The 71,839-nt window shown below is 44.9% G+C and overlaps 1 protein-coding gene and 1 long non-coding RNA gene across 2 annotated transcripts; one reads left to right on the top strand and one right to left on the bottom strand.

Annotated features, from left to right (window-relative positions):
* Positions 1-28,510: 28,510 nt before the first annotated feature.
* LOC106980387 (60S ribosomal protein L21-like) lies at positions 28,511-32,612 on the bottom strand. The gene is made up of 2 exons (XM_053201346.1): positions 32,592-32,612; positions 28,511-32,107 (listed from the first exon to the last, which is right to left on the bottom strand). The coding sequence occupies exons 1-2, from the start codon at positions 32,610-32,612 to the stop codon at positions 31,586-31,588; spliced, it is 543 nt and encodes a 180-aa protein (XP_053057321.1). The 3' UTR covers positions 28,511-31,585.
* An 11,689-nt stretch (positions 32,613-44,301) lies between these two features.
* LOC128311091 (uncharacterized) lies at positions 44,302-65,224 on the top strand. Its single transcript, XR_008289044.1, has 3 exons — positions 44,302-44,423; positions 59,987-60,100; positions 61,443-65,224. It is a non-coding gene; the product is annotated as an uncharacterized LOC128311091 (long non-coding RNA).
* The last annotated feature ends 6,615 nt before the right edge of the window (positions 65,225-71,839 follow it).

Genomic DNA, 71,839 nt, shown 5'->3' with positions numbered 1-71,839 from the left:
ACACCCAAACAGGAAGCTGATAACCCATGGAAACCGCAAGGCCCCCGCCACCCCCCACCCCTTACTGAAAAGCACAGGAGCGGCTGAGCGGAGGCCGAGGCACTTAGAATTGTAAACAGGTATGCCAGCACTCATGCGTTTTCCCATACAGGCCCTGCCTGCTTTGGGTTTTCCTTAGAAGATATTGCTTTCCAAGAATAACACAGCCTGTTTGCCCCAGCGTTAATTCTCACAAAGTTTTCATATTTGGGTCATAAACATCTTTCACGACGCTGGTAAAATGGCCAAGGTGTTTATGAGCTGCAAGAAATATTTACACCAAATGCATAAAAACAGAAATGGAACCGGTGCACCTCAAACTGGGATAAACTGCACTGGCCTGGGGGAAGGGGGGGGGGGGAGGAGGGAAGGGATCGGGGGCGGGGCCAGAATGATTTCCCTGCAGGTTGTGAAGGCGGACGGCTCATAAAAACGTTTAGTAAATGTTAACAGTAATTCAGGCCTGAGCAGGTGTGAGAGCCGCACACACGGCCAGGGCGACGGGAACATGCACGGGGGGCCCAGCCGGCTCCAGAGAAAGCCATTCCTCTCCTTCGTGCCAGGGAGGGGCACGGACCCAGCAGCTCGGGTTCTGACATTCTGACCGTGCCGGCACATCAAGTTTTCCAGACATTTAGAGCCTGGGCTGACACTGGGTTGCTATTTCCCCGGCAAGTCAACAGCTACGGTGTAGCTGTTTTACCGGAAACATTTTCACACTGCAGCAGGCCTAAATCTGTTCTAATGTGGCAAGATGCCCACGGTTGTCTTTTTTTTTTTTTTTTAAAGTTTATTTATTTAGAGAGAGAGAGAGACCATGCACACTCACGAGTGGGGCAGGGGCAGAGAGAGAGGGAGACACAGAATCTGAAGCAGCCTCCAGGCTCTAAGCTGTCAGCCCAAGAGTCCTATGCGGGGCTCGAACTCACCAACCGGGAGATCATGACATGGGCCACAGTCGGACTTAACCGACTGGGCCGCCCAGGCGCCCCGAAAGGTAATCTTAAATATAATATACAGTTCAGAGGATCCTTTCTGTTGTTACTGTTTTCAAAATCCTCAGATAAACGCAGAGAAAATAACCCCAAACATCACACTGGGTTTGACTATTTTGCCCTTTATATTTCTGTATTGATTGCATTTTTTAAATAGGCCATAAAGAGATAAAAATGTCATAGATCTAGGGCACCTGGGTGGCTCAGTTGGTTGAGAGTCTGACTCTTGATTTCTGGCTCAGGTCATGAATTCACGATTCATGGGTTCAAGCCCTGTATCAGGGTCAACGCTGGCAGTGCTGAGCCTGCTTGGGATTTACTCTCTCTCTCTCTCTCTCTCTCTCTGTTCCTCCCTCCCACTTACACACTCTCTCTCTCAAAATAAATAAATAAACTTAAATAAATGCCACAGATCTGGGGATACCTGGCTGGCTCAGTCGAAGGAGCAAGTGACTCTTGATCTTGGGGTCATGAGTTCGAGTCCCACACTGGGTGTGGAGATTACTTTTTTTTGTTTTAATTTTATTTCATTATTTATTTATTTTTTTGGAGATTACTCAAATAAATGCTTAAAAATGTAATAGATCTACACATAAAGACATATTAAAAAATTAAAATGAGTGCATGTCAAAACTAGTGAAAACTGAGTAAGGCCTGTAGTCTCCTTAAGTATATTACGCCAATGTCAGTTCCCTGGATTTGATAAACGTTCTGTAGTTACAGGGGGATGCCACCATTGGGGGAAGTGAGGGGATGGGACCTTTTTGCGCCATTTTTATGCTTCTGGTGGCCTGTAATTATTTAAAAATAAAAAAATTTAAGAGGGCATCTCTTAGTTTGTAAAGGAGAGAATAAATACAGTGATTCGTAAAAAGATGCCATGGCATCCTGTTGAAATTGGAAGATACAGACGGCAGGGTGGTGGGTACACAGGATGCACCCAGCAAGATGAAACACACGCTCAGCACAATGCGTGACGAAAGGCTGCTAGGGTGCTAATAGTGATTCCGTTTAGATGGAAGCTTTTCATTTCGGGTGGGTACTTCTTGGTACTTATTATTATTTTTTAAATTATTTTTGAGAGAGAGAGAGAGAGAGAGACAGCGCGTGAGTGGGTTAGGGGCAGAGAGAGAGGGAGACACAGAATACGAAGCGGGCTCCAGGCTCCGAGCTGTCAGCACAGAGCCCGATGCGGGGCTTGAACTCACGAACCGCGAGATCACGACCTGAGCCGAAATCAGCCGCTTAACCGACTGAGCCACCCAGGTGCTCCTTGGTACTTAATTTTTTTTTTTTTAATTTTTTTAATGTTTATTTTTGAGACAGAGAGAGACAGAGAATGAACGGGGGAGGGTCAGAGAGAGAGGGAGACACAGAATCCGAAGCAGGCTCCAGGCTCTGAGCTGTCAGCACAGAGCCCGACGCGGGGCTTGAACTCAGGGACCGCGAGATCGTGACCTGAGCTGAAGTCGGACACTCAACCGACTGAGCCACCCAGGCGCCCCAAGTACTTAATTTTTTAAAAATGTGGCTATACATTACTTCTAACAGAACTTGTCATTTCATTCATTCTACTCTCCTAAGGTTTATTTTTTCCCCCCAAACTTATACAAACACATACATGTACACACATATATGTGTGTGTTTCTGTACTGAATTTTTGCCCTAAGCAAGTTCTCCACTCACTGCTTACTCTTTCAAGTAAATCATCACTAAGTCCTTTTATCTATAAAAATGGAAATAAAGACTATTATCTCATAGATTGGAACTGGCTACAAGCACTCTCAGAGAAATCCTGGCCTGTTATATACCATGTCTGATCTCTAAGGAGAACGGTATTAAAATATGCTTTGAAAACCTACTGTGTGCGAGGCACACTACATCCTTTATCTTATTTGTTCCTCAAAACAACCTGATCGTGTAGATATTTTCCATCACCTTTCAGCAGGCGGGGAAACTGAGAGCTTAACAGAGGTCACACTGCTAATGATCTGTGGAGCTAGGATTTGAACTCAGAGAGCGTAGCTTGGGTATCTGTGCTCTCAAGCATTCCTTTACACTGCCTCAGGATGGAAACTTGAGACCTCGACATCATCATCATCACTGAAATGACTTATAAATAATGGATACACTACTGCTTTTGGATCGATAACCAGTAACATAACCGATAAATGAGAGAGGACCCAGCATTGCACACGGAGAATGCAGTGAGTAACTTAGCACTTTCTATTATTAGGCTATTCTATAGGAAAAGCACCAGATCAAGAGAATAACTGTGCCCTGCGTGGGCTGTGCACACGAGAAACAGGGTCAGGGTGGAAACACCCACCTGAAGCTGCCGGGTCCCCTGCTGGAAACAGAACTCTGGCAAGACAGGTGGGCAAGGGCAGAAGTCTCAGTGGATCATTCGGGGGGAAACAGGGGCAGAGTGTGGGGAAGAAGTTTGCAGGGCTTGGTAGAGCAGAAGGCCAAAGAATAGGGACTGTGGTAGGCTCAGTAATATCCACTCCTATGATGCCCACATCCTAGGGGCGCCTGGGTGGCTCAGTTGGTTAAGCATCCGACTGCGGTTCAGGTCGTGATCTCGAGTTCGTGAGTTCGAGCCCCGCGTCAGGCTCTGTGCTGACCGCTTGGAGCCTGGAGCCTGCATTGTATTCTGTGTCTCCCTCTCTCTCTGTCCCTCCCCCACTCCCGCGCTCTCTTGGTCTCAAAAAAAAAAAAAAAGTCCACATCCTAATTCCTGAAACCTGTGAGGATGTCAAAAGTGGCTTTGCAGATGTGCTTAAATTAAGGACCCTGAGATTCAAAAGGTATCCTGGATTAGTCGGGCGGGTCCAAGGTTATCACGAGGGTCTTTGTAAGAGGGAGGCAGCAGGTCAAAGAAGGAAATAGGAGATGTAACGACAGAAGCCAGAAGTTGGGTGATGGAAGGAAGGTTCCAGTAGCCAAGGGGTGCTGGTGCCCTCCGGAAGCTAGAGTAAGACAAAGGAAAAGGATTTTCTATTAGACACCCCGAAGGGAACCAAACCTGTGGGCGCCTTGCCTTTAGTCCAAAGAGATTCTTTCTGGACTTCTGGTATCCAGACCTGTAAGAAGGTAAACTCGTGTTGTTTCAAACCACTGAGCTTGTGCTGAGGTGTTAAAGCAGCAACAGGAAACTGATACAGGGACTGTGCATGGACTGGGGAGAAGAGAGAAAGTCGTGTTAGTCCTTTTAAAGTCCCTTCTTTAAGTGTTGGTAGATAGGGGGGAAAAGGTAAGCCTTCTTTGTAAATTACCTTTCTGTTGCCTTTTGTGCTTCTTTAAATGTGTCTCCTTGCATTGGCGAGACTAGGAAGAGCCTTGGATTTTATTTGGGTTATGCAGTTGTTAATGAATCGTGGGCCATAATAACCGAGGAGGTGAATCTACTTCACAGAGTAGAAAACCATGGACTACGCAAATCCACGCTTCTCTAAAGAACCAGATCTGAAGCTGTGTTCATATTGTGAAGTTTTGCCTTCCCTGTTATTTTATTTTATTAAAAAAAATTTTTTTTTAATGTTTTTATTCACTTTTGAGACAGAGAGAGACAGAGCATGAGCAGGGGAGGGGCAAAGAGAGAGACAGAGAGACACAGAATCTGAAGCAGGCTCCAGGCTCTGAGCTGTCAGCACAGAGCCCGACGTGGGGCTCAAACTCAGACTGCGAGATCATGACCTGAGCTGAAGTCTGACACTTAACCGACTGAGCCACCCAGGCGCCCCCTTCCCTGTTATTTTAATGACACAATCCAATTTATAAAGTCTAAAACAATGTAAAGACAAAAATCAGGATTTTTTTTTTTTTTTGAGTTAGGACAGGGCAAAAATAAATATAAATGGAGAGTCCTTTTCTTTTTTAAAAAAAAAGTATCGACACAAATAATACCTACTCTTGTAGACAAAATTTAAAATACAGATAAAAAGGGGGGGGGAAAGCCCTAATTGTTAGAATATGAAACAGATACTTACTGTTGTTATAAATTCTCAGTATGTTTTCTATGCCTGAGTATCCTTACCTATTTAAAAAAAAATTTTTTTTAACCTTTATTTATTCTTGAGAGAGAAAGAGACAGAGCACGAGCAGGGGAGAAACAGAGAGAGGGAGACACAGAATCCGAAGCAGGCTCCAGGCTCTGAGCCATCAGCACAGAGCCCAATGCGGGACTCGAACTCACAAACTCGAGATCATGACCTGAGCTGAAGTCGGACGCTTAACTGACTGAGCCACCCAGGCGCCCCTGTACTTGCCTATTTTTGCAAAAAGGTGATCATACTGCACAAACTTTGTTGCCGCCGCTTTGTGCATTAAACTATCATAAACATCTTTCCGTGTCAATCAATAAACTTCCCTAAAAGCATCTCCCAAAGTGGTTTCCAAAGAATGTTAACAGGCGTTGAAAGAAACTCTGGGGTGGGATTATGCTGCAACCCTGGGTTAGAGGAAGCTAGAGAATTTGCTCTAAGACTTCTCAGATGCTGTGGTGTAAGAGACGCGGCACACAGATCTGACATGCTACACGATGGAATGTTTCTCCAAGCTCTCTCACCACAGAAGCCTCCCCCCACTTTTTTTGTTATTGAAAATAAGTATACATAAAATTAACCATTTTAAAGTGAATAATTCAGTGGTATCTACCACATTCACAATGTGGTACAAACCCCATCTCTATGTCGTTCCGGAACATTTTCATCAGTCCAAAATAAAACCCTGTACTCATTAAACAGCTGAGTCGTCCTTGTCCTGGGATCATGAGCTCCTGGCTCTTCCTGGTGTTTGTTGAGTGAATAAATAAAGATATGGTTTAAGACTATAATAACAGCTCTTTCGACTTTGATCTGTTGGGCTACCTATTTACAAGGGTACAAAAGCCTACAGACATAGATCCACACTCAGTGGTAATCCAAGAGTGTCATCTCTCAAACCCTAGAGCAAAAAAGAGCCTGCTAAGATTTGGTCTGTTACTACACAGCTCAACCAAACAGTATATTTACCCACATTATTGAAGCCTAAGTAGAGACTATTTTTTCCAGAAGCATTTGGCAGATTATAAACACTCGAAAGGGCTACTTTTCACTCAGCATACAAATCATCCTCAGCATCTACGTCGCTAGAAAACAGTTATCTTGTATCAAAATACCTCTGTCCATACAGGGGAGAGGAAAAGGAGGTGAGGCTTCATCGTCTCCATCAGGAAATCGAGAGATTACATTCTTCAGTTGATACTCCACAAGCGGAGATGTAACCCTAACACTCAGATTTCAGAGGTAGGAATTAGAACAACTGCGCTCAGGAAGAATTCAAGTGCTTTTCTCAGAAGCCTGAACCTGGGGGCGGGGCAGCCTTGCTTTTCATCATTAACCTTTCGCAGTTGATCGCGTTTTAATCACCAGAGGGGAATTCTTTCCCTTCAAATTGTTTTTTAGGTGAAGGGGGTTGAGACGTACAGACTCCCAGTTATAAAATAAATAAGTCACGGGGATGTGAAGCACCAGCGTAAGGAATTTAAGTCAATAATATTCTAATAACTTTGTATGGTGACACGTGGTAATGAGACATATCCTGGTGAGCGTTTGGTACTGGGTATAAATGTGGAATCACTATGTTGTACACTTGGAACCAATATAATATTGTATATCAACTACTATTATTATGATTTTTTTGGTCCGTGTTAAGCTCTGTGTTTTTATTTTTTTCAACTATTATTTAAAAAATAAAAAGGTTTTTTTTTGTGTTTTTGTTTAAAGAAATAGGTGCTTTGGGACGATAACAGTGGTACCTGATAATTTTGCTTTAGGAGAGTGCATGAGGGGCACCTGGCTGGCTCAGTCAGTGGAGTGGGACACTCTTGGCCTCGGGGTTGTGGGTTCGATACCTGTGTTGGATGTAGAAATTACTTGAAAATAAAATCTTTTAAAAGGGGGGGAGGGGAGAAAAGTACATGAGATCTAGCCACATTGAGTTCAGACTGAAGACAAGATAGCATAAAATATCTCCACAATGACACACAAGAAACGATGAGGCTGGTTCCTTCCAGGGCAGGGAACAGTATGGCCAGAGCAGAAAAGCAAGAAGGGCCTTCACTGCACACCCTCTCATAGTTTTTACATTTTAGAAGATGCAGATATATTACTTTTTACAAAATGACCATTTTGGGGAGGAAAAAAACGACCCAAGGGGCCAGCATTTACATTTATTTGCAGTCCTTCATTTCTATTGTTATAAATGTATTAACACGGATAAAAGTTACTACACAGAATCATAAAGTGAATTATTCAAAGCAAACGTGGCTAAATGTCAACCATCAAGGTGAAGGGAATGAACTTCATTTCACTATCCCACAACTTAAAGTTTTCCAATATAAAGGCTCGAGGGAAAATATTATACAATTGAAACAATATGATAAACACCCAAGAAGCTTAAAAAAATCCTGGTGCTCAGGCCATATCCTGGAATAATAAAATCAGAAAAATCTAGGAGTGGGATTCAGCCATTGGTATTTAAAAACAATTTTTGGAGGGGGGAGGCTGGCTGGCTTAGAAGAGCATGTAACTCTTGATCTCAAGGTTGTGATTTCAAGCCCCACATTGCGTGTGGAGACTACTTAACAAATAAAATAAATAAATACATATTCTTTCCTTCTTAGATGATTTCAGCGTACAGCGAGGTAGAAACCAGTGCTCTAGGGAATTTCAAAAGGTTCGTTTGCTTTGACTTTTTATAATCTTTAGAGTGATTTCCTGTCTCAGCAAAGTAAGCTCTAAGACACTCGGAGCGACTCCTAACCTATTTTCTGTTACTTTAAAGTAACAAGAGCAAATAATACAATGGTAGTGTTAGAAGCAGGTAAGTATCGTTATAAGGAAACAAATAGTAGCCTGCTCTCTGAGATGCCACTTGAAACCGACAGGTTTGGGTTGGATACCCAGTGATACCCTATATTTTTATATTTTTATTTGACCTATTGATTTTAACAAAGTTCCCTTCTTACTCTGCTCCATACTCAGAGCCTAGAGAAAGTTCTAGATGTTTCAGTATTTTGGAGAAGCTGGAATGTGAGGAGGGCTGCAAATAATGGAAAACACAACTCAGCAGGGCCTGAACAATCAGGTCATTGATTAACCGTCTATCAAGGATTTTCACAGGGTAGCCTCCCTCAGGGCTGGTGATCTGGTTAGTTAATTTGGGAGCCTGGGTTTTTCTCTTCTTCCCACTCTCCCATCTCTAGCTTGTTTTCCGTCTGCCTCCCATCCAGGCCCCCAGGCTGCAGGGATCTGGGAGTCACAGGGGGATGGTGATGTCGAGGGGCGACAAAAAAAGTCCCCACGTTTTATCCCCCTTCGAGGGCGAGGAGCAAAGCCTCGTAGCAGGCTCCCCTTCATACCTGTTGGTCGAAGTTGTCTCATGTACCTTTTCCTAAGACAATGACTTGGCAAGGGGAACAAGGCCACCATGGTGGGGCTCACATCACGGGAGCGTTGTATACACACACACACACACCCAAAATGATATAAATGACTTTATGTTCCAGGGTCTTCTCTTTATTTTTTGATTTTAAGTAATCTGTATGCCTAACGTGGGGCTTAAACTCATGACTTCAAGATCAAGAGTCACATGCCTTATTATTACTGGTTTTTTATTATTTATTTATTTATTTATTTTAAATGTTTTTTTATTTATTTTTGAGAAAGAGAGAGACAGAGTATGAGCAGGGGAGGTGCAGAGAGAGAGGGAGACACACAGAATCCGAAGCAGGCTCCAGGCTCCGAGCTGTCGGCACAGAGCCCGACAAGGGGCTTGAACTCTCGAACCGCAAGATCATGACCGGGGCTGAAGTCAGACAGTCAACCGACTGAGCCACCCAGGTGGCCCCGTGATCTCACAGTTTGTGAGCCTAGGCCCCGCATCAGGCTCCGCAATGACAGTCTGGAGCCTGTTTGGGATTCCGTCTCTGACCCTCCCCTACTCACACACAAGTGCTCTCCCTCTCCTTTTTCTCAAAATAAATACAAAATATTTTTAAAAATCTTAAAAACATAGGGGACCAGCGAAACAAATTATGGTCCTCTGCACAAGAGGAGGGGGACTCTATGTGCTGATATGAAATGAGTTTCAAGGTCTATTGTTTATATATACAGAACTAGCATAAGCTACCATTTGTATATTAGAGAGAAAAAAATATGTACATCTGTTAGATTATGTACGCATAAAACATCTCTGAGAGCACAGGTGAGCTTCGTTCCGGGGCCGATGGTCAGTGGGTAGACTTCATACCCTCCTGTACCTTTCGTACCTTTTGATCACGAACCCTGTGAATTTTTAACGTATTCAAAACAATTAAGTTTATTTACACCCCAGCGCGCCCGGCTGGCTCAGTCGGTTGGACATTTGACTCTTGATTTCGGCTCGGGTCATGATCTCATGGTTTGTGGGGTTGACCTGTGCATCGGGCTCTGCACTGATAGCGTGGAGCCTGCTGGTGATTCTCTCTCCCTCCTTCTCTCTGCCCCTCCCCTGCTCGCTCGCTCTCTCAAAATAAATAAATATTTAAAAAAAGAAAAAAGTTTAGAGGCGCCTGGGTGGCTCAGTCGGTTGAGCGTCTGAGTTCAGCTCAGGTCATGATCTCGCAGTTGGTGAGTTCCAGCCCCGCGTCGGGCTCTGTGCTGACAGCTCGGAGCCTGGAGCCTGCTTCGGATTCTGTGTCTCCCTCTCTCTCTGACCCTCCCTCGCTCACGCTCTCTCTCTCTCTCTCAAGAATAAATAAAACATTAAAAAAAAATTTTTTTTAAGTATATGCACCCCCACACACACACATCATAATTGGCGGTCTGAATTTGTATATGAGTAAAATGTAATGTACCATAAAATAACAAACTGTCACAGCTACCCATGCCATCATCCCATGCCGGTTGGTTTGCACGTGGCATCTCACTTAAGTGTCACCAAGTCAGTAATGGGATCCCAGGAACTCACAACATGCTTCTCTGTTTCTTTTGGCCTTTCCCACTCGACTCTCCCACAAAGGCACTCCAAAGACACTTATCATTTAAGTATAAAGAGAAAGCTCATCACGGAAACACAGTTTCAAAACAAGCCCCTTGGGGCGCCTGGGTGGCTCAGTCAGTTAAACATCTGACTTTGGCTCAGGTCATGATCCCACGCGTTCGTGAGTTCGAGCCCTGCATCGGGCTCTCTGCACAGAACTCACTTCGGATCCTCTGTTCCCCTCTCTCTCTGCACCTCCCTTGCTCCTGCGTGCCCCCCCCCCTCAAAAATAAACATTTAAAACAAAAACAAAATAAGCCTCTTAATATCTGCACTCCCACCCCCCACCCCCACGACAAGACTGCAGCCCTGAGCCCCTTGCACACAAAACTCAGGCATGGCTGCGGGCTCCTTGATCATGATCCCTTTTTGCACAGGGATCATGATCCCTTTTTGGGGGCTCTGATCAGTTGCATGGTGTGGCCAACATCATATAAATCATGGCAGTAGGGGTCTAAACGTGGTATGTGTGACCTCAAAGGCCAGGATTTCTCAGCTCAGGTCATGATCTCGCAGTTGGTGAGTTCCAGCCCCGCGTCGGGCTCTGTGCTGACAGCTCGGAGCCTGGAGCCTGCTTCGGATTCTGTGTCTCCCTCTCTCTCTGGAGATTTCTCTAAGGCCAGGATTTCTCTAAGATTCCCTTGAAATCTGTTATTGAAAGTCATCTGAGTTTCTTTAACAAAACATAACTGATCTCACAAAGAAAGCTGGGGGAAAGCTGGAGTCGATATACTGAAAACCCTGCTTGTCTTGTTTCTTGGGAACTCGGTCATTCCCCCTGTATGAGACACGCCTTGAGGATAGGAGCGGCCACAAAACACGATGAAAAGAAGGCGTTGTGGAGGAAAGCGATCATTCTAAGGTTCACTCTCCTGTTCCAGCATTTGGGAAATTGATATGTATGTGTGCACACACGTACACATACACGTACACAGACTGATGAACTTTCCCCCTTGTGTTTGGACTTAAATGGAAATTAAAATGAGAATGACTGGGGAAATTAGTGGCATTTGATGAGAGTATTAAGGAAACTTCCCGCTTAGAAAATCACGCTGTGGGGGCGCCCGGCTTGTTCAGTAGGTAGAGCGTGTGACTCTTGATCTCGGGGTCATAGGTTTGAGCCCCACGTTGGGTGTAGAGATTACTTGAATATAAAATCTTTTCAATAAAAAAATCATGCTGTGACGCGGCCATACGCTCGGTCTCTGAAACTGGTGGGGAGAGAGCCCTGGGCACTCAAAAATTTCCAGGTCTCTGCCGTAACAGGGAACTATTCCTTGTACTTACAGTTCACGGCTAAAAGCAATTAAAACGCTTCATTCTTAAGCATAAATGCATTATTTCTTCTTAGTATTTAAATCTCTCAAAAAGCATATAGGTCAGGGGCACCTGGGTGGCTCAGTCGGTTAAGCATCCGACTTTGGCTCAGGTCGTGGTTAAGTGCCTGACTTCGGCTCAGGTCACGATCTCGAAGTTCGTGAGTTCGAGCCCCGCGTCGGGCTCTGTGCTGACAGCTCAGAGCCCGGATCCTGCTTCGGATTCTGTGCCTCCCTCTCTCTCTGCCCCTCCCCCCTCTCAAAAATAAACAAATATTTAAAAAAAAGTAGAGGTCAAACTCCCTGTCATCGTGTATTTCTTTTGGGGCAAAGAATTGAAGCCCGGGGCGCCTGGGTGGCTCGGTCGGTTGAGCGTCCGACTTCGGCTCAGGTCATGATCTCACGGTCTGTGGGTTCGAGCCCCGCGTCAGGCTCTGTGCTGACCGCTCAGAGCCTGGAGCCTGTTTCAGATTCTGTGTCTCCCTCTCTCTGTGACCCTCCCCCGTTCATGCTCTGTCTCTCTCTGTCTCAAAAATAAAAATAAATAAACGTTAAAAAAAAAAAAAAGAATTGAAGCCCACTCTTCCTTTCTATTTAGATTTTTAATTTTTGTCAAGAGAAAAAGTTAAACAAGGTGAGGAAAGCCAAGATTTGTGATGCAATGTATCTTTTCCCTGTTCCGCAGAGATTTATCCCTGAGCACACAAAGTGTAGAAGAAATGAGCAAAAGATTGGAGCTGAAAACCTGAAGGGCTTGCTTTCTGCCCATTGAGCAGATAACTAGAACTATCTGCATTATCTATGCATATGGGGTTTTTATTATTTTTACCTAAAGGTGGCTCTTTCTGGTAATGACAAACGTGTTTAAAAAAAAAAGAAGAAGAAGAAAAAGCCTGGTTTTTCTCAATACACCTTTAAAGGTTTTTAAATCATTTCATATCTGGTCAAGTTGAGATTTTTAAGAACCTCATTTTTAATTTGTAATAAAAGTTTACAACTTGTGATGTGTTCAAAAAAGTCAACAAACAGCAAGCACCTGTTTAATAAATGTGTTAAATTAAAAAAAAAGAATAAATTCTCTTGGGGGATGCTCTCCCATCGCTGTAAGCAAAAAAAAAAAAAAAAAAAAAAAAAAAAAAAAAAAATCATCATAAAATATCAATAATAAAGTTAATGCAGGCTCATTGAAGAAAATCTGAAAAATGAAACCTACCCAGAATCCCACTTCCAGAGATAATTATAGCAAATGTTTTGGTTCATTTTCTTCCAGTGCTTTTTCAAGGTGGGGAGGGAATGAGGGGGGATTTACAAGAATTTATTAATCAAGTCTCCACAGTTGGGAGTGTATTTGGATTGAGAAGCAAAATATATTATAAAATGAAAATACTCATTCAGTCCCTGTCTTTAAAAACATTTTTTTTAGTGTTCATTTATTTGGGAGGGGGGAGGGGGCACAGAGAGAGGGAGAGAGAATTCCAGGCAGGCTCTGTGCTGTAAGCAGCAAGCCTGACGTGGGGCTTGAACTCACAAACCGTGAGATCACAACCTGAACCGAAATCAAGTCAGATGCTTAACCAACTGAGCTACCCGGGCGCCCCCATTCAGTCCCTGTCTTAGGTCACGTTTTCTAGAAGCAGACTCTCGGAGACTTGCCCATGGAGTTTATTAGGGAGTGACTTTGGGCACAACACCTGCCAAGAGTGGAGGGAGAGGCTGACTGGCAGTGTGTTTGCAGAAGAAGCCTCAGCGGATCCTGTTTGGGGTCTGGAACGGGGACGCCCTTCACAGCTGTCCCAGAGGCTGCGTGTTTGTATCCAGTTTTTGGACGTAGGCTGACCCTGGGGACTGGGGTCGAAGGTCAGGAGAATCATCCGAATCCAGCCAAGAGCAATTCTGAGCACCGATCGCCGGGAATGAGGGTGTCGGTCCTTCCCCGGTGCACAACATCCATCCTTCCCTGGGTAGTAACAGCCTCTCCTTAACCTCCATCGATCCAACATTCTCTCCCCACACGGCTAACAAAACAGTACAAGCACAAGGTTTGGTCACTAGCAGAGTGAAAATGTAGATCTTAAGAAGAATGCAAGATTTCATGAAGTCAGTGAGAGTGAGGTTGGGAGCCATTCCCATTGTAGGCAAAGCCATTTCAGGGCTCCTGGGTGGCTCAGTTGGTTAAGCATCTGACTCTTGATCTCGGCCACGGTTTACGGGTTCAAGCCCCACCCTGGGCTCCGCACTGACAGCTCGGAGCCTGCTTGGGACTCTCTCTTCCCCCTCTCTCTACCCCTCTCCCGCTTGTGCTCTTTCTCTCTCTCTGAAAAATAAATAAATAAAACATTTTTAAAAAATAAAGAAATGCATTCCTTGAAAAAAAAAAAAAAACAAACGAACAAGCCAAGGGATGATCTAGCCTCGTGGGACACAGAAGAGAAAAGTCAACAAGGAAAATGAAGACAAGCGTTTTCTTCAATAAATATATTGCAAGAGTTCAAAAAGAGAGGGAGAGCCAATTTCTTGGACTTTATTTGGATCCCATTTCAAATAAGCAAACTGTAAAAAATAATGACATCGAGGAGACAGAAATTTGGATATCGATTGGATATCTGATGACATTGAGGAAGTGTTGGGTAATGACGCGTGGTGGTTCTAGCAGGAAGTAGTCCTTCTCTTTGCGAGATATATACTAACACGTGTGCAGATAAAGCAATATGGCGTCTGGAGGTCTGTTGGTGATGGGGGGCTGGGGTGCCTAAGAGTGACATGGGCTGGTAGTGTTGAAGCTGGGTACATGTGGGTTCATATACTTGTCTGTCTACTGTTGCATGTGTTTGAAACATTTTCCATAATAATTTTATGAAATATTTTCCTTTTTTTTTTTAAAAAGAGAAAGAGTACAGTTTCAACCTGAAAAGATCACCAGCGTCCCTTGGGAAAACCAGTTATGCCTCTGAGTATTATTTTTTCAATGTTTTTTCCAAAACCGACCTTCTTTATGACCCAGCGCAAAATTGAATGTCAAGAGAGTAAGATCCTGCGATAGTAACTTCCAATTCTGTCCGGAAAAGTAGCTAACCCCCCAAACAAAAGAACAAACACCTTATTCATGCTCAAGGACGTCCTCAGAATTAATGTAGAGCTGTCATTACGAGCTGCATGCGGTTAAAAATAACATTAAATCGCTTATTTTTGTAGCCTTGATGTTCGTTTTTGGTTTTGGTTTTGTTTTTTTTTTTTTGATGTTCGTTTTTAAGATAAAGCCCCAATCAATTCCCCCCTTTATATATTAGAGAATTTCCGTCACCAAAGTGGATTCATTTGAACAATTATTCTCCAGAACAGACAAGGCATTTTGTCCCCCTGCTTTTTGAAACAGAAATATACAATCCAAGTATAAAACCACAACTTTGGATGCCTATTTCTTTTTGACAGAAAAGTACATACAACCAGAAACTATCTTCTTGAGTTTACCAGAAAATGCTGCTTTCCCAGATGCTCGCTCTGCTTTGCAGCTTTAACCCACGTGGGCTTTCGTTTTGTTTGTTGTGTGTGTTTTATTGCGAAGGGACAAGAGTCACAGCTAGCATTTCAAGGAAGTCAATGCCTTGTAACTTCTGTCTTCCTGTGACCTAATAACATAACCGAACACAGCACGGTGAACGGTTAAAAGTCAGCGCACAGGGAGATTGGGTGACTTCGCAGGATTTCTTCCTTGCACAGACTGTATCTTTGCCAAGAGGTGATATTACATTCCATTTATTCCTGCCGAATATTGACATCCAGCCATGGAGACAAAATAATCTCTTTGCCTCCCCCACCTTCAGCACTCCTCCATCAGGAAGGCGATTGACAAACTAATGTATGGAAAGTGAATCTTTTGTACTCCTTATAATGACCAATTTTTCCTTGGGGCTCACCAAAGCTGTGCAAACAAGAGCCCCATTGTCCCTTTCAGCGGAGAATAATAGAAAACTTAAATGAAATCTGGAGGCCATTTGACCTCCTAGGAAACACGGAGGTAGACGTGCTGCTTGAAAACCGGAGCCTGTTAACACGTGACATGTTATACACCCTCTTATTTCCAGAGGACTTTCGATGTCCACGGAAGTTGTGGGATAGCCATTTCCTCATTTCAGGATTCTGACTCTGAGCCACAGCAGAGAACTCACCAGACAGACTTGGTCGAAAACAAAAATTAAAGGAATTGAACAGTGATCATCGTAATAGTGAGTGTAATGACAGCTACCGTTTACTGAATGCTTAATATCTAACCCCCCCTAGGACCCTGTGAGGTGGGCATGACTATCGAGCCCATTCTACAGACGAACAAACTAAGGCTCCGAGAAAGTAGCTCATCTAGGAAGTCTTAAAGATGGTTGTTAAAATCTAGATGATTTTGGAAGTTTCTTTCTTAAATTGTGCTGTTATCTCTCGTAGACTTTTTTTTTTTTTGAAATGTTAAAAGATTTCCCATGTATTTAATTACATAATAAACATTACTGCAAATTATAAGCTGGGCGAAGCTAAGCAGAAGAGGGAGCCACACCCTATGCAGAGGCACTGGGTGTGGATGACTGTCCCCAGGGCAAGCCTGAGGGCCATGAGCTGAGGATGGCAGGGCCACATCTGGGGAGGAGTCTGGGTCCCTGAGTCAACCCATCTAGGAACCCTTGGATTGAATGCTGGCAAAGTACACAGAAAATCCATGAACTTGTAAGACCTTGCCCGTTGTGACTGGTTTCTCCTGAGTTCTCGTGATTGTAATTCGGGTCTCTTAGTCCGTTCCGGGAGACCCTTCGGTCCAGTGCCCTCGTCCAGACGTCGACCAAACTCAAGAGAGACAGGGAGTCTTAGGGGAAAGAGGTCTATGGGACCTTTACAGGCAGGACCAGCCTTCCCTGTGGCAGAAGGAAATTTGAAATCGGGAGGATGAGCCTCACCACTCTGCTCTGACACGCTGGTGAGCAGAGAGGGGGGTATGGCATGGCACTGCTTGGACCCTCCAGGCTGGTGGCATGGCCGAGCACAGCTCCCGGCTGCAGTCAGGCCCTCCCACTTACCCAATGTACCGAACACGTAATATCACTTGCTATCTGTGCAGCGAGGAAGCAATTAGAAAGCACTGTTTTCTAGAACCTGGCTGGCTTCCCTCTCCCCCGGTGCTAATCATGGTCTCTCCTGGTTGCCGGACACTTGTTTGTGTTACAGACAGGGCACCCCTCAGGGTTCCGTGTGATCAGGTGTGGCCCACAGGACACTGGCCATCAGAGGAAGAGCTTCGGTGCCTATGGGACTGGGGAGGGCCTGATGCCCGCCACCGAAATGTCTTCCCCGTTGGTCCTGGAACAGCTGTGAGGTGTGCTGCTGGTGACATCTGTAGACTTGAGGTCTCTCGGGGTTTCCCTGGGAGCCCCTGCTCTGTGCTGCTATGAGGTTTTATAGTAAAGAGCTGACATATACGAAGAAGAGGGAAAGGGCTGGCTGAAAGGTGTTCTGCCTTGGCCGAAGTCTGGGCACAGGTCAAGAAGAAGACGGCACAGCCTACGGAGCCTCCACCACTAGGAACCCTGTGCTTGGTGGCACTAAACACAAATCGGAACAAATCCAACAGGCGGAGAACACGGAAGGCTTTCCTGGAGAAGTACAGAGAAATGAGACTCCTCGGCTTTTTTTCTTTTCCTCTTTCTTTTTTTTTTTTTTTATTAAAAAAAATTTTTTTTTAACGTTTATTTATTTTTGAGACAGAGAGAGACAGAGCATGAATGGGCAAGGGTCAGAGAGAGGGAGACACAGAATCTGAAACAGGCTCCAGGCTCTGAGCTGTCAGCACAGAGCCCGACGCGGGGCTTGAACCCACGGACCGTGAGATCATGACCTGAGCCGAAGTCATGACCTTAACCGACTGAGCCACGCAGGTGCCCCTCTTTTCCTCTTTCTTAAGTTTATTTATTTATTTCGAGAGAGACAGAGACAGCATGAGCAGGGGAGGGGCAGAGAGAGAGAGGGAGGGGGAGAGAGAATCCCAAGCGGGCTCCGCACTGTGGGCACGGAACCCGATGCGGGGCTCGAACTCACCAGACCTGAGCCGACACCAAGAGCCGACACTTCACCGACTGAGCCACCCAGGTGCCCCCCTCTCAGCCTTCATTTCACAGCTGCTGAGGACTTGTCCCCAAGGACAGATAGGGTCACCTGGACGCACGTGAGAACGCCACCGATCCCAAGGGACCGATGCAGAAAGCATCTGGAAAACATCTCAGAACAACGAGCGAGGAGAAAACAATGGATGGCTGGAACCAACACACTCCTCTTCAGCAAAGTCTAGAACTCGTCTCCCAAGAAACAGAGGGATGGAAGTCCAGGGGGACAGAAACTGAAAGTCGCAGGAGGAGGGCTGGACCACTCAACCACACAGATGCGGCAGATCCCAAACCAGAAAGGGAGCCGGTTGAATCCTTGAGTCGAGACCCTACTGGAGACCGCGCACGGGCCCCATCTCCTTAAAGAAGGCCACGTGGAGGCTGGGAACTTGGAGGGAGAGGAAAAGAGAGAAGCAGGAACCCAGACTGTCTGTCGGCAGCTGAAGAGGCTCCCTTTCTGCTGCTAAGTTAAAAGCGTCCGTTAACAGGCGCGGAGAAGATAAGTCTCCAAACTGAGCGAGCGTCTTCGCGGTCTGAGAATTCACAGCCGAAAGTGACACGCCGACGCCTGAAACTTCACACGGTGCCCGGGTGACCTCAAGGGCAGGGAAAGCGGCTTCTGAGAAAACCACCCCGGGGAGGAAACCCGCTGCCTGGAAGCCGAGAAGAAACGGCTCCAAGTGCACAGACACGTGGGCTCCCCGCGTCAGATGCGCCACGTCTGGAAGGAGGGGGCCCGGGCCGTCGACGAGGAGTCGCAGAGAACCGCCTTCTCCTGTCCAAACAAGACGCTGTCCTCTGAGATCTGCTTCTCTGCATGCCCAAGCACGCGGGACACAGGGAAGGGGATAAATAGGCAGGGGCCGGACAGTGCGTGAATGCATCTTGGAAAGACCCTTGCCGTCACGTCCGCTTCTGGGAAAGGTGGTTGGCAGCTTTGCCCACGGAGAGGAAGCTCCAGTGAACTAAGACGGGACAATGACCATATCAGACAATGACCGGCCAACGTCCAGGTCAGGTTCCAGCACTTCCCACGTGCAATTTGGCTGCTGCTGTTCCACCTGAAGCCCGGAGAGGCCCAGAGAGGCCCAGAGTACCAGGGAATCGCCGGGAAGGAGGAGGGTGATGCGGGAGGGCTCAGAGATCGAGGGTCACATCCCGGTTTGCTTCCAGCAGCCGGGCCTGGACACCCACAGCCGTGACAAGACGCCTGCCCCGGTCTTCTCTAGAAAAGGGATTTTGATGGATCTCTTCTTTCCAGTCTCACGGCTGGTACGTAATTCAGGCTATACTTGCTCATGATCTCGTTTTATAGCATGATAATGCCTGGGTGGTGATTTTCAAATAAAGATTCACTTAATATACTTACTTAAAATTTTTTTAAGTTTATTTCGAGAGAGAGAGAGAGCGAGCGAGCTCGTGAGTGGGGTGGGGCAGAGAGAGAGAGGGACAGAGTCCCAAGGAGGCTTTGCACTGTCGGCACAGAGCCTGCCGTGGGGCTTGAACCCACAAACCGTGAGATCATGACCTGAGCTGAAATCAAGACTCAGATGCTAAACCGACTGAGCCACCCAGGTGCCCCATTTAACAGAATTCTTGTGCACACATTATTTTCACATCATTGGCTCCTCTAAAGTTAAATAGCACAAGTATTGCATTTTGATTTCAGTAAAAGGTCCACTTTGACTTAAAGCATCATTGAAGTTTGTCGTGGACAGAGACTTTAAAACAATAAAGGTTACCTCTGTAGGCTACGAGATGTTAGGAACTGGTAAAAATAACTTCATAAGTTTTAATTGTTTTATTAAGAAATGCACAGAATGGGGGGGGCGCCTGGGACGCTCTGTCGGTTAAGCGTCCGACTTCAGCTCGGGTCATGATCTCATGGTTCGTGGGTTCGAGCCCCGCGTCGGGCTCTGTGCTGACGGCTCAGAGCCTGGAGCCTGCTTCGGATTCCTTGTCTGCCTCTCTCTCTCTGCTCCTCCCCTGCTCATGCTCTGTCTCTCTCTCTGTCAAAAATAAAAAATATACACATAAAAAAAAAAAATGCACAGAAGGGAGCCTAGGTGGCTCAGTCAGAAGAGTGTGAAACTCTTGATCCCGGGATTGTGAGTATGAGCCCCAGGCTGGGTATAGGGATTACTTAAAAAAAAAAAACAAAAAAAAAAAAACCCCGCAAAAACATCTAAATAACAACGCAAGCCCCCCCCAATGGCTTCCCTCCACATGCAATCTGGCTCTGACCGCCCTGGGCTTCCTTGAGGAGCTCCAACTCTAGCGTGTTTCCTCCTCAGGGCATCCGTCCTTGCTGCTTGTCTTCCTCAAGATGTTCGCATGGCCTTCATTATTCAGTTTCAGTTCAAATGACACCTCCTCCAGGAAGCCCTCCCTGACCACCTTGCTGAAAATGGTCCCCTTCCCCTGAGTCATTCTCTATCACTGTTTCTTCAATGCACTTTTGCTGGCCAACATCATCTCCTTCACCCTTTGCATTTTGGGAAAATCCTTGCCATTAGGCACTTCTAGCTTTGCTCCAGTTTTTGGATGAGGAGACCGGGCATGCTTTGCCCAAGACGAGACGGTTCTGGGTGGAGTCAAATATAAGGGGTCCAACTCCAGACGCCCCACTTGACCATCTCAACTTCAAGGTGAGATCAGAAAGGAAAGGGGGGCCTTCCCAGTTTGTGGGCCCCCACTTTTATCTGGCTTTCCCATTCTTTGCCCTTACCTCCATCTACCTAGAATTAGCCTTTCGCTCATAGCTCTGTCCTCTGAGAATTAAGCTATTAGCTTAATTAAATATTAGCTTAGGTGGCATCAATTAGAGTAAAACCTAGAAGGCTCAAGATGTCACCCATCAGAGATAAGATGTGCCTCTACCATTGAGACAATATTGGGCTGTGTCAGATCAGTGATAGGATGTGTGCGTGTTACATTATTACATTATTATATATATTATATTATACTCATATTACAATATAATCTATTAATATACATTAATATATATTATATCATACACACATTATATATTATATATAATATATAGTGTGTATATATAGTGTATAATATACATTATATTTGTGTGTTTATATACACACACATATACACACATACAATGTAATATATATAATATATTACATGGAATATATATATTCCTCTTCCCCAGGAGAGTTGTAGTGCCCTTTCAAAGCAAATGATTCTGCTGTATAAGACAGGAATCTAATTTGCCTGCTTTGAGAGGAAGCATTCAGTGAAATGCTGGCTGTTATTATTATTCCTAGAAGAATAGAAGAGAAGGGCATTTGATTAAACACCTGTCAGAGGCAGTGCCAGATACAAACAAGAGGCTCCAATGACTCTGCTGGGACACTTCCGTGCATATGAACCCACCAACCCTCACACCAGCCTCTGTGTATTCCTATTGTTCCCGTTGCACAGATGGGAACACGGAGGCTGGGGAGAGGTTCGACAACTTGGCGAGGACCACATAACCAGTGAGTGGCGAAGGTAGAATAAGATGCCAGGTAGCCCGTCTCTGGAGCACACACTCCAAACCAAGATCATCAAAGCGGGTCCTCTGCTAAGTAGGGTCAGCACTCCCTTGGAGCTTTAGAAATGCAATTCCTCGGTTCACATCCCAGATTTACAAAATCTGAAGCTATGGAGGTGGGTTTCAGCAATCTGGGGTTTAAAAGACCCTCTGCATGATTCTGACGCTCAAGTTAGAGAATCACGGCTGTAGTCCTCCCCAAGGGCTTCGATTTGGAATTTAACATGTCTTACAGCCTAAGAGCCGACTACTATGCACCAAACATTTCCTTGAATATGTTTGAAATATATCTAGGAAAATGCATGTAAAAATAGGAACAGCGATTGCCCCTGGAGAGGAAAACTCAGTTCTGCAAGACAGGCTTTAGACGGGAATTATTTCTTTTTAACCATTCTCTAGTTTTGGGATTTTGAGGTATATGGATATATGCCCATGAAAAGTTAAATGACAAGAACATGAAATAATTTTATACTCTTTCATGAATATTCTTTTAAAAAATCAACAAGTGAAATGTTATCACCGGCCTATCCCCCAGTCTTTGGGGCAACTTGATTTTTCTTAATGGGAAAATATTTACTTGCCTCCCGTAGAGAGTTTAACTGATGTGAAAAAATGCAAGCACCTAACCTCTCCCCTCTTTTTCCTCACAACTTCCATACCCTGGAGATAACTTTTACTAACGACCCATCCGTCTGTCTGCCCACCTGCTAAGCATCCATGAGTAGGTTACGCAGCTCACACAGATTCACAATTTGCCTTTTAATTAGCAAGACAATGGATGCTTCTCCTGTTGCAATATCTTCTCATTCATTTTAGTGGCATTTTGTTGTTTGCACGGACCATGACTTTTAAAGACAACTCGAATGGATATTTGGAACTTCTAGTCGGTCCCATTACAAATAATGCCTCAGTGTCAATCCCTGTGTACCTGTGGGTGGAATTTAGACCACCCTCATTTTTATGATGACATTAATTTAGTGGACTTGGGCAGAGTTTCTTTACCTCACTGTTTGTTTCTTTACTAAACAGAAGGACTAGTCAGACCTTTTTAAAACTAATGATAACCTCACAGAGAGATGGAGGACCCAGCTAACTTGTACCAGGATCCGCGTACAAAAATGACTTTAGTCAAGGTCACGTTTGAGTCAACTACAGAACGCAGTTTAGGAACGAAGCACAAAAGTGCTCATTGACTTTTCATTGATTTTAGACTTAAGCATACAGATGCGTCACTTCCAGGTACTAAAAGAGTTTTTTGACAACAGAGAAAATGAAACGGAAGTAAAAGGAGCTCGCAACGGGCACACAAATTTAGACGTGAGAGGGTATTTATTGCATCATCGTTGGCCGTAGGGAAAAACTGGAAGAAACTTGAAAAGACACCAACAGGGAAGGGCTTTTGATGTACTATGTACATCACTGTGCATCGAATCCGCGGACTACTACATATAAGTGAAAAAGAACGAGGCTGACTTACGGATGCCAAGTTGGAAAGATGGGCAAATCCAACTGTTACGCAAAATGAAAGAGGCACCTGTGTGGCATGGCAGCATTAATTTTAAAAACAACCACACTAGGGGACCCTGGCTGGCTCAGTCGGTGGAGCACGTGACTCTTGATCTCGGGGTTCTGAGTTGAGCCTCACACTGGGCGTAGAGATTACTTAAAATAAAATAAAATAAAATAAAATAAAACAAAATAGAAAATAAAATAAATAAAATAATAAAATAAATGAAATGAAATAAAATAAAAAATGAAATAAAATGAAATAAAATAAAATAATAAAATAAAAAATGAAATAAAATGAAATAAAATAAAATAATAAAATAAAATAATAAATGAAATAAAATGAAATAAAATAATAAAATAAAAAATGAAATGAAACAAAATAAAGTAATAAAATAAAAATTAAATTAAATTAATAAAATTTTTAAAAATGAAAGGAAATGAAATAAAATAAAAAATGAAATCAAATGAAATAAAATAATAAAATAAAAAATGAAATGAAACAAAATAAAATAAAATAAAATAAAATAAAAAAAAATGAAATGAAATGAAATAAAATGAAGTAATGAAATAAAATAAAAAATGAAATAAAATAAAAAATGAAATCAAATGAAATAATAAAATAAAAAATGAAATGAAACAAAATAAAATAATAAAATAAAATGAAAAATGAAATGAAATGAAATAAAATGAAATAATAAAATAAAATAAAAAATGAAATGAAATAAAAATGAAATAAAATAAAATAAAAAATGAAATAAGATAATAAAATAAAAATTAAATGAAACAAAATAAAATAATAAAATAAAAAATGAAATGAAATGAAATAAAATAAAAAATGAAATGAAATGAAGTAAAATACAATAACATAAAAACTACACTAAATATACGTATGAAAATGTGTGTAGATGTACGCACTCATGTGGGGAGCTATGTGCCTCCACGCATGTAAGTTCCTGTCAGAGATACAGAGAGGCACACACACTGGGGGGATAGAGAAGCCACTTAACATGAGGAGCAGAGGGGCGAGAAAGGGGCTTTTAGATTTACTTTGCAAAGGATTACAGCACTGGTCTCTTTTGCCTCTCACGTCTCACGTGTTATTAAGCATATTTTCACGTGCAGAGGAAGCACAGGTCGACAGCACTGAAATCAGACGCTTTCAATGCAAATACATTTCACTCTTCTAAAATTCATCCTTAATCATACCAGCCAGCCAGCCCATTCGCGGCTCGTTCATTTCTCCCAGAAAACCGTGAATGGACACAGCAGGATGTAAATGCATACGTCCGGAGAAGATGAACTTTTACACCAGTTCTGCCTTTTTTTTTTCAGCTTTCTCCAGTGTGGACCTTACCAATTTCTTTGACCTGCCTTTTTTTTTTTTTTTTTACCCTCCATTCCAATGCACGGTGGTGACAAGGCATTGAATTACCAGTTTGTCACTAACGCCATAGGCTTTATTATTCCTTTGAACAGAAGCTGGGCTTAAAAAGAAAAGTTTTTCTTAATAAGTAGCTGTTCATCCTTTGATATGCACATCTGGATCTGTGGTCTTATCTGCGGCATGCTAATGCTGCTTCCTGGAGATAATGATAAAAGAACAACTCAAAATAACAAAAAAGGAATAAAATGTGCCAGATGCCTAAAAAATAAGGAGGACAATGCATATAAAAGCAACTGGTTTTCAATCCTGGAGAAGAAACTCTATCAACAATTGAAGTCATCATTTTAGTGGTCACTGATGCAAGAATTTTTTTTTTTTAAGGGATTAGGAAGGAAAAAAAAAAGGCAAACATCAGCTGACCAACCACCACCACATTCTGTTAGAAATTAAGAGGGAAATAAACCTACGTCTGCTATAAATCACTTTGGGGTTTAATTTTGTTTCTGCCCTGCTACGTTGTTTTTCCTTTCTTTCCCTTTTTCCTCATTTGGCTATATTAATTAAAGGCCAAGCAGAAAGGCTTTGACTCACAATTTTTTTTTAAGGAATTATAAAATATTTCAAACCTACAGAAAAGCACCAAGAAATACATAAGGAACATTCGTGTACCCCCCATCCGGGTTTAACTACTTTTCCACTTTTCCTTCTTGTCAATTTTTTTAGAATACACTTCCCTCATGTTGAGAAGAAGCCCTTGCAAATGGGATTTTGCTTAATTTCGACGCCGTCTTTGTTCATCGCAAGAAGGCGTTTTTCTTATAAATATATGATTTTCTCAGTTTTGGTGATTCTCCAAGGAGCTGCCTTCCTCTCCTCGGTGTGTAAATGGGCCTGATGTTTTGAGAGACAGAGCAGAATTGTTCTGTATTCAATACGCACATATGATTGATAGATATTATACACAGTTACAATCGAGACGATATTCATTGGACTTCTTTTCAAAAGAATGGCCAACTTGCTTTGTCAATCCACACATCCGGCATCGGTGGCCCTGTGGCTGATTGTAACTGATACGTTGGTAGACGGACAAATAAAAACTTCTGCTTTACATAACTTGTTCCATACACTGGAAGCTGGGGATTGTGGGGAGAGGATCAAGGCAAAGGTAGACTCTGCATCCCCAGCACAGTCGCGGCCTGTGGTTGGGATCCTTTCTTCGCCTAACCGGAGAACGTTCCTGAATTGTCTCCGCATTAGCATGCGGCAAGCATGGGAAAATGATGAACTCCTATTACCACTGTCATGGCAACTGAAAAAATGGCTGCTTTGGGGGAGCAAGGTCCACAGGAGAAGAAAAGCAAAGACCCCATCTCTTTCTTCTGTTTGACATCCGTTGTTTAACATACAAAATTGTATTATCATGACGCAAGCTCGTCGGCCAGGACTAAAGCCTGCCTCGGAATTGTTAAGACCACACTCCCCCACTCCCACTGGCTGCTCTTTACCAGAAGAGTATATAATTTGACCCTGAACATTTTCACTGAGGGCTGTAAGTTCCCCTCCCCGCTTCATCCCAGGTACAAAGTGTGAAGGGCCTTGGGAAGGTGGATGGTGGGGGGTGGGGGATGGGGGGTAGGGGGGGAAGGGTCCTATGGAGAGGTGGGGGTGGGAGGGGGGGCGCGGGCAGATTATAAATGATAGGATAAAAATACTGCATTTACTTTTGTGGTTGCTTTTTCAATGAGTCATGCCTCTTTCCTCCCCCCCCCCCCCCCCCCCCGCTCTTCCCCCCCCACCCCCCAAAAAACCATTTTGAAATTTTCTACCAGAGCCATTTAAGCACAGCTTGTGGACATGGGGAGACAGGATACCAGCATGATGTGGTTCGTGCGGGTCAGTGAGGAGCAGGCTGGGAGAGAATGTGCCTCAGTGCTAAAGCTGGGACTTTATATCACCCTTGTCCAAAGTTTTTGATAAAGTGCCCGGATCCTTCAGGACCAGCAAAAATAAATACCCCAGTGTTTCAAATGGGGCTACTCGGGGCCGACACTCAGGAAGGTTCCATGTTACCCCAACGGGCCGCTTGAAGCAAATCCTTTGTTCTTAGATGCCTATGTGTACATGTTTTAATAGCTATTTACATATGTATTTTAACTCATAACAACACACACGTTTCATATGCGACAACATGCATATTCAAATCCATATGCATATATTTTAATGAGGACATTTACATGAAATGACTTTCAAACACTTGTCTCCCCAGCCCCTCACGCAGTTGTGTAAACAGAAGAAACCGGGGACCGTGTTGGGGTTGTTTTTCACAACTCAGCCTTGAAGCAGCTGGGGCCATCCTCAAATGGCTTGAAAGGTTCAGGAAGAGTGAGATTAAGCTCGTTGGCGGGAGAAGACCAGGTAAGTGCTTACAAAGGGAAGCACACAGCGCTTACACCGTCGGCCGTCAGCAAAGCTGGCACCTGAAGGAGGTAAAAGGAAAAACCATAGACCGTGCCGCGGTGGCACGCGTGCGTCTGGAAGCTTCTTCACAGTTAGTGCAGGTCACCACAAGCGTGCAGGCTCGGAAGGGTGTGCGGAAGCAGAAGAAATCGAAAAGGTCAGAACGGCTCTGTTTGTTTTCCCAAGTTGTCGGAGTAAAGTTACAGCCACCCGGGTGAGCCCACTCGCTGAGCACCCAGGAATGGACACGGTAACCAGAGGGATTTCTGGATCTCTCGGGGGGGCGCTGGCAACGCTGGAGGAATTTTCCTGGGGGGGAGGGAGCAGCCAGAAACCAGAGGATCGAGGGTCAAGCCCTAACTGAGCACCCAGGGTTGCTCAGAGCTTGACATGACAACGGTCTTATTTTTAATCTGTCTGAGGTAGGTATGGTTAATTCCCAGAATCCTCGTGGAGGTGGGGGGGGGGTGGGGTCGTGCCGGGAACCCTGGCACTTTTTACTTCACACATATGCCAGTATCGGGTCATTTCTGCTCCTGTTGTCGCCTTCAGTTCCATCCGCATAATCTTTGTCAGAGGGTGGGCAGTTTTACATTTGCAATTCTAGATTTTTCTTTATGCTGGATTTCCGGCAGCCCACCGCTGTTGTTTTTACATATCTAGTGCACATCAAATGAGTCAAGCCCAAGAAGGGGTCCTAGGAGGTTTCCTGAGGATGGGGGGTGAGGAGTCCCTGGGGGATTTGTCCCTTTGCTGTTTAAGAGTTTGAAAGGCATGACTTTCTGGAGGGGGGCGGTGCTGAGAAAGTTCTCGGAGCCCTCTTTTCAATTCAAATCTCCACTCACCTTCCTCCTTTGTCTTTTCCCTGAATGTCTGCAGGTCACATGTGCTTCCTGAGCGTCCTCTAATAAAGTCACTCCCCAACCTGACTGTTCATCGAATTACCCCGTATGTTTTCAAAAAATGGGGATTCCTCAGACTTTGCTTCCGATCTCCAGGAGCAGACCCTGAATGTCTAAAAACTGTACTGATTACAAAAAGGCCCTCACCTGAGTCAAAGATCGGAAGCAACTACGAACGCATTGCAATACATACAAACTTAATATCACGAGCTTCATTGCGATTGTTGAACTTGAACAAGTCACAGCTCAGGGTGGATGTGTGTTCAGAGAGACCTCCAGCGTGCGGCCACCCCAGCCCTCTTCAATGCACGGAGCTGATGTCCTTTACCTGCCTGTTTATTGTCTGCTTCTGTCCACCAGAACAGCAGCCCCCTGAGAGCTGGAACCTTCTCCACGCTCTTCACCATTAAGTCACAGTGCCTAGGTCAGGAGCCCCACCTTGCAGGTACTTGATTGGTTTGTGCTGGGTGATCCTACAGGTGAATGAATTGCTGGGACTGAGATTTGATCATCAGGGAGGGACCCTGGCCCTTTCTAAGCTTGACCCCCTTGCTGTATTACACGGATGCCCAAATGTCACAGCGGCCACTGTCGGCAACTTTCTGCTCCTAGAACACCTGAGATTTTGTTTTTTAATTTTCAAAGAAGTGTACTTTAGGGGCTCCTGGGTGGCTCAGTCGGTTAAGCGCCCGACTTCGGCTCAGGTCATGATCTCGTGATGCATGGGTTCGAGCCCCACGTCGGCTCTATGTGGACAGCTCGGAGCCTGGAGCCTGCTTCGGATTCTGTGTCTCCCTCTCCCTCTGCCTCTTCCCTGATTGCACTCCATTTCTCTCTCTTGCAGAAATAAGTAAACATTTAAAAAAATGTTTTTAAACATGCTTAAAAAAAAGATGGGTACTGGAGCATTGTTAATGGTAGCAAAAAAGTGAAAACAAAAATGATAACTACTGGCACATTCATGGAATATTATACAGACACGTACAGTGAAATGAAACTGTAAGCATTGTATTAAAGGAATTGCCACTAAGTATTGTTGAATGACAAGAGTAAAATGCACAATACCCTGCTTTGGTCAAGCAAGGGGGTGATAAACTAGGATTACTGGAACCTGGATAGAAACATACGACGAGATGAACTTGACTATGAAGACAGATCCTGCACAGGGGCTATGGGGGGAGAAGGAAGAGTATATAGGGAGGGGGGAGAAGTTGGCAGAAATCAAAAAAGAAAGGAAAAAATGTAAAATGACCCTGATATTGAAAGCATCATTTTGGGCACAGTTATGCATAAATGTATATAAACAGGAGTTGCTTTGAAAAAATGTGGGATACGCTTGCCGTGATACAAGGAAAATACATTTCTTTAGGAAAGGAAAGGTTGAAAATAAATAAGCTAACATTTCACTTAGGAACTTAGTAAAAACAGACACACGGTAAATGCAAAGAACAATCAAAATAAAAGGAAATCCCTGTCGCTGGCATTTTTAAAGATGGGAATATCCTAAAGCGAATGTGAATCGTTAAGAGTTGTTGACTACGGGTGAAGGGTGCGGGGATGTTCGTTGTGTGATTTTTTTTCTACTTTAGTATATTTGTAACTTTCCTGTTAGAAGAAAAATGTGTCAAAAGACAAATTCAGGGGAGCGTCCCTATGAGAGCCATTCTGTTATAGAAGCAGGAGGGTTGGCCCCTGGGCAGGAAGATGCAGGGGTTCCTCACCCATTCTGTGGGCTGCTGTATCTCAAAGCAGGACTTCCTCATCAGTGGAGAATAAAAATTAAACAGGGACACCTGATTTTGATTCTCCTCTGCCTGACTTCACTTCTCTTCCTACTGCCCCCTTATGGAAGGCACTTGCCAGGGTCTCGTCTTACGTCCTTGTCTCAGTGGTTGAGAGCATCTGGGTCACACTTTTGCTGTCAGGGACTGGCTAGGGGTTCTCTTCAAGGAAGAAAGGGGGAGAAGTCAGGTGGAAGTGATCAGGGCGGTGCATGGCTCGGAGAAAGGAATGGTCCTTCTTCTTATCTCTTTGTTTTTTCTTTCTTTTCTTTTTTCTTTTTTTTTAGTAGGCTCCACACCCAACGTGGGGCTTGAACTCACGGCCCTGAGATCAAGAGTCACATGTATTCCCAACTGAGCCAGCCAGGCGCCCCCTTTCTTATCTCTTTAGACTTGACTCCCACACCTGAGTAAATAATTCTGAAATCTGTCTCCATTCCCAGTCTCTTAAGCAGGCTTTATTTCCCGATAGTTCTCCAATATGGTACACGACCTGCTCTTATCTTAAAACCACACAACTCTTTATGAGCCAGGCAATGGGTGCCCAGGAAAGGAAAGGAAAGGAAAGGAAAATTCACACCCGCCTTCCTCATAGGCTCCACTGGGGAAGGTAGACACTGACCCAAGTGGAGTTCAGGCGCCAAGGTCTTGGGCTAGTATGTTCTCCATCTTTCTAGCTGGCTCGCTGTGGGCAAATGACAATTTCCTTGAGACTCAGTTTCCTCTTGCATAAAACCAGGATCACAAACTGGGTATATATTAAGAGTACAGTGAGGGTAAAGCTTTTTATTTGTTTCTTGTGTGATTTTCCCATTATGTCCATGAGGGCCTGGTCTTTGATGGTTTCCTTCACCGTGGGTTTCTTGGAGCCTTGAATAGTTCCTGGCATGTATATGTATTCTATGAATATTTGTAGAGTTAATTCATTACTTTTGTCTTCTGGTTCAAATTTTGAATTGAAAAGAACCTTTCCTTACTTCCCTAAGAAGAGATCTTTTAAGGGTTCATCCAAAAAATATAACTAAAGCCACCTCCTGGCTGGCTCAGTAGGTAGATTGTGTGACTCTTGATCTCAGGGTTGTAAGTTCAAGCCCTACTCTGGGTGTAGAGATTACTCAAAAAAATAAAATCCTTAAAAAATAATGAATGTACCTTGACATAGAAGTGTTGGGTTGTAGGGAACCCGCACCTTCAACTTTAGGTGTCTTACGTTCTCCAAAGGGTTGTATAATACCCCCCACCAAATAAGAGTTTATAAGGGCCCCCCTGTTCGTACTTTTTCTAGAAGATGGTATAGACTTTTAAATGCTTGGCCATGCTTCTTCTTTAAAGGGGAGAATGAAAATGAAGCTGTTCAGTTTACACAGTACCATGTGTAAACCTTTACACATTTTTATTTTTGGCCTTGTTGGACATTGACATTTAAGTTATCACCCTACACCTCAGTGTAAATGTCCTCTCCTGGGAGGCCTTTCCCCAATCTCTGTATAGGTCTGGAGTCACTCTCTGTCCTATCTCTGTTTATTTCCTTCACAGAACATTGAAATCTGAAAGCATCTTTGTTTTTTTAAGAGTTTATTTGTGGGCCCAATCGGTTGAGTGTCGACTTTGGCTCAGGTCATGATCTCACGGTTTGTGGGTTCGAGCCCTGCGTCGGGCTCTGTGCTGATGGCTCAGAGCCTGGAGCTGCTTCAGATTCTGTGTCTCCCTCTCCCTCTGCCCCTCCCCACTCGCACTCTATCTCTCTCAAAAATAAATTTAAAAAACCATTAAAAATTAAAAAAAAAAAAAGATTTTACTTTTAAGTAATCTCTACCCCCAAGGTGGGGCTTGAACCTACAGCCCCAAGATCATCAAGAGTCACACGCTCTACCAACTGGGCCACCCAGGCACCCCTGAAGGCATCTTCTTGATCGTATTTCTTTATTGCTTTCTCCCCACAGGTCCATGAAAGCTCTTGTCTGTCTTGTTTACCACTGTAAACTTGGCACAAGGTAGGAATATAAGAAATAGTTATAGAAGAAATGAAAGAGTGTACGGCCTTTCTGAAAAGCTAAAGCCAGTTTCTTTATTTTTAAAATTTTTATTGAACTTTTTGTTTATTTTCGAGAGACAGAGAGTGGGTGGGGGAGGGGCAGAGGGGCAGGGGGACAGAGGATCCAAAGTGGGCCCTGCACTGAGAGCAGTGAGCCCAACGTGGGGCTTAAACTCATGAATCGTGAGATCATGACCTGAGCTAAACTCAGACGCTCAAGCAACTGAGCCACCCACGGGTTCCTAAAGCCCATTTACACACTTATTGGATATCAGACCTATTATTATTTTTTGTAATCTTGACAGTAATGGGCTGGTGTTCCTATCGGATAATCTCTCCCCTTTATTTTGCCCACATCCCCCCCCCCCCTTTTTTTTTTACAGTCTTGAAGTCTGTCGTTTTTTTTTACATTTATCATGCCATGAATTCATAGGGAATGGGGTCCAACAGCTCAGGCTCCTTTCCATTGGTTCTCACAAAGTGTGCTTCTCTGGGTGGGGCAGGCTGGCAGTTGGGTTGAACCCAAGTACCTTTCTCCTTGGCTTCCTTCTTTTTCTGATCATTTTCCTTCACACGCTTCAGGAAGCTATCCCGGCTCTTGGAGTGCTTAATGTGCTCAACACGTACATTAGTTCTCTTAGCAAGAATCTTGCCCTTCACGTGTCTGTTTCCAACAATGCCAACAGCATGCTGGGTGACACTGTAGACTCTTCCGGTTTTGCCCTGGTGACATTTGTGGGGCGTTCTTTTTGGAACAGCGCCCATTCCCTTGATGTCCACAATATCACCTTTCTTGTAGATTCGCATGTATGTTGCCAAAGGAACAACTCCATGTTTTCTAAAAGGCCCAGAGAACGTATAGCGAGTACCTCTCCTCTTTCCCTTGTGTTGGTCGTTTTGGCCAATCACTGGAAGATGACAGTTCCGGCCGAAAGGCTATTTATTCATTTTTGAGAGGGAGCACAAGCGGGCAAGAAGCAGAGAGAGAGAGAGAGAGAGACGCACACAGAATCCAAAACGGGCTCCAGGCTCTGAGCTGTCAGCGCAGAACCCAATGCTGGGCTGGAACCCAACAACCCACGGATCATGACCTGAGCTGAAGTTGAGGCGTAACCAAGGCAGCCACCCACGCGCTCCTGCCCTTATCCTTTTAAAATTGCAGGTTTTGGGGCGCCTGGGTGGCTCAGTCGGTTAAGCGTCCGAGTTCGGCTCAGGTCACGATCTCACGGTCCGTGGGTTCGAGCCCCGCATCGGGCTCTGTGCTGACAGCTCAGAGCCTGGAGCCGGTTTCAGGTTCTGTGTCTCCCTCTTTCCCTGACCCTCCCCTGTTCATGCTCTCTCTGTCTCAAAAATAAATAAATGTTTAAAAAAATAAATAAATAAAATTGCAGGTTTTGTAATTCATTCAACAAGTGGTTACCCATGGCTTGTGATGTGCCATCGACTGTGCGAGGAAACTGCTCAGGGGAAGAAGAGAGAATTTCAGGTCTGCAGTTTTGCTGGAAGTGGGCTGGGATGACTGGGGCAGAACAAAACGTGAAATCTGGCTTAAAAGAAAGAAAATTTTCTTCTAGTAGGGTAGTTGTGGTGGTAAAGATCAGAGCCAACATTTGTAGGATGTCTACTGTGTGCTAGGCACTGAACTAGTTGCCTTACATGATATATATATTTTAAAGTTTATTTATTTTGAAAGAGAGAGAGGACACATGTGAGTGGGGAGGGGCGGAGAGAGAGAATCCCAAGCAGGCTCCAAGCTGTTGGTGCACAGCCCTACGTGGGGCTCGATTTCAGGAAACAGGAGATCATGACCCGAGCTAAAATCAAGAGATGCTTAACCAACTGAGCCACCCAGGTGCTCTGAGTTATATATTTAATGATCAGAAAAAACATATGAAATAGTTACTATCAGAGTGCAGTCACCTCTAGGTGCAATTAGCCTCCCTGAATCCTGTATATGTGTGTGGGGACAAAAGAGGAAAAAGAAGAATTATTTGAATTATATGAGCAATCATGTGCATTATTCCAGGGCAGAGCGTTGGTGGTCCCTCCCTCCTATCCTATGATAATAGAAAGGATGTTCAAGGTTAAATTTTTATCATATTTATTTTTCTTACTACACTGGCTTTTAGAACTCTTTTGAAAACGAAGGCTTAGAGGGGCTGAATGTCTTCTGTACCAAAGCTACACATCTGGAAAAGTAGATTAACCGTGATTGGGACCCAGACTCTGATTTGAATATCTCTCTTAAATTTAATATGTTACCATGTTTTATTTCCTTGACACAGGTGCACACTATGAGCACTTTGCTGTACCATTTATTATCTTTTATATGGATCGTTTCCTCCAAAGAACACAGAGGTAAGCACACTCTAGGAGAGGCGCTGAAGATTGCAGTGAAGTCTTTCACCGGAGGGCCTTTTAAATTCCAATAGATGGTAGACTGACTTAGATGTGTGGGATGTTCTGTTTGGAGATGGGGGAAAGAAATCTGGAAATTTATTCCAAACTCAAGATTCTGCAACTATCTCGTTGTGACACAAACTTTCTTGATCATGGAAATCACTTGCTAAAAAACAAGCACAAAAAATAAACATGCAATCAAACAAAAAATATGGTGCACATAGTAGGTACTCAGTAAATATTTGCTGAAGAAATCATCGAAATAAAAGAATTACAATTTGGAAAAACAAAATGTAGGATCTGATTTTTGCTAACAACTCCCCAAACCATGTGTGTTTCTGTCTTTATGTATGTATACACACACGTCCGCCCCTCTGCTTTTTTTTTTTAATTTGAGAGAGACAGAGAGAGAGAGAATCCTAACCAGACTCCACACTCAGCATGGAGCTCGACGCAGGGCTTGAACCCATGACCCTGGGATCATGACCTGAACTGAAATCAAGAGTCAGACGCTCAACCAACCGAGCCACCCACGTGCCCCATCCCTACAATTTTTCGTGTATGTTTGTATAACCATAGGTAAAATATTTAAAGGTGTTTAACAAACTATTTAAAATAGTCCTCTTTGGGGGCACCTGGGTGGCTCAGTCAATTCAGCGTCCGACTCTTGGTTTTGGCTCAGGTCATGATCTGTCAGTTTACAGGATCAAGCCCTGAGTTAACTCTACACTGACAGTGTGGAGCCTGCTTGGGATTCTCTCACTGTCTCTATCTGCCCCTCCCCTCTCTCTCTAAAATAAATAAACATGTTTTAAAAAAAGAAGACAAGTAGTCCTCTTGGAGGAGAAACTATTTTTGCTTTTAAAGTCCTTGGATTTTAATAATTTAACAATAAAAGTCAATGGTTTTAAGAGTCTCATGCTCTACCGACTGAGCTAGCCGGGCAGTTAAAAGTCAATGGTTTTAATAGTCAGCTTCAACAATTTACTACTACTACTAATGGTTAATAGTGTGGTACTTTCAATGATGGAGTAAATGGGATAATTTTAATAATTTGAAAAAAGAAATGTTGGGAAAGTGATGTTCTTTTTTCTATAGCTGTGAGCCAACTAATTTTCTTTTTAAAAAAATACACTTGAGGGGTGCCTGGGTGGCTCAGTCGGTTGGGTATCCGACTTCGGCTCAGGTCATGATCTCGCGGTCCGTGAGTTCGAGCCCCGCGTCGGGCTCTGTGCTGACAACTCAGAGCCCGGAGCCTGTTTCAGATTCTGTGTCTCCCTCTCTCTCTGACCCTCCCCCGTTCATGCTGTCTCTCCCTGTCTCAAAAATAAATAAACGTTAAAAAAAAAATTAAAAAAAAAAAATTGAGAAGTACTCATCAAATGCCTGCCTTACATACTCCCAGTGTCAGTCATTCTTGGAATACACGGAAGCCCATTTCTGCCCCGGAGACACGATCTGGCCAAAGACGTGTGCTACTCCTGGGTGAAAACATAACAATATGCCATTGAAATCACACCTCAAGACGGCAGAAAGGAAGTCTGGATTACTGCCAGGGAGGGATGGCGGGGGAAAGGCATCCAGGTGGTGGGTAGGGAGAAACCCGGGAGGGATCAGTGAGAGAGACAGGGATTTAAAAAGGCTTAGTCTAACAATCCAATAGAAAAATGAGCAGAATGTCTTTCCCAGAAAGGGAAATTCAAGTAACCCTTAGACACAGGAAGACCCCAGCCTCACCGCAGCGCGAGAGGGACAAATAGAAACCACCGTGTTGGAACGTTTCCCGTGTCTTCAGCGGGCAGAGGAGGGACCAGGGTTGACGCGTCCCATGAGCCTGAGACTCTGGGAAGCGGGCACACCTCCCATGCAGCCAGCTGGACTGTCAACTGGCAAGGTCTCCTGGGAGCATAACTTGGCAGTGAAACCCACATTAAACAGGCACTTGCCCTCCGACCAAGAAATTCCTATCCTGCGGTTATTCTCTAGTTTACTTGCACATGGTCAACATGACCTATGCATGAAGCTAGTCATTAAGGCATTCCTGGGAGAGCAAAGATTGGGGGAAGAAAAGCAAACTAAATGTCCATTACAGGGGACTGTTTCCATCAATTACAGTCGAGCCATGCAACGGGATAATTTGTAGCCACTGGAAAAAGAAGTCTAACGTATTGAATGTGCCAGGCGTTGTTCTAAGTCTTAATGGGCTTAACTCATTTAATCTTCTCAACAACCCTCTAGAGTAGGAATTTTATTTTTTCTAAGTTTTTATTTCAATTTCAGTTAGTTAGCACATATAACATAGGTAGGAGCGCCTGGGTGGCTCAGTGGGTTGGGCGTCCGACTTTGGCTCGGGTCATGATCTCACAGTTCGTGGGTTCGAGCCCCGCGTCGGGCTCTGTGCTGTCTGCCCAGAGCCTGGAACCTGCTTCGGATTCTGTGTCTCCCTCTCTCTCTGCCCCTCCCCTGCTCGGGCTCTGTCTCTTTCTCTCTCTCAAAGATAAATAAACATTTATTAAGAAAAAAAAAACCCATATGTTATAGTAACCCATAACATAGGTATTTTAGTACTGTCACTCCCACTCACAGATGAGGAAACTGAGGCACAGAGAAGTTTAGTAACTTGACCAATGTAACACAGCTAAGACCTAACCAAAAAAAAAATCAAGGTATAGTATAGGCTGTAGAGCATGTTCACATTTGTGCGGAAAAGAGTAAAAAACAGTATGCACATGCACGCGTGGATATCTAATCTAGTATGTTTGTCTATACTTGTATGCACATCTATGCTTTTGTTTAGAACGTCTCTGGCAGGAGACAGGAGAATCTGAGAATCTGCTGCTTCTGGGGATGGAAACTCAGTTTCTGGAAGACAGAGTAAGGAGCCCGGTTTACTTTATACTGTATGGAATTTTGTATCTGCTGAGGTTTTGTACCACGTCTTGGCAGGACCCACTGAGCAACTGCAAATCTTTAGTTAAAAAAACCTTTAGGGGCTCCTGGGCAGCTCAGTCGGTTAAGCATCTGACTCTTGATTTCTGCTCAGGTCATGATCTCCCGGTCTGTGGGACTGAACCCCTTGTGGGGTTCTCTCTCTGCCCCTCCCCTGTACGCATACTCTCTCTCTTTCCTCTCTCTCAAATATTTTAAAATTTTTAAAAATTAAAAAAAATCTTTTTTACTTAAAACCATTTTTTAATGTTTATTTATTTTTTAGAGAGAGAGAGAGAGAGAGCGAGCGAGTGCGCACGAGCAAGTGGGGAAGGGGGAGAGAGAGAGGGAGACACAGAATCCAAAGCAGGCTCCAGGCTCTGAGCTGTCAGCACAGAGCCTAACGTCAGGCTTGAACCCACAAACCGTGAGATCGTGACCGGAGTCGAAGTCGGCGACTGAGCCACCCAGACATCGCTTTTTTAATAACTTTTTTAAATGTTTATTTATTTTGAGAGATGGAGCGTGAGCAGGGGAGGGGCAGAGAGAGAGGGAGAGGCAGAATCTGAAACAGGCTCCAGGCTCTGAGCTGTCAGCACAGAGCCCGATGCGGGGCTCGAACCCACAAACCGTGAGATCATGACCTGAGTCGAAGTCAGCCGCTTAACTGACTGAGCCACCCAGGCGCCCCTAAGGAGATCTTTTTTTTTTTCCTTCCATTATTATTTTTGGTAAAAAAAAATATTTTTTTAATGGAAGGGGAAGGAGCTGAAAGTCCTTCTTCCAGGTTCTCTCTCAAGTTGTCTGTCCAGTGTGGTAACTGTTAGCAACACGTGCCATGGCAGCACTTGAAATGTGGCTGGTCTGGATCAAGATATGCCGTGCATGTAAAGCATCCATCAGGTTTCAAAGAAGTATGAATAAAGAAAAGAATGTAAGGGGCGCCTGGGTGGCTCAGTGGGTTGGGCGTCCGACTTCAGCTCAGGTCATGATCTCGCGGTCCGTGAGTTTGAGCCCCGCGTCGGGCTCTGTGCTGACAGCTCAGAGCCTGGAGCCTGTTTCAGATTCTGTGTCTCCCTCTCCCTGACCCTCCCCAGTTCATGCTCTGTCTCTCCCTGTCTCAAAAATAAATAAAACGTTAAAAAAAAAAAAAAAAGAATGTAAAATATCGAATTAACAATTGTTTGTATTGGGGGCGCCTGGGTGGCTCAGTCGGTTAAGTGTCCGACTTCAACTCAGGTCATGATCTCACGGTCTGTGGGTTCGAGCCCTTCATCGGGCTCTGTGCTGACTGCTCAGATTCTGTGTGTTTCTCTTTCTCTGCCCCTCCCCTGCTTGTGCTCTCTCTGTCAAAAATAAATAGACATTACAAAATTCTTTAAAATAATTTTTTGTATTGGTCACATGCTAAGACGACATTTTGGCTATATCGGGTTAAATAAAATATATTACTAAAATTAACCTCACCTGTTTCTTTTTGCCTATTTAAAAGAGAGCTGCTAGAAAGTTTAAAATTACACATATGGTTCACATTATATTTCTCCTGGACGGCATGGGTCTGAAGGTCTCTTAAGGTCTACTGATAACACAAATGACGTCGTGATTTACATTTGAAAAGGGCTTGCCTAAAGACTATCTGCACAAGTCTTCTTTGCAAAGCTCTGGCGAGATAGGAACTATTATTGCTGTTCCCCAGTTACAGAGGAGAAAGCCAGGGCTCATTCAGAGCCTTTTATGCGTTCTTTCGAGTCATACTTGCAATGCACACTGAGCATTCGGGAAGGACGTAGACATTTGCAGTATGAAATGCAGGGGGACCTATTCCATTTAGTTTCTTTGTATCAGCTTCAGATAAAACAACTCTGGTGAGCGGTGACGCATGATAGAAACGATGCTTAATAAATTACATGTGTCCTGTTTCGTACTAGTTCGTCACGTGGCACTTTGTCCTTTTTTCCCATCAAGGTCTTCTTTTTCTTTTTTAATGTTTATTTACTTTTGAGAGAGAGAGTGAGAGAGACAGAGAGAGACAGAGACAGAGTGTGAGTGGGGGAGGAGCAGAGAGAGAGGGAGACACAGAATCCGAAGCAGATTCCAGGCTCCGAGCTGTCAGCACAGAGCCCCATGCGGGGCTTGAACTCAAGCCCCGCAAGACCACGACCTGAGCCGAAGTCAGACGCTTAGCTTAGCCGACTGAGCCACCCGGGCGCCCCAAGGTCTTTTCTCTGACATCGCAGTAAAAGACCCAGGGCTTCAAAGCGATTGTCATTTCAGGGCTGGGCGGGGGCACTGAAGAACAAGGTGTCACAAAAGCCGTTGGGTGGAAAGCTCCTATTTGTTTGCTGCCATTTTCGGACCAACCAGTTAAGCTCACGTTGGTCACCTTTTCTCACAAACCTGTTCGGGCTTGATTTTCACGGTTTGCTACAGAGAGGCAATGCTTGAGTTGGCTCACGGTGGTTTCCTTTTGATCTGTCTTTTTTTTTGTAACGAGTCTTTTATTTATTTGTTTATTTCGAGAGACAGAGACAGCATGAGTGGGGGAGGGGAAGAGAGAGAGGGAGAGAGAGAGAGTCCCAAGCGGGCTCCATGCTGCCAGTGCAGATCCCGACTCGGGGCTTGAACCCGTGAGACCATGAGATCATGACCCGAGCCAAACCAAGAGTCGGATGTTGAACCAACTGAGCCACCCAGGCGCCCCTGATTTGTCTTTGAATGAATGAATGTAGGTTTCATATAAGGAGCCTCATACATTCTACCTTTCTTCAGGACATCTTGGTGAGGGGCAGCAGGAAGAAGGATGTCGAATATGGAAAAAATTCAGCCATGGAGAAGTTGATTGTCACGGCTGGAGCTGTGTGACAGCGAAATCTGAGTTGGGAATACATCCCCCAAATCAGAATATTCAGGGAGCGGATGATTTTGGCAAGGACTCAAATGGTTACAATCCCAGTTAGCTGACATTCACAATGGAGTTAGATTTTTGTGCCCAGGATCAAAGTCGGCATTCAGGGTAACAGTTACATATATCGTGTCATTATTTTATATGTCACGAGAGAAGAGAAAAAAGGCTTTCAATGAAACTATGACACACTATTGAGTACAGAGGTATCCTCATTTCAGAGTTGTTAAAAAGTGGGCAAAAAGGTTTGAATTGTGGGGCGCCTGGGTGGCCTCGTTGGTTGCACATCAACCTCTTGATTTCGGCTCAGGTCATGATTTCCTGGTCGTGAGATCAAGTCCCACGTGGAACTCCAGGCTGAAAGCACAGAGCCTGCTTGGGATTGTCTCTCTCCACGTCTCTCTGCCCCTCCCTTGCTCGCATGTGCACGGATGCGTGTGTGCTCTTTCAACGTACATAAACATTGAAAAGAAAGGCTTGACTTCCACTCAGTGAAATACAGGGTCACAAGTACCTCTGAAATCCTCTTAGGAAGGCCCCCCATTGAGGGAGAACAGCTCTGAACGATTGTCTCTTTGAACAGCCGCTGAGACAGGGTTGGAGAACGCAGTCATTAGGGTGCATCTTTTTTTTTTTTTTTTTGTCTTTCAGTTTGCTCAAGTTTAATTTTTTTTAATGTTTGTTTATTTTTGAGAGAGAGAGAGAGAGAGAAAGAGTGCAAGCAGGGGAGGGGCAGAGAGAGAGGGAGACACAGGATCCGAAGCAGGCTGCAGGCTCCGAGCTGTCAGCACAGAGCCCGACGCCGGGCTCGAACCTGCGAACCGTGGGATCATGACCTGAGCCGAAGTCGGCCGCTTAACTTGACGGAGCCACCCAGGGGCCCCAGTCTGCCCAAGTTTAATACACTGTGCTCTCTGCCCTGGTCAGTGGCATCTCTAGAAAGTAGCAGCACATCCCCATGGTTACTGGATACCGTTAGGGTGCATCTTTAAACACCTGGGCTGGAGGCAAGCCGCTGACCCCTGGAACCGAGGCTGCTGGAAGAAACAGCACAGTCAGAGGCTCTTCCTCCAGGGTCACGTCAGGGCATCACGTGCACTGTAACTTTATTCTCTGCCTTGATTTTTCCCAGCTCCTGCGGTTGGATTTTTCCAGAAGTTAAACGTTCATGTGATGCAAGTGTTTACCCTGTGCCGGGAACTCTATTAAATACCTTCCGTGCTGATTAAATGATTTGATGCTCCCATATGCCTGCATGTGGTGGCTATCAGAACCCTCAGTTTCCACGTGACAAACTGAAGCACAGAGAGGTTAAGCACAGACCAAAAGTTGCACAGTAGAGGATTCAAGAGCAGGTAGGACAGGCCAAGTGCTTGATGCTCCATTTAAGGAAGATAGCATCCTGGGTGCCTGGGAGGCTCAGTCAGTTAAGCATCTGACTTTGGCTCAGTCCACGATCTCATGGTTCGTGAGCTGGAGCCCCACACTGGGCTCTGTTGTCAGTGTAGAGCCCACTTCGGATCTTCTGTGCCCCCACCCCACCCCTCCCCCGCTCACGTGTGCTCTTTCCCTCTCTCAAAAATAAATAAACATTTTAAAAAATTAAAAAAAAAAAAAGGAAGGTGGTTTCTACTGGCAATGCCACGTAATCAAAGTCCAAAAGGCAAAACGTAAGAAAAAATATCCTCTGTATAGTCCTTCACAAACAGCTGGAAAATTGTGGCAAATTTTAGAAAAGGGACAATGACACTGAAGATGTTTTCCGCTAAACAAGCCTGAATGGCCAACTTTCACCAGCCTGGGGGAAGCACATTTTTCTTGCTTTATGCAATAATTCCTTGATTGAATTTCGGAAGGTCATGAATATATCAACGGTCTGCTTGCTTAATAGTTGTAAGAGAGATAACAAGATGATTTGCAAATAACACATTGAGATTCTAAGATAACAGTCCCAAGATTAACGTACACATTATATGAAAGATATCCAGGAAAGAATTTGTAGCTGGTACCTGGGTGATACGGTGATGTTTGCTGGCTCAGCAGAAATGAATTAGAGGCAATTTTAAGCTTTTGGGGGAACTCTGGGTGTCGTTTAAACCTATAGTCACTTGGGGCGCCTGGGTGGCTCAGTCGGTTGAGCGGCCGACTTCGGTTCAGGTCACGATCTCACGGTCCGTGAGTTCAAGCCCTGCGTCGGGCTCTGTGCTGACAGCTTGGAGCCTGGAGCCTGTTTCGGATTCTGTGTCTCCCTCTCTCTGACCCTCCCCCGTTCATGCTCTGTCTCTCTCTGTCTCAAAAATAAATAAACGTTAAAAAATTAAAGAAAAAAAAAACCTATAGTCACAGTAAAAAGAATACTAAAAGCAATCTTCCTTTTGCATTCTCAAGAAAGAATCATAAAAATAGCTAAGAATTACTTATACAGCTCTTTATTTTCCCTTGACAGATGATTATTTTTTCCTAAGCTACAACTTGAATCTCTATTTTTACTGATTGAGTGTATTCATGTTTAAAACCTAAAGAACCATGACTATGAAGAGTATATGATTTGCCAGCCACTACTAAGTTCTTTACAAATATTAGCTCCCTCACTCCTCCCAATAACCCAGGAGACGTGGTCAGGTACAGTTTATGTCTGTTTCATGGATGGGGAGCCTTAGGCTCAGAGAAGCTTTGCAACTTTCCCAAAGTCACACAGCTAATAAGTGATAAAGCTGGAATTTGAACCCAAATCGATATGGCTTAGAGGATCTTTAAAAATTTTTTATTTATTTTACTTTTCTTTTTCTTGAGACAGAGAACATGCAAACGGGGGAGAGGAGCAGAGGGAAAGAGAGAGAATCTTAAGTAGGCTCTGTATTTAGCGTGGAGCCCGAGGTGGGGCTCGATCCCATGACCCTGGGATCATGACCTGAGCTGAAATCAGGGGTCGGTTGCTCAACGGACTGAGACACCCAGGCACCCTGACCTTTGTTTTTTGTTTACTTTTTAACAAGTTTTCCTACATTGTCTGCCTGGAAGCCACACAAACCATCTCTCCATTTGCTTTGAAAACAGTCAAAAAAATTATGGAAAATTTGAAAATTAGGAAATTGGTTCCTGCTATGGACTGAACTGTGGCCACCAGTGCAGAAGTCAGTTATGTGAATGCCTCAAGCCTGCTCTATAATAAGATGCCTTAAAGTTTAAATGAGCCAAGAGAGGGAGACACTATGAATATCCCTGCATCAGGATGTTTTCAACAAGTACCAATGGATGGTCTAAATTTGGCTCAAATAATTGGGCCATGTTTTACTTCACTTAACAAGAATCTGCTCGAGGACTGGTTCAGGAGATCACCTGTACCATCTAGAAACCAGTCCTCTCCAGCCTTCTAGCCTATCACCTGCCCTATTGGCTTAGTCCCTGTGCATGTGTCCTCACGATCACAGGATAGCTGCTGCTGCCCCAGCACTTCCTCCCACTATCGAGTCAAAGGCAGGACAGGAGGCCTCTATCCTTGAGCACCCATCTTTACAGAGGAGGAAAACCTTTCTGTAAAGCCCCCTAGCAGGTTTCCCCTTTTATCTCTGCGGCCAGAACTAGGTTACATGCCCACTTCTACAACTATCTCTGGCCGAAGGGCTCGATGGACGGGTGGAAACGTAGTGGGAGCATACTTTCCTTGAATATCCCCCTCCAGGTGCCTGAATTAAATTTCTCTATCTGCTAGCGAGGAAAGAAAGGGGAAGCAGCAGGTGGGTACGCGACAACTTCAGCCACAGTATCGTTCCAGGAAAACCACTGGGCGATGGCAATTCACTTCAGAAGTCCCCAGACTCTCTGCTGCATTGTCCCATGTGTTCGTATTTCAGTCTTGACAATTACCTTCCTGCCGCCAGTGAGATAAGGTGAGGCTCTAACCTGCAAGGCAGGACCGCTCCATTACAAAAATATGCCCGGGAATGACAACACCCAATTACAGAGAGTCAAATTTGTGAGACCGGCAGGGTATATTTTAACTAGTAACTCAATTGAGGTTACCGAAGATGGAAAAAGATAAGTTTAAAGAGCCTTAAGCTTGACAAGGAGAAGGGCATGGAATCAATTTGTATGTAAATCGCTCCCGGTCAGAAGTTTCCAGAAGGTGAGAGTTGCACAGAACGCATTTTCTTCTGGGTTAAAATGCTTCCCAAGACCGTCCTGCCTGTTTATTTTTTTTAACTTTTTTTTTTTTTTTTTTTTTTTGAGACAGAGAGAGACAGAGCATGAACGGGGGAGGGTCAGAGAGAGAGGGAGACACAGAATCGGAAGCAGGCTCCAGGCTCTGAGCCATCAGCCCAGAGCCCGACGCGGGGCTTGAACTCATGGACCGCGAGATCGTGACCTGAGCTGAAGTCGGACGCTTAACCGACTGCGCCACCCAGGCGCCCCCCGTCCTGCCTGTTTAAAAGTAGCTGAACACTGATGTCAGGAGTTTAGAGTTTAATTTTTAGTTTTTTTAAATGTTTCTTTATGAGAGAGAGACAGAGTGTGAGTGGGGGAGGGGGAGGGGAGAGAGAGAGAGAGAGAGAGAATGAGAATCCAAAGCAGGCTCCAGGCCCTGAGCTGTCAGCACAGAGCCCGATGCTTGAACTCAAGAACCTCAAGATCCTGACCTGAGCCGATCCGGCGCCCCAGTTTAGAGTTTACTTGTGGAACAAGAGAAATGCCATCTTTCTGGCTGGGCTACAGGGAACGAAGAGAAAAGCACGCGGGGCACTTTCCGTCATTACCAGTCCTCTTTCCACGATGGACCGTGCTTCCACACCGTGTACCGCCATCCGCGGGCAGAAGTGATAAAAGAGGAAGTACTTTGCACAATGCCCGGCTTCTAGCAGGTGTTCCAGTTCCGGAACACCTGCTAGAAGCCGGGCATTGTGCAAAGTACTTCGGTGTGTAAAAGTGTCATCCCAACCTGGGTGCCACGAACACAGACCCCCGATGACGGGGGTCCCTTCGTGGGGCCCATGTGACAGATGAGGAAATTGAAGTTTAGCATGGGTGAGGAAACTCCTAGGAGTCGGAACACTTCAGCCTCAGTTGTGGCCCTACTACCAAAAAGCTATAAAACTGTAGGGGGTTGAACTGTGGTCCCCAAAAGACAGGTCCAAGTCCTAACCCCTGTGAGTGTGACCTTTTATCCCTTGGAGGAAGGATTTGGGCACCAATAGTAAAGTTGAGGATCTCCAGGTGAGATGATCCTGGCTTCTCTGGATGGGCCCTGAATCGAACGACAGAGGCCCTTTAGAAAAGACAGGGGCTCCTGGCTGGCTCAGTTGGTAGACCTTGAGCTCTTGAACTCAGGGTCGTGAGTTTGAGCCTCCTGCTGGGGGTAGAGATCACTTAAAAACAAAATCTTTAAAAAAAAAGAGAGAGAGAGCACGAAGGCAGAGATACAGAGACGAAGTCCATGTGAAAATGGACGCGACGGTCGGAGGGATGTGCTGGGAGCTGGAAGGATCAGGAAGGAGTCTCCCCCAGAGACTTTGGAGGGAGCATCACCCCACCTCCACCCTGATTTAGGACTTCTGTTCCCCACAACTGTGGGAAAATAAACTGCGGCTGCTTTAAACCATCCAGTTTGAGGTCATTTATGCGGCGCCCGAGGGAACCGACACAATATGACCACAGGCCGAGGCTCGGGGCTCTGGTTTCCTCCTGCGCTACGTGAGAGCGGTCGGGACCAGTGGTTCTGGGCGTGAGACCCGGACTGGGACCAGTGTCGGGGAGGGGCATGTAACATAGGTTCTCAACGGAGGGGGGCAGGGGCCTGCAAACCAGAGGTTCTCAATGCGGGGGTACAGGGGGAGGGGCATGCAAACTAGAGGTTCTCAGTGGGGGGGTACGGGGGGAGGGGCATGCAAACCAGAGGTTCTCAATGCGGGGGTACAGGGGGAGGGGCATGCAAACTAGAGGTTCTCAGTGGGGGGGGTACAGGGGGAGGGGCCATGCAAACTAGAGATTCTCAATGGGGGGTACGGGGGGAGGGGCATGCAAACCAGAGGTTCTCAGTGGGGGGGTACGGGGGGAGGGGCATGCAAACTAGAGGTTCTCAAGGGGGGGTACGGGGGGAGGGCCTGCAAACTAGAGGTTCTCAAGGGGGGGTACGGGGGGAGGGGCATGCAAACTAGAGGTTCTCAGTGGGGGGGATATGGGGGAGGGGCATGCAAACCAGAGGTTCTCAAGGGGGGGGCGAGGGGGAGGGGCAAGTAAACCAGAGGTTCTGAAAGCGGGGGCACAGTTCTACCCCCCCAGGGAACACCGGCAATGGCGGCAGGTTTGGTTTCCCCAGTTGTGTGAAAAGGGAGGAGGGATCACCATTGGCACTTGGTGGGCAGAGGCCAGGGGTGCTGCTGAACCACAGGACATCCCACAACAGAGAGTCTCGCGACCCCAAATGCCCGCAGTGCTGAGACGGGGACACCCTGACGTATACCAGGCTAAAGTGCTTTCTTACTAGCAACGTCTTAACTGAATGTTCACAGCTGCCTTCTTAAGGCGGGGTTTATTGGTAGTATTTTTCCGATTTCACAGATGAGTAAACTGAGGCTAAGAGAAGGGAAGGGATTTAACCCAAGGCCGCAGAGCAAGGAGGTGGTAGGTGGAGCTGGTATTTTTGCTTTGAGATTTTTGCTTTGGTCTTTAAAAAGTATATCTAGTTCTGTTTATTCAGTTTATCCTGAAATTGTCTTCCCCCCCCCCCCCCCCATTTTTGGTATTACAATACCGATTTTAAAAAATATTTTCTTTCTTTTTATTTACTTACAATATTTATTTATTCCTGAAAGAGAGACAGAGAGTATGTGTGTGAGCAGTGAAGGGGCAGAGAGAGAGAGGAGACAGAGGATATGAAGCAGGTTCTGCACTGACAGCAGAGAGCCTGATGTGGGGCTTGAACTCACGAACTGTGAGATCATGACCTGAGCCGATGTCGGCCACTCAGGTGGCCACTGAGCCACCCAGGCTCTTTTTTTTTTTTTTTTTTTTTTTAGGTTTATTTGTTTGAGAGAGAGAGAGAGTGCACAGCCACGCAAGAGGGGGAGGGGCAGGGAGAGGGAGAGAGGGAATCCCAAGCAGGTGCTGCACTGGGAGTGCAGAGCCAGATGTGGGGCTCGAACCCACGAACTGTGAGATCATGACCTGAGCTGAAGTTGGATGCTTAACCCACTGAGCCACCCAGGGGCCATTTTTAAGTGGAATGATGATGTTGGTAGATGCTACTCTTTTGATTTAATGTCCCTTTGGTTTGTACAATAAACAGAAATTCTAGATCTTACAAAAAACATTTTTTGGGGGAAATTCTAATGATCTGAGACATCCTGCAGTTCTGGGGGAACCACCCGAAGAGGTCGTCTGTCCAGCTTCTTCAGGTTCTAACACAGAAAACATGTTTCGGCCCAGTTGAGTCTCCACAAGATTCTTTAGGACACTAGGAACTCTACCTGTAAGCATTTACCAGACATCAACTAGTGACCTGGACAGGGTAACGTCTATTTTGACCATCACCGACTTTATGAGAAATAAAGATGGCTTGTTTGGTACCAGATATCAAGACAACCACTACTCAAATTTTGACTTTGGCTCATTCCAAAGTCAATTTTGTTTTCTCCTTTACTCGTCTGTTCATTCATTCATCCATTCATTCAGTAGCGACGACTTTTGGAACTCGTGTTTATGTGCCTGACCTTGTGTTAGGGCTGCAGACCCTGCCATTGTGGACTCTTCACTGAAATGCAGGAAGAGAAGATACAATAAGATCTTTTCAAAGTAATGAAATTAATTCAAACTGATTGTGCCTGGTCTTCTAAGCACTTTACACGTATTTACCCAGTTGAATCTCCTAATGACGTCTGGGGTAGGCGCTACGGTTGTTACCATTTTACAGATAGGAACTAAGGTACAAATGTAGTTATTTCCACGCCATAACATGTGCAAATGCATCATTACTATTGTTGTTTTAAACAACTGACTATCTTTAATAGCAATTAAAAATGAGAAAACAACTGGGGCACCTGGGCAGCTCTGTCAGTGGAGCGTCTGACTTCAGCTCAGGTCATGATCTCCCAGTTGGTGAGTTCAAGCCCCACGTGAGCCTTTGTGTGACAGCTTGGATGGAGCCCGCTTCGGATTCTCTGTCTCCCTCTCTTTCTGCCCCTCCCCCTGCTTGCGCTCGCACTCTCTCAAAAAATAAATAAACATTAAAAGAAAAGAGAAGAACCCCCAAAAACAAAACAGAAAAAGAAAAGAAACTAAGGTGCGACACCTTACGTATATTATTTAAGGTCCTGGTAGAAATAGTATTTAAAGCTGTTGTAATTGCACAGTCCACGCTTACAGCCACTGTTCTAACCTACCTTTCTGTATAGAAGGAATTATAACACAAGATAATAATTAATACCCGTTTTCCTTTGTTCACCTCTTACTACTGCCAAGAACATGCTTTGTTACATCAAAGTCTCACGGCATCTTGATGCCAAGTTAGCATTTTCATGATTCCCATTTTACAGATGAGAAGAGTAAGGTTTAGAGAAGTTACGTGATGGCTCTCGAACCACCCAGCTCTGCAGAGGCATGAGCTTTGCTGTCCGCGAGCTGGGTTTAAACCCTGGCCCTGTCACTCTCTGGCAGTGTGACCTTGGGCAAGTTATTTAAGCTTTCTGAGCCTCAGTCTCCACACCCTGCTACAAAAGAATTCCTACTTATGGCTTTGAGAAGATTAGATTAGAACAGGCCAAGGCAGAGGCTCCTGGGTGGCTCAGTCGGTTGGGTATCTGACTTTGGCTCGGGTCACGGTCTGATAGTTCGTGGGTTCGAGCCCCGCGTCGGGCTCTATGCTGACAGCTTCAGAGTCTGTCTCAGGCTCTCTCTGCCCCTCCCCCTCTTGTGCTCTGTCTCTAAAATAAATAAGCATTAAAGAAAAAAAATTTTTTTTACATGGATGGGGAAAAAAAATCAAAAGAAGAATAATATTTCCTAACACATGAAAATTACATGAAACCCAAGTTTCAGCGTCTAGAAATAGACTCTTACTGGCCCAGAGCCCACACCCTCCTTTACACACCGCCTTCGCCCGCTTTCACGCTGACAGCAGATCACACAGTTGCCACAGAGACCGTAAGGCTTGCAAAACTCACAGTATTTACTCTCCGACCCTTCACAGACAAAGTCTGCCGACCCCTGAATTAGATGACACATATAAAGTCCATACAAGGTACTCAATAACTATTATCATAAATTACAACAAAAAGTGATGTGGCAAGAGAAATTTTCCTGTAGATCTGAAGTTGGTGTTTAAACTTACAGTGAAGTTTGGTAAGATTTGTCATTATTTGGAGAGAGAATGAGCAGTTATCCATTGAGTGACTCAAAAGCCCGAAGATACAGGGAATTAATGCTTATTTATTTATTTATAAAAAAATTTTTTTTTAAGTTTATTTAGTTTTGAGACAGAGAGAGACAGAGCATGAACGGGGGAGGGTCAGAGAGAGAGGGAGACACAGAATCGGAAGCAGGCTCCAGGCTCTGAGCCGTCAGCACAGAGCCTGAAGCGGGGCTCGAACTCACGAACCGCGAGATCATGACCTGAGCAGAAGTTGGACGCTTAACTGACTGAGCCACCCAGGCGCCCCAATGCTTATTTATTAAATAGAAATCTGTGTGGCCCCAGCTGTCAGCTCTTATCACATGCAAATATGTGCATTTTTACTCTCGTTGTAGGCATTTCTATAGTCTTTATATTTTTTAAAGACTATTTTCTTTTTTTTCTTTATTTGTATTATTGTTACTTTTTTAACTATGAAATTTATTGTCATTTGGTTTCCATACAACACCCAGTGCTCATCCCAACAGGTGCCCTCCTCAATAGCCATCACCCACCCTCCCTTCCCTCCCACCCAAGATTATTTTCTTAAAAAAATTTTTTTAATGTTTATTTATTTTTGAGAGAGAGACAGAGTGGGAGCAAGGGAGAGGCAGAGAGAGAGGGAGACACAGAATCCAAAGCAGGCTCCATCCAGGCTCTGAGCTGTCAGTACAGAGCCTGACGTGGGGCTCAAAGTCACGAACAGTGAGATCATGACCTGAGCTGAAGTTGGACGCTTAACCGACTGAACCACTCACGTGCCCCAAGACTGTATTTTGTTATGGTTTACCCCCAAATAAAAAGAAACCTCAATGTCCAACAATGAGGCAATCATTAAATAAGCTTGGGTACATTTGATACTCAGTAAAATCATACGCACCTTCTATAAATGAGCATGAAGACAACTTCTTAGCAATCGAGGAAAGTGATTATCATATAATGATAACTGATAAAAATAGGATCTACATTTTGTAGAAACAGAAATATGTCTATTTATATATGTATGAATGTTATGTATATATTATATAACATTAAAAGGAAATATCCACTCAAATGTAAATAGAAATTAAGAAGGACTCTGGGCGCCCGGGTGGCTCAGTTGAGCGTCCGACCTCGGCTCAAGTCATGATCTCACAGCTTGTGAGTTCGAGCCCCACGTCAGGCTCTGTGCTGACAGCTCAGAGTCTGGATCCTGCTTCCGATTCTGTGTCCCCCTCTCTCTCTCTCTGCCCCTCCCCTGCTGGCACTCTCTCTCTCTCTCTCAAAATAAATAAACATTAAAATAAAGAAAGACTATAAATAAAAAAAACAAAACCAGAATTGTTTTGTATACGGTAAGATTCAAAGGCTATGTTGTTAGTTTTCTATTCTAATTTTTTAAAGTTTTAATTTATTTTTTGTTTATTTAAGTAATATCTACCCCCAATGTGGCGCTCAAACTCATGACCTTAAGATCAAGAGTCACATGCTCCCCCAATGGAGCTAGCCAGGTGCCCCAGTTTTCTATTGTAATTTTAAAAATAGAAAATTACATCATTGCTGGTCCCCTATCTTAAGTCATTTTATTATTTAAAATGATAAATCTAGGGGCATCTGGGTGGCTCAGTCAGTGGAGCATGTGATTCTTGATCTCACGGTAGGTTTGAGCCCCATGTTGGGTATAGATACGACTCCAAAAAAAAAAAAAATCAATAAAATCTTTAAAAACATAAAATGAGGGGCGCCTGGGTGGCTCAGTCGGTTGGGCGGCCGACTTCGGCTCAGGTCACGATCTCGCCGTCCGTGAGTTCGAGCCCCGCGTCGGGCTCTGTGCTGACAGCACAGAGCCTGGAGCCTGTTTCGGATTCTGTGTCTCCCTCTCTCTGACCCTCCCCTGTTCATGCTCTGTCTCTCCCTGTCTCAAAAATAAATAAAACGTTAAAAAATTTTAAAAATAAATACATAAAATGATAAATCTATATATTTTACTCAGAGAAAAGTTTGTTAATTATTTAAGACAGCACAGTTTTAAATAGAAAGTTAAAATTATGCTCACGTTCTCCAACCTCCACGGTTTTTTAATATCACCTTTTTCTCTTACCCAATTACAACCAACTGAAACTTACCAATTGTGCATTTTCAAAGAAACCTAACCTGTGCTACTAGTTTGACAAGTCTTACCCCATCCTGGAAGCAAGGGGTGGGTTTTATAAATAGCCAGTTGTTACAGCTCAGAACTAAATCAAACCTGTTTTTCCAGGTTATAAGTCACCTTTTAATTATGCAAATAAAAGTACTACCGAAAAGTTAGGTCAGGAGAGGAAAGTCTGAGTAATTAATCCTGGTAAATATGTTATCTTTTTATGTGAGCCTGTATTTCACCAACGGGGTGACCTTAAAGTTAAAGCCAAATGGGGGCACCTGGGTGGCTCAGTCGGTTAAGCATCCTACTTCGGCTCAGGTCATGATCTCACACTCTGTGAGTCAGGTCATGATCTCACAGTCCGTGAGTTCGAGCCCCGCATCGGGCTCCGTGCTGACAGCTGAGAACCTGGACCCCACTTCAAATTCTATGTCTCCCTCTCTCTCTCTGCTCCTCCCCCACTCATGCTCTCTCTCTCCTTCAAAAATAAATAAGAACATTAAAAAAATTTTTTTTTAAGTTAAAACCAAGTAGACTTATCGGACAACACGATTAAGGACCTTAACATCCAGCTCAATGACGCCATAAAAGACTGTGTTCTTTTTTACTTATCCGTAGGCATCCTGAGTTGAGCTTCTTTACTCTAAACCGCCAGTTAAAAACATTCGTGTTCATCAGTGTTCACAGAGAACTCTGATTTTCTAATGACTCTGTTTTTAGTCTCATTGTTGGTATCTGCTTCAGTGAACACTGACACGCGTGTGCATGAAAATAACAGCTCGGGCCCCTGGGGGCTCAGTCAGTTAAACGTCTGACTTTGGCTCAGGTCATGATCTCACGGTTCATGAGTTCGAGTCCCGCATCGGGCTGTGTGGGGACAGCTCAGAGCCTGGATTCTGCTTGGCATCCTGTGTCTCCCTCTGTCTCTGCCCTTCCCCCACCCCGTTCACGCTCTCTCTCAAAAATGAATAAACGTTAAAAAAAAAAAATAACAGCTGTTATTGCTGAGTGGTAGGATTTGGGGTGATTTTCTATTTCATTTTCCCGTATTTTTCTAATTTTCTTCTATGAACGGGTACTACATTTATAATAGACTAAGTAAAAACATAAACATAAAATACTTAATTGACCTATCATTTAATGCATTCAGCTACTCAGTATGGATCATCTTGTGTACCCCCTCACTTGTGCCTCTTTTTAGAAGAGGCTGAAAGCTCACAGATAAATGAGCCGACACATAGAAAAGTATTTTGCAAAGCACAGGTCCTTAAAAAAGGGGCGCCTGGGTGGCTCCATCGGTTAAACATCCGACTTTGGCTCAGGTCACGATCTCGCGGTTGGTGGGTTCGAGCCCCTAGACGGGCTCAGTGCCGACGGCTCGGAACCTGGAACCTGCTTCGGATTCTGTGTCTCACTCTCTCTCTCTCTGCCCCTCCCCTGCTTGCACTCGGTGTGTGTGTCTCTCTCTCTCAAAAATAAACATTTTTTTTAAAAACCTTAAAAAATGTGCTCATAGTCCGATGGGCCTGCACAGGCCATTTTCCTTTCCTGGGTGAAACAGGTGGGCAGACCACAGTTTGCCGATAGTTGGATATGGAAATGTACCCGTTGGCAGGCTATTTGCGCTGTTTGGGTCTCAACTCTGCCCTGGTGTGGAGAGAACAACCACAGCGCCTCAACAACGTGTGCGGCTGTGTGCCATTAAAAATGTGTTTAGGGGCTCCAGACCGGCTCCATTGGAAGAACATGAGACTCTTGATCTCAGGGTTGTGAGTTTGAGCCCCATGTCGGCTTAGCGATTACTTAAAAATAAAATATTTAAAAAAAAAAAAAAAAGGAAAAATGTGTTTATGGACTCCGAAATTTAAACTTTATGTGATTCTCCCATGTCACAAAATATTGTTCTCCTTTTGATTTTTTCCAACCATTTAAAAATGGAAAACCCGGGATGCCTGGGTGGCTCAGTCGGTTAAGCGTCTGACTTCAGCCCAGGTCACGATCTCACAGTCTGTGAGTTCGAGCCCCGCATCGGGCTCTGTGCCGACACCTCGGAGCCTGGAGCCTGCTTCGGATTCTGGGTCTCCCTCTCTCTCTGCCCCTTCCCCACTCATGCTCCGTCTCTCTCTGTCTCAAAAATAAATAAAAACATTTAAAAAAAGAAATTATTTAAAAAATGGAAAACCCGTGCTTAACCCATACATCGTATTAAATAGGTAGTGGGAGATAGTTTGTGGACCACAATTCTGGAGTTCTCTCCTAAAAGACATAAAAAGGAAGCAGAAGGCCATGGGAATGGGAGGACCTCCAATCCAGTGTTTCCCACTAGGCACCTTCATAATTTTTGCCAAATCTGAGTAGCTCATATTTTACTTAACATACACAAAACAGTTTAGCTCGTGTTATTTTACTTACACAAATGTATTTTAAGTCAATTTATTTAGTTTTGAGAGAGAGCACGCACACCCGAGCGGAAGAAGGGCAGAGAGAGGGAGGGAAAGAGAGAGAATCCCAGGCGGGCTCAGCACTGTCAGCGCGGAGCCCAACGTGAGGCTCAAACTCACCAAGCATGAGGTCATGACCTGAGCCGAGGTCAGATGCTTAGCCCAGGGAGCCACCCAGGCGCCCGCAAATTTATTTTCAAAGGAAATTTTACATATCACTACCACAAAGGAAGAGGTCAGTATCACTTATCATAAATAGGAGATAATAGTATAAATACATTAAAGATCTGTTAGCATTACACACAGACTTTCTCCTTAATGTAATCAGTTTTTGAGACAGAGAAAGAGAGAGAGAGAGAGAGAGAGAGAGAGAGAGAGTGAGAGAAAGACAGAGAGTGCACCAGTGGGAGAGAGGCAGAGAGAGGGGGACAGACCCTGACAGCTCGGAGCCTGGAGCCTGCTTCGCATTCTGTGTCTCCCTCTCTCTCTGTTCCTCCTCCGCTCATGCTCTGTCTCTCAAAAATAAATAGACATTAAAAAATGAACAAACAAAATAAAATCTGGCTTGTGAGTGAACCATATTTCGCATAGAATAAACAAGAGGGTCACAAATCCTCACTGAGTGCGTCTTAGAGAATAAAACAGGACTGTTTTCCAGGGCAAAATGCGGATTCCTACTTAGCTTGTTTGTTTGGGGGAACAACATATCTGTATTAGGTTTAGGAAGTTCTTTGTGACCTCGTTCCTCTGAGTTTTGGGGCCCCTTCCACACCTATTCTCCCACTTTGGGGCTTATAGAATGGAATTTACTGCCTGTGAGAGTTCTCCTCTATTTCTATTTTAGGGCCAGAGAATGCCTGGTGTTCCCCCCTCTCCCTTCTAGGCAAATGAGATTAAATTAGTATTTAAATTTTGTGTGAAGTTTACCAACATTTTCCGCTCTGTTTTTGCTGTTGGTTTAAGAGCAAAATTTTGTCTTCTTCTTTTACATTATCATTGCCACTTAGGATTCTAGGTTATAATTTTGCTGTTATGTAAATTATATCACTTCAGTAGTAAAACCCCCCGCCAATAGTATTTATTTCCTTCCTCTGCCTTTGGAAACTGATTCCTTTTGAAAAGAAATGGAGCAAGATCCAGTATCTCCCTAGATCTTAGCTTATCTGATTTTAAACCAGTCCCCAGAGGAAAGAACAGACAACATGTTGCAACACTAGCTAGCATTCTCGGCCCTTTCTGATGATCCAGAAGCAAAGCCACTAACATGTCGAATGGGGAAAAAAAAAAACACAACAAACAAAAACAACAAAACACTTCCTTGATTAAAGTCACAATAACCTATTATGTGTAATAACGCAGGGTGTATGCATGACTCAGATTCTAGAAACGTTAGAAATTGGTGTCTCAGCAACAGGAACCAGCTAACGGAGACCGCTCCGTTAGATGGGGTTGTGGGAAAAGCTTGTCAATTGCACACTGAAGTTGACCAGAAACCTCACTTAATTTTTATTCCAGGTTTAAGAAAGTGTATTACGTACTTGTAGCAGAGAGGGATACAGAAAACCCTAAAAAAAACAAAAAACAAAAAAACCCAGTGCCTTACATAAGAGAGAAGTTTATTTTCTTTCCATTAAAAGCTAGGTAGGTGGTCTAAGGCTGCTATGAAGTCCCCGGACCTAAGCATCCTCTCCCTTCTTCTGAGCTCTGCACCCTCCGCTGACCTCGCCGCCCGATTGGGAGCAGGTCTAGGCACTAGGATGCCACACGGGACCCGAAGAGAGCGGATCTACTCCCTGGACGCTAGCTACTTCCGTTTACTCCCTATTGGCCAGAACTTAGTCACGTGACGTTGCCTCAACTACCAGGGAGGCTTGGAAACAGTGTTTTTTTTCTCCGGGTGGAAGAAAGAGAGATGGGATCTTGAGGGACAACTCGAAGTTTCTACCACGACACAGCTGTCTCTCTGGGTTTAGCCTAAAGCTGTATGAATGAAAACATGCATTCATTCAGTTACTCATTCAACTGTTTGACTCCAGAAACATTTACTGAGCACCTAGTATGTGCCAGGCACCGTCCTAGGGGCGGGGCTACACGGGTGAACAGAACACAGTTCCCTGCCCCTGTGGAGCTTACCTTTAGCAGGGAGGAAAGATGATGAATATGAAGTGTAAGTATGAAATTGCATCGTCTATTAGAGGGTATAAATTATTAAAGCAGAAGAGAGAGACGAGGCGGGGCTGTAGGAGTGAGCGGGGTGGTTGCAATTTCACATAGGTGGTCAGGGCTTGGCCGCTTTGACCAGGTCATATCTCTGCACAGATTTGAAGGAGGGGACGGAATAAGCCTTGCAGACATCTGGGGCAAGATGTTCTCTCCCTCGCAGAGGGAACAGCCAGCGCGGAGGTCGAAGAGCAAGAGCATGACTGAGGTGTGCAGAGGGGCAGGGAGGCCAGAGATGGCGGGGGGGGGGGGGGGGGGCATGCAGAATGGATTTGGAGGTAAAGTCAGGAAAGTAGTCCGGAAGCTAGCTCATCTAGGAGGACCTCTCAGCGACTCGGAGGCTGTGAATGAGTAAACACACCTACCAGATTGGGGAGGGGGCTAAAAATGTCCTAGCTGCTGGGCAGGATCTGAAGTTTGGACCCTGGCTAGACCTATTTTCTGCAACCGTGTGAGAAAAGCTAAGACATGATGGCATTTAGCTAGTTGAAATTTCACTCCTGATCAGAATATTTTGCTTATGGGGCACCTGGGTGGCTCAGTCGGGTAAGCGTCCGATTTGGGCTCAGGTCACGATCTCCCGGTTTGTGAGTTTGAGCCCCACGTGGGGCTCTGCGCTGACAGCTTGGATCCCGCTTCAGATCCTCTGTCTCCTGCTCTCGCTGCCCCCTCCTCTGCTTGCACTCTCTGTCTCGCTCTCAAAAAGAAATAAACATTAAAAAAAAAAAAAGAGCTTATGAGCAATACTGGGCTACCGTGGGAGGCAATCATTCCATTCGTTACATTTACTAGACATTCACTATGGCACTGTATTTGGGTCACCCTGTGGCATCCTCGCGACTACTGAACTATTATCCTCTGTTTTATAGCTGAGGAAACAGACAAGTAAAGTGTCTTGCTCAAGTCACACAGCTGGAAGGTGGTGAAGCTGTGACTGGACCCCAGGCACGTGGAGAGCCCACACTCTTTTTAAAAAAAAAATGGTAAATTTACATTTATTTATTTTTGAGAGACAGAATGAGACAGAGCACGAGCGGAGGAGGGGCAGAGAGAGGAGACACAGAATCCGAAGCAGGCTCCAGGCTCTGAGCAAGCATTTAGCACAGAGCCCAACGTGGGGCTCAAACCCACGAACGGTGAGATTATGACCCGAGCCAAAGTCGGACACTTAACCGACTGAGCCACCCAGGCACCCCTTTTTAATTTTATCTTTTTTTTTTAAATTTTTTTTAACGTTTATTTATTTTTGAGACAGAGAGAGACAGAGCATGAACAGGTGAGGGTCAGAGAGAGGGAGACACAGAATCCGAAACAGGCTCCAGGCTCTGAGCTGTCAGCACAGAGCCCGACGCGGGGCTCGAACTCACGGACGGCGAGATCATGACCTGAGCCGAAGTCGGCCGCTTAACTGACTGAGCCACCCAGGCGCCCCTTTTTAATTTTATCTTTAAGTAATCTCTGTACCCAATGTGGGGCTCGAACTCACAACCCTGAGATCAAGAGTCATACGCTCTGCTGACTGAGCCAGGCAGGTGCCCCAGAGCGCCGACACTCTTAACACTATGCCAAACTGGGTCTGACATGATCTGGGCACATGGGGAGTCCTGTAACCAAATCAACGGAGCCAGGGAGTCAGGGGTGCATAGTATTCAAGCCCGGAGGGAGATTAAGTACTGCTCTGACCAGCCACATGGGGTATCCCCCACCTTTTCTGGTCCTTAAATTCTGATGTCTTTATGGTCTTCCGGGCCAACATATAAGAATTTGCGTGCAGAACTGGACATGCCCTTGAGGGTTGTAAGGACGGTCTCATATCAGCTGGTCTCCTTAGCAGGATTGCCCGCACGCACCCTAGCACGCTGCCCTTCCCGTTCAAGCCACGCCTCCTGCAGGTACATCATCCTTCACCCTTGATGCTGTGTCTCTTACAGCTTGTACCACTACTAGCTTCAACTAGCAGGAAGTATCGTGTCCAACTCAAATGCAATACAGAATAATGAGCGTGGGCATCATTTTGGGCCAGGGAAGACCTGGGTTTGAATTTCAGTGCTGTGTGACTTTGGGCGAGCCGCTTCACCTCTCTGTGCCTCCGGCTCCTCAGCGTGGTTCCGACCTCAAGGGCTGGGTCTGTGTCTCCTTCTCTCTCTGCCCCTCCCCCACTCACGCTTTGTCTCACTCTGTTTCTCAAAAAGAAATAAATGTAAAAAAAAAAAAATCTCCAGATATTGACAAATGTCCCCGAAGGTTAGGGGGGAGGAGGCAAAAATTGCCCCTATTAAAAACGACTACTTAAAAACAAGTTTTTTGTTTTTTTTTAAAGTAGGTTTCATGCCCAACGTGGGGCTTGAACTCACAACCTTGAGATCAAGAGTCGGATGCTGTACCAACTGAGCCAGCCAGGCGCCTGGAGAGCCACTGTTTTCACTATATACAATTTATATCTTTATATCCCTGCATACATGATACAGATTATGCAACATGTTATGTACTTATGTATATGAAATATTTTAATAGAAATGTTTATGAATAACATGCATATAAAAAGTAAATATATATACTACATAGTATATAAATATAAATGACACCTAAATATTTATATAAACATATGTTAAAAAATATATTTATTTATAATTAAAGAAAGCATTGATGAGGAGAGTCAAAAACTTAAAAAAACCAACGGAAACTATATACATAGAAAAAAAAAAAACAAACCCTAAGGAAACAGAGAGCAGTCCAAAATTCAAGCGAAAGTGATATGGTTTCCAGTTTCCACCAAAGTGAAATGTGGACCAGATGGGGGTCGGGGACGAGCTGGTCCTGCAGAGGAATGTGGTTTGCATGGAGGAAAATGAGCTAGTGTGTGCGTGCATGCGCGTGCAGGGGTGGGGGGAGAGGAGGAAGGGTGGCCAAAATGATTTCTTGGTCACTGCCTCTTGGAAAAGACGCACACAGGCAGGTTGGGAACCACTTCTGAGAAGAAAACTGTATTTGTAGCTACACGGCCCACTTTCAGTTAAAATAAAACTCACTTTCCCCCTTGAACAAAAGGGGCAGGAAGCACTTGACCTGGGTGTCTCCCCAGGCTGGACGATGACCTTGAGCCACTCATTTCCTCTCCTTGTTCCTTGTCTGAGTTTTCCATTCATAGCGCCAGAGCCCAGATCTCAGGCCCAAACAACTGACTGCTTGGCAGGGAGACTGGAGGGCGAACTCAAAGCAGGCTTTGGGCTCTCTTGCTGAAGGTGTCTCAGAGGGTAGGGGACACTGAGCACATCGATGGCAACATTTCCCCAGTACTTTTGTGGCTCCCGCCCTGTCCTGGGTACATGACATGAACTAGCCCCTTTTGTCCTCACAGACTGCCCAGGAAGACAGGAGGACTCTGCCTATTTTACAGATGAGGAGACTGAGGCACAGAGGGGAAAAGGAAGAGGCTCCACAGCTTGCAAAGGACAGGGCTGGGACTTGAACCCGGGCTGCCTCCAGAGCCCAAGCTTCACCCTAGACGAGTGAGTCTCAAACTTGGTGGGGTGAGTGTGGGCATTTGGACCCTCAGAGGACATTTGGAGGGCGACGTGTGCAGACATTTTCAGTTGTTACGACTTGGCGAGAGCTACTGGAATCGAGAAGGTAGAAGCCAGGGAGGTTGGTGAATCTCTGTCAGGACAGGCCCCTCGCTGAGTTATTCAGTCTATAGCGTGGCTGTTACCGAAACCCTACCTAGACTCTTTCAGGAAAAGACTATTGAGTGGCTCATTCGGTTAAGCATCTGACTCTTGATTTTGGCTCAGGTCACCATCGTACCGTTTGTAGGCTCGAGCCCCACGTCTGGCTCCACACCGACAGGGCCAAGCCTGCTTGGGATTCTCTCTTTCCCTCTCTCTGCCCCTCCCTTGCTCATGCTCTCTCTCTCTCTAAATAAACTTAGAAAAGAAAAGAAAAGAGAAGAGAAAAGAAAAGAAAAGAAAAGACAAGACAAGACTATCATTCTTTCAGAACACTTAACATTTGTTTGTCTTCTAAATTACAAATAACTGGGGCGCCTGGGGGGCTCAGTCGGTTGAGCACCTGACTTCGGCTCAGGTCATGATCTCGCGGTTCACAAGTTCGAGCCCTGCGTCAGGCTCTGGGCTGACAGCTCAGAGCCTGGAGGCTGCTTCGGATGCTGTGTCTCCTTCTCTCTCTGCCCCTTCCCCTGCTCACGCTCTGTCTCTTGCTCTCTCAAAAAATAAACATTAAAGAAAGAAATAAAATAAATTACAAATAATACATGCTCATTGGAAAAACAGAGAAAAGATACGTGTTTATAAAGAGAAAGTGAAAGATTTTCTTGCCAGTCCCTTCCCCTGAGGTAAGACATGATGAACAGCGTAAGGGCATTTGTTAATCTGTCCCTTCCTCTGCCTTTTTCTATATTTAGTTCCCAGAAATAGAAGCCATCTATATTTCACTGCGCATCTTTCACCAGGGCTGGACTCCAAGCTGAAAGCCTTTATACTTGCTGTTCTCCCTCTCTGGAACCTTCTTCCTCCAGGTACCCACAGGCCTGCTTCCCTCCTTGTCTTAAGATCTGAGTATCCCTTGGTTTCTCTGTGTAAACTCTAGTTCCCTTTTCTACCTCCATCCCTTACCTGTTTGATTTGTTTGGGGTGTTTTTTTGTTTATTTTTTTAATAATGTTTGTTTATTTTTGAGAGAGAGGGAGAGACAGAGCGTGAGTGGGGAGGGGCAGAGAGAGAGGGAGACACAGAATCCGAAGCAGGCTCCAGGCTCTGAGCTGTCAGCACAGAGCCCGACGTGGGCCTCGAACTCACGGACTGCGAGATCATGACCTGAGCTGAAGTCGGACGCTCGCCTGACTGAGCCACCCAGGCGCCCCTGTTTTTTATTTTTGTGATTATTACTTGTCTAGCCCTCACCTCTGACATCTGGGTGGAAACTTATTTACTTGTTAACTTGCTCATTGGTGGTGTCCTCCTTCGAATGTTGGCTCCAGGGTCACAGAAATGGTGTGCCTTTCATTATGCTCTGTCCTCGCCCCTAGAGTGGAGCCTGGTACACGACAGACACTCAATGACTATTTACTACGATCAACAAAGAGATAAACAGATGAAAGGACACTGTATATCCTTATCATGTATATCCTTCAGTGTCCTTGGCGAGAGTCCCAGAAGTAGAAATTGTAGATCAAATTTTAACTTATCATCCGAGTTGCTCCAGATTGGAATTCAGGGTAGAATGCCCCTTCCCCCGTTCCCTCACCAGAACTGGATAATTAGAGCTTCCATTCACTGTCCACAATGTTAGAAGAGCTTTCCATGCGTTCATGGAGTTATTCCTTCAAAAGATCCCAAAATAATAAGAAATATTAAAAAAAATTTTTTTAACGTTTGTTTACTTTTGAAAGACAGAGCAGAGCACAAGCCGGGGGATGGGGGGGAGGAGGGGTGCAGAGAGAGAGGGAGACACAGAGTCCGAAGCAGGTTCCAGGCTCTGAGCTGTCAGCACAGAGCCCAACATGGGGCTCGAACTCATCAACCAGGAGAGCATGATCTGAGCCAAAGTCGGATGCTTAACCGACTGAGCCACCCAGGCGCCCCTGATGAGAAATATTTTTATAGGACTTACTATATGCTAGACAGTGTTCTGTTTTATACATACCATTTCATTTGGTCCTTATAACAACTTTCTGGGGGTAGGTACTATTGTTATGATCACTTTACAGATGAGAAACTGAGGCACCAGACATTAAGTCCAGTAATTTCTCCAGGGTCAGATAGCCAAAAAGTGGGATGACCTAGATGGAACCAGAACATCCAGTTAGAGCCCACACTGTTGTTGTTGTTTTTTCTTAAATGTTTTATTTATTTTGGAGAGATCTCGAACTGGGAGGAGGCAGAGACAGAGGGGGACAGAGGATCTGAAGCGGGCTCCACCCTGACAGCAGCAAGCCCAGTGCGGGGCTCAAACTCGCGAACCAAGCCGTGAGGTCATGACCGGAGCCGAAGTTGGACAGTCAACCGTCTGAGCCACCCCGGTGCCCCAGAGGCCACACTCTTAACCTCTCTGCTATCATGCCTCTCCGTGGGGTCAGAGCCACGATTATCCCCAATCTACAGAGAAGGAAGCTGAGATACGGACAGGCTAAGAAACTCGACCGAAAGTATCATCAATCTTTTTAATTGTTGCAAATGCGATGCGTGAAAAATGGGTGGAAAAAGCGTATCTCTTTTTCTTTCCCTTTCTTTTTAAAATCTGACAACAGTTTGTTTTATTACTTGGGTAAGGAGAGTTTCTCTACTTAAAGGTCTGTAAAATGGGAGTTCTTTGGCCATCTACATCTGACTGATTCCAGATGGAAGCTAAATCCAGACCCCCTTTACCCCTAAAATACCTCTTAAAAGGAATCATCTGTTAATTTCCAAATAAGTTATTTTGGAGAGGTAAATCACAAAAACATTTGCATTTACAAGTTTATAATGCCTAAAGGCAACGTAGTATCCTGGATTGGATCGTGGGCGGGGATATCAGTGAGGACACTAGGGAAATCCCTGATATCTGTTTTGTTAATGGTATTGCACCAATGTTAATGTCTTATGTTTTAAAATGTTTTTTTTGTGAAGTAAATGTCTACACCCAACGTGGGGCTTGAACTCACAACCCCGAGATCGAGAGTCGGATGTGCCACCCACTGAGCCAGCCAGGCGCCCCTGATTTCTCAGTTCTGATGAACCTACATGGGTTCACGGCAAGACGTGGCCGGCAGTGGGGGAACAGGCACTCTGCATTCACTCTGCAACTTTCCCATAAATCGAACATTATTCCGAATAGAAAGTTAAAAAAAAAAAAAAAGCGTTTCATGCTAATTTCTAGGTCCGTAAACACACTCCTAATGTGGCAAGGCCAACATGGGAAACACCTGGTGGTGGCCACATTTTGGTGAAAAAAGAAAATCTCTGTTATCCTTCTGCTGGACAAAAGGGTATATTTAGCTTCAGATTTTTTTTTTTTTTTTTTTTTTGTGGTGTGACCTTTGCATTCTGAAATGAATTAGAGGTTTATGTGTAAGAATGTCGAGCTCAGGAAATCAGGAAGTCGATGGGGTACCCGCCTTCCTGTCATATTTCACTTGTTTACGTGGACGAGCGTCATCAGGAGGAGAGATTTTGTTAGACTGTGTTGGCACAACCCCGTTCTGAGGTCTGAAATCAGCTGTGTGTCGCTGAACCCCGCCGCCTCGGCCACATCCCTTGAAATTCTTGTGTCACATGTCAATGGCACGGGGTCGTGGAATAATTATAATTTTAGTTAAATTATTATTTGCATGTGCTCTGTCTATGGCTATTTTGATCTGAAATAAATTGCTCTCTTTTATTTTGCAGACGGGAACAAAGTTTTTCTTTGTTTGTTTCTTTCTTTCTTTTTTTTTTTTAAGATTTTCTCTCTCCCCCCAACTTGGGGCTCGAATCCACAACCCCGAGATTAAGAACCTCCTGTTCCCCCGAGCCAGCCAGGAGCCCTGAGTAACAGAATTATTTTTATGTCTCAAATACAACGTGAGGGAAATTTTGGGAAGCAAACCATGCCCCCCCCCCACCATAACTTCATACGGCTGGTAAACATTGGAGACGGGAGCATTGTCTTTATTTGCTAAGAAATGTAGCATCTTCCAGGCAGATAACAAAAAAAGGCTAATTTCCAGAGAATTCTGGCTAGATTGCTCACTCCTCCCTGCCAGCGCTTAACGTGTTGTCTGGCACATTTTTGTGGAGTGAATCAAGGAAGAGAGACACAATTCACATACTTTTCTTGCGTGTAAGATCTTCAGCAAGGATAAAAACACTCGGTGCAGGAATGCTAAAGCAGCATACTTAACAATGGGATTAAAAGAGAATGTTCGCTGCCTCGGCTATGCGTTTTTAGACGTTGTCTTTATCCTAAGCAGTTTCTAAATTAAGAATGAGTAAAGGTGGATTACTTTCCATTTACTCAAATCCGACCAGGTTTGATTTCTCACAAATACTCCAATGCTTATATTTTGTATTCATTCATGAAACAAATGTAGGGGTTTGGGCTGGGCTTTTCTTCAAATGGCATTTTAAAACGGGAGCATATGTTTCAAGGAGTAATTAGCGATTGTTTAATAGAACGACCCTTCAGGCCAGAAAGGCTGTGGGTCAGAATTGTTAACAGGCAAAGCAATGAAAAATAGTAAAGCATTAGCAGATAGCATAAATAGTCAAATCTGACCTCCAGAGGTCAAGAAAGAACTAAATAATTTGGTCACAGCGCTGGCTGATTTAAATCAATGCAATCCCAATTTCCTTTTTTTTTTTTTTTTTTTTTTTTTGCTGGTTTGCCTTTGGTATTTATTCCACGGTCGAGTACTCACCAGCGTCAGAAGGGAGATAGAGAGCAGGGGGTAGGCTGTGCTCAGCGATAGAATTTTACTAAATGTGGGTGGCTTCGAGGGAAAAAAACCAGCCAGAAGTATTTCAGGAACCACACGAAACTCTTTAAACAGAACACCATTGTTGCCCCACGACTTGGTTTTGTTTCTCTAAGGATGATTTATGATGGTAACACCAATATAAATACATAATTAACTATGGAAGCATTTTCTATCTCAGCTTTCCCACATTTTTTTACTTTAGGCGTTTTAGATTTAAAATGATACACTTGCCCTCTAAGACGGAGAACCAGCAAAATCTGTTAAGTTGCTGGACCAAATGAGAAGTTTTCATTGTTTTTTTTTTGTTTTTTGTTTTTTTTTTTTTACAGGGAAGAGAAGACGAGCATTCTTTCAGATTTCCATGCCCCGATTTTTAAAATTACTCCCTTCCTCTTCACCCCTTCTGCCTGCTTTTTTTCCACGAAGGATGATTCTCCTTTGTACATCTCCCATGTAGATAATACATGTGGCTGTTCACATCTATTTCCTTTATTTCTTAAAGTAATAAACCGATACCCAGTTTTGATTAGGAAAAGGCCATTTCAAGGAAAAAAAAATTCTTTTGGTGATGACAAAATCACTTTAAGACCCGGGGGTAACGATGCCTCAGTGACAAAACAAATTTGCCACAAATCATTGTACAAAGGAACAGCAGGATCTGAGCCTCAACTCCGGGTCTGTCCTTATTCATCGTTCATTTGTTTTGGAAACTCCACCCTCCTCCTGCCATGTTCAATATCTAATTGGCATTCTGACCCTTCAGATAACTCAGCATCTGCTACTCGGATGCATCTTGGAAACGCTTTGTCCCCTCCAGGCGGAGTTCAAGGGGCTCTCTTTACTGATACACCAGATTCATGCATGCCATTGTATACGAACCTCCCGGAGCTGAATGGAGACAACACTCCTGCAAGCCAATAGGAAAAATTGAGCCACCTCCGTATTCTAACTCAGTCATATTCCACAGATGGAAAATTACGGATGGTTGGGGTACAGGGCCGCGAACTAACCAATTAAGCTAACTTCTTTAATAAGCAGCTCCAGGCGGCTGTCCGCCCATCTATTTTTACTTCAGGGTGTCTCTACATTTTGGCTCGGTCATCTTTGCTTGTACCTGTTAGGAGTCGACGTCCGAATGAAAGTTTCATCTCCTAAAATGGATTTCGGGGATATAAGCTGGAAACTTTTGGGGAGAGCCACGCAGATGACCGATTTTCTAACACATGCGTTCACTGAATCCAAAACACCACAGACTGTTAAGTTTCATAATTGTTTGATGCGACGCTAAGAAAGACAAACCTCCACTAATTCACTTAGGACATGATTTCGTTTCCAAGACGCAGGCCTCGTATCAGAGATGTAAAAATGTGAAAAAAAAAGGTGCACCTGGGAACGACGAAGTGTGGTAGTAAGTGCACAACTTTGTACAGTTTTGTGGGAGAGATCGCACAGTTAATGCTTCTGCCATTTAACTGGGAAATTTCCCATCCATTTCAGCTGTTTTTCTCTCCCTCGGTGTCTGCGTTCTGTTAAGGGGTGGCCAGTGGTTGCCCCTCACCTTTCAGTTTTGACACTCATCGAAGGAAGGTCCCTTCTGAAATCATCCCCCAAGATGTTCCCTGGAGCCACCTGCTGGGATTGGGTTCCATGGGCCACAAGTCAGTCAGAACCACATGTACGGGGAACTGATTTCCCTTTATTATTTTACTTGATAGTTTGGTGTAGGGTCCGTAGGATAAGATTCAATTATCTTCTGGGAAGAGCTAAAAGATCCACAATGAGCTGGGAAAGGTCTAGGTCTTTTTTAAAGTGCCAGCCGCACTTCTTCCAGAAATACCCTCTCTCAAGTTTTGGATCAGCCTGGAAGATTCTACTGCTCATAGTTTAACGCTCAGCAGAAGCCAACAGAAAGGCATACACTCCAACCAAACAATCAGGAATTTGGGGCATCTTTCCAAAAACTAAGCAACTGATTGGTTTTTTCTTTCCGTGGTTTAAACGGTTGTGAAGGGGCATTATTTTGGTTTCAATCTCTGCAGTGCCTCTTTCTAGCTGGGAGGCCTTGGGGCACATGTTTGAATTTATGAAATGGGGGGTAATACTCACCTCACCGGCTTAAATGAGTTAATGCCTCTCAAATGTTTCGTTCCGAGTCTTGTACATGCAATTAATTGTACGATGATTTATGGTTTTGCTTGTTGTGAGATGCAGTCCTTTTGACCCAAAGTGGAAAAAATTTCATGCTAGCTCCCAAACCCGGGCAGCGTGCTCTTGCTACAGCCCGGAATCTCTCGGATTTCTAAGAGGGTAATCTATCACTATTGTTGTTCAAATTGCTATTGACGAGGCGCTGCTCTCCCATTGTTTTTGCCACTTCCTCCTTCAGAACTGTTAAGCCAGTATTTATCTACCTCCAGCTAGAGTCACCGGCGAGGGCTACAGTTCAGGGGCAGAATTCCCACACTGCTTCCTTTCCTACTTGGAAGGGCGGCTTAGTATCTTCTAGTGCTCTTAGTGTTTCAGGGACAGTCCTTTCCCCTAATGAGTCGAAGCAGCTACATAACCAGTGGCCCGTTTTTTTTTTTTTTTTTTTTTTTTTGGTTTGCGTCCATCATCATCATTTTTTTTTTTTTTTTTTTAACTGTTAACTTGACAGAATTTCTGACCAGGAGGAAACACCCTGCTTGTCTGAGATGTTTGCCTTAGCTCGGCACTGAGATTAGGCCTTGCATGTGCTAACAGCTGGGAGCATACACTCAAGGAGACAATGGTCTCTGCAGAAAGGCCCACGAGTGAGGGCTGAAACCCCAACTCAGCTATTTAATTGCTTTACTTTAAAAAACCTTTACAGTATGTCACCAGCCACCAACAAAGCAGGCCTGGGGTGAGCGTGGGGCAGCAAAGCCTAAGGGGCCCCAGAAAACTCAGTAATCAGGGTAGACGGGATTTTAATGCAGTGTTTCAATCTGCCACTTTCTGGTGATGAGGCTTTGGGCAAACACTCCCTTTTTGTGCCTCTGTTTCCTCATGTGTGAAATGGGAGGATATTGACCTCATGGGGTTGCTGAGGATTAAATGAGGCAATACCTATGAAGCTCCGTGCCTAAGAAAATCCATGAGGAACAAAGCAAGATTCTACTGGGTGATTTTTGGGGAAAAAAAAAAAAAAATCTAGTGGGTCCCATGGGGCTAAATAACTACTCAATAATTTTAATTGCAAAGAAGGACAGGGCAGCAAGGCTTGTGAACTTCCTTCTTCCTTTCTCCTCACTCTTGTCAGGAAGTGGGTACCAAGCAGGGCCCAGAATCTAAAACTTGATTTGCCTTGGGTTTGAGCTCTGGATTGTACCCCTTTGGGGCTGGGTGACTTTGGGAAAATTACTGAACCTCTCTGAGCCTTGGGCCGATTAAATGCTCTTATGCATGTAGAGGAGGCAGTTAAGAGGGAGCGTGCATTACAAATAAGGGGGTGCAACCCCAGATACAAAGCTGTCTTGGTTTCCTCAGTTTCCGCTTGTCACCATCGGTGATGGCCTTGGCTTTCAGGTTTTCTGCACCTCACCAATCAATGCAGATAAGAACGTGTCCACGATTCCGTGGGCTTCACGACTCCAACGGACCCAGGACTCACCCCACCGTGCCCCTCTTTGGAACACTTGAAAAAGCTTATTATTATTATCTGGGTAGAAAGTTCCAATGTATCTAAGAGTAGAGGCCATTACCCCCGTTCAGTAATTACGAAGATTCCATACCCTTGCTTCAGGTAGGCTCCTCCCCCCTCCTCGGCATTCAAAGCTAGTCACAGACTTAAGTCACCCCCGCCCCCCCTTCAAGGCTCACATACATAGAAACAAACTACCCCCCCCCCCCCCGGAGAAAACCACCCAACGCCATAATCACGTCTCACGAGAGGAACACTGATTCCTTGGAGTCACCGGGTCCCTGTCCTGGGGGGTCCTCCTCATCTCAAAAAATGTGTACTTTGCTCCCGATTTGTTCGAATCCGGATCCCAACCAGGCCCGCCCACTGCATTCGGTTGTCATCTGAAACCGTTTTCTGTTAAGAACTCACAGCAGGGCTAACTGCTGAACGTCTAACATCTTCGGCTCCCCGGGGGCCCCCAAGCACTGAACAAAAACAACAACAACAAAAATCCCGACCCATTTTTCAAACATGTTTATCCAAGAGAAGGGGTGGCCGGTGGAGAAGTGGAAGGGAGGGGGGGTCAGGGAGTGTGTGTGTGGTGGGGGGGGGGGGCCCTGCGTCCGCTCGCAGTGTGGCCGGGCCTCCAGCCTCCTGTCCAGGTGTTGGGCCTCAAGCCCACTTCAGCCATTGTTTATCGCCCTCCTGTGGATTAATCCCCTGTCAGTCAGGCCAGAGATGCTCTCGGGGAGACAGGCCTGCATAGCATCCCATGTGTCAAGGGCCCCTTTGATACACTTTATCTCCTCTTATCCCTCCAGACGCACCATGACTCCTCTGCCAGCCCCCAGCTTCAGGACCTACACACGGGGGGGCCTGACACCCCTCGTTGGGAGGGGAGGTGGGGGGAGTTTTCTTTCTTCCTGCCTTTCTTTTTCTGATAGAAATCATTGTTGATCCGATGAAATGGTGTTTGCAGCATCGAGCGACCCACGAGGGGTGCCTGCGGTCTTGTCAAAAGCGGGACTTCTTTTTGCTTCGTATTATTATTATTTCTTTTTGGAGGTGGAGGGTGGTTCGGGAGGAGGGATGCACGAACAGGCTTGCAAACGCATGTGGGGATGAAAAAATCATCATGCACCCAAATTGCAATTCTAAAAATATCGGAACTATTCACTGAAGGAAAAAGACTCACAGATTATCCCCCGCTGTTGTACAACAAATAGAAACATAGTAACATTAAACCAAGGTGCGTGGCTGAATTTTTTTTTTTTTTTTTTTTTTGCAGGGGCTGCTGCTGCTTTTATTACTTTTTCTGCTTCTAGCGTGATTGTCGTATAATTTCAAGATCAAATTTTAATGATGCAAGCAATGCGTGAATCCAATGCGGTAAGAACAGTCACACTTCAGAGATCAAGTGAAAGTTCTTGACCATCATTCCTAAATTCTGAGAGGTAGCTGTTGCTGGCAGTTTGCTATAAATAATCCCAGGCCTATATGTATTTTTAAGAGAGAGAGAGAGAGCGAGCACATGTGTGAGTGGGAAGGGGGTAGAGAGAGAGGAAGAGACAGAATCCCATGCAGGGTCCGTGCCATCAAGGCACAGACCCACGAGGGGCTCAATCCCATGAACCATGAGATCACAACCTGAGTTGAAATCAAGAGTCAGACACTTCATCCAGAGCCACCTAGGTGCCCTCCGGGAAGAATTTAAAAATCGATGGTGTTCTCCGCGTGGCTCAGTCCATTAAAAGTCCGACTTCGGCTCAGGACACGATCTGAGGTGTGTGGGACTGAGCCCCACATTGGGCTCTGCACTGGCAGTGTGGAGCCTGCTTGGGAATATGCTCCCTCTCTCTCTATGTCCCTCCCTCGCTCGCCCTCTCTCTCTCAAAATAAATAAGCTTTAAAAAACAAAAATAAAAATTGAGTCTAGGACTCCTGGGGTGGCTCAGGTGATTAAGCCTCCGACTCTTGGTTTCAGCTCAGGTCAAGAACTCATGATTCCTGGGATCGAGTCCCGTATGGGGCTCTGTGCTGAGCCTGCTTGGGATGGATTCTCTCTTGTTCCCTCTCTCTCTGCCTCTCCCCTGCTCACACACTCTCTCTCTCTTCCCCAAAATAAATAAATAAACTCAAAAAAAAAAAAAATCCTCCCTGGAGTCAGCATATGGGGGCTTAACAACTGTTGCCTGATGGAAATGATAGGGATGCATTTCCAGGAACTTCTGCTACAAAGCGGCAATAGAGTGATTTATGGTTGATTACTGTATATCGTCTGGCCCGCTGCACAACCCTTCCTGGATGCGTACCCAGGAGAATCATCACTTCTGCTCCCTCACTGGACACGATTCCAACAGGATACCGAATAGCCACCGGTTAGAGGACAATGTTCGAAATGCGAATTCTCTCTCAGGTCCGGCTTTAAATCTTGGATTTCTAAAATTATATATCCACGTTGGATGAAAATAAGTTTTCCTGAAGCAGAGAGCCCCGCCCTTCACCTCTTACTTCTTCCCTCCCCCATTATTAACATTTTGCATTGTTTTGCTTTATTCTTTCTCTTCTACTTATTAAACATGTTGAAGAGAGGAGAGACTGGAATAGACCATTCTCAACCAATATATTGTGAGTTTTCTAGTGCAAAATAAAAGAGATTTCATCTAACCTATGACTTTTGTCTGCTGCATTCTTTGACGTTTCCTCAAGGTAAAAAAATTCTTTCTGACTATATACAGATTTTTTTTTTTAAGGTTTCATTTTTTTTTTTTAAGCAATCTCTACACCCAGTGTGGGGCTCTAACTCACACCCCGGAGATCAAGAGTCACGTGCCCTTCCAACCGAGCCAGCCAGGTGCCCCAATTCTGTTGGTTTTAAGCACTTGTTGCCGCTTGTTAGACTCTTGATGCCATAAATCCCTGTCATGAGATCAGGATCAGGGACTTAAAACATCCAAACACAAGGGCCCCTGGGTGTCTCAGTCAGGCAAGCATCTGATGATGCTTAACGTCACGATCGTCAGTTCGAGCCCCGCGTTGGGCTCCATGCTGACAGCTCAGAGCCTGGAACTCTCTCCCTCTCTCTCCCTCCCTCTCTCTCTCTCTCTCTCTCCCCCTCCCCCACTCGCACTCTGTCTCTCTCTCTTTCAAAAATAAATAAGCATTAACAAAATTTAAAAAAACGTCCAACCACAGATGCTTTAAATTCCCTCCCAACACAAATTAAAGCATCAGAAATCTGAGTTCACATAATAGTAGAATTAATCGTTATCGTGAATATTATCGGACGCTTCATGTGTTCCACACACCATCCAAAGCACCTTCCACATCTCATTGCTTCTCAGAGAAACCCTGTGAGACGGGCACCACTACTGAAGACATGTTAAATCAAAGTACCAGGCAAACTGGACAGATCAAAACCCTCCCCTGTAAAGCTTACATTTTAGGGGCAGACGTCGATTAATTGATAAGAAGACAAATACACACACCAGACCCTTTCAAAGGGTGAGCAGTGCTATGAAGACATAGTACGACCACCTTTCATCTCAGAGAAACATGTTATGTGTCCACAGTGCCTCCTATCAGATGGGCCTTTTTATTTTATTATTTTTTTGAACTCTATTCATTTATGATTTCAGAGAGAGAGGGAAGACAGAGCACAAGCAGGGGAGGGGCAGAGAGAGAGGGGGAGACAGAGAATCCAAAGCAGGCTCCAGGCTCCGAGCTGTCAGCCTAGAGCCCGACGCGGGGCTCGAACTCACGAACCGTGAGATCATGACCTGAGCCGAAGTCGGACGCTTAACGGACTGAGCCACCCGGGCGCCCCCAGATGGTGCTTTTTAAACCCAATTGTATTCTTTTTTCTTAAAAGATTTTATTCTACACCCAGTGTGGGGCCTGAATGTACATTCCCAAGATTATCACATGCTTTACTGACTGAGCCATCCAGGCATCCCATAAACCCGATTTTACTCTTTAATTTTTCCTTCAGCACTGTCAATTGTGTGTTCAGATCTCTGCTTTCTTTTCTTTTTTTAAGTGTTCATTATTTTTGGGAGGGAGCTACAAGGGGGGGGGGGGGACAGAGGATCTGAAGCAGGCTCTGTGCTGTCAGCAGAGAGGCCCATGTGGGGCTCAAACTCACGGACTGTGACATCATGATCTGAGCAGAAGTTGGAC

This window comes from Acinonyx jubatus, chromosome A3, assembly GCF_027475565.1.
Source record: "Acinonyx jubatus isolate Ajub_Pintada_27869175 chromosome A3, VMU_Ajub_asm_v1.0, whole genome shotgun sequence".
Taxonomy (NCBI): domain Eukaryota; kingdom Metazoa; phylum Chordata; class Mammalia; order Carnivora; family Felidae; genus Acinonyx; species Acinonyx jubatus.
Note: the sequence above shows the minus strand (reverse complement) of the source record. Positions and strands in the feature narration are given on the sequence as shown.

Bases quoted from the DNA above. Each gene is read 5' to 3' on its own strand.
- LOC106980387 (XM_053201346.1), bottom strand. From the start codon at position 32,612: ATGGCACATCACAAGCCATGG. The intron at 32,108-32,591 runs GTAACCACTTGT...ATGAATAAATAG, and splicing joins TGGCACATCACAAGCCATGG to CCTTTCGGCCGGAACTGTCA.